Genomic DNA, 71,931 nt, shown 5'->3' with positions numbered 1-71,931 from the left:
GTAGAATAAAGAGATTAGAGGCTGAAAAATTAGAAAAGAGGAAACAAAAATGTCATTACCTGAAAGTGATAAAACTGTATATCTGAAAACCTCAAGAATATTGGCTAAGGGGCGCCTGGGTAGCTCTGTTCTTTAAGCGTCTACCCTTGGCTCAGGTCATGATCCCAGGGTCCTAGGATGGAGCTCTGCATCGGGCTCCCTGCTCAGCAGGGAGTCCTCTTCTCTCTCTCACTCCTCCTCTGTGATCTCCCTCTCTCAAATAAATAAATAAAAATTTTTAAAAAAGTATCAGCTAGAAATTAGCATAAGCAGTAAATGCATACAGCAAGTCGTTGCATTCAAAATTAATATACAGAAATAATTAATCTTCATATAGACAAACAACTAGTCAGGAATACACAGAAAAGACCTCATTTATAAAAAAGTTAAGGATAAAATAGCCACATAAAAATTAAACAGTCACAGATGCACAAAACCTATAGGAAGAAAATTTTAGAACACCAATAAGGAAGACAGAAGATAATTTGAACAAATGGAAAGTCAAGACATATTCTTGCTAGGGATAAGCTTAGCTAAAGAGGCAAAGAATCTATACTCAGAAAACTATAAAGTACTCTGAAAGAAATTGAGGAAGACACAAAGAAATGGAAAAATGTTCCATGCTCATGGATTGGAAGAAAAAATATTGTGAAAATGTCTATGCTACCTAAAGCAATCTACACATTTAATGCAATCCCTATCAAAATCCCATCCATTTTTTTCAAAGAAATGGAACGAATAATCCTAAAATTTGTATGGAACCAGAAAAGACCTCGAATAGCCAGAGGAATATTGAAAAAGAAAGCCAAAGTTGGTGGCATCACAATTCCAGACTTCAAGCTCTATTAAAAAGCTGTCATCAAGACAGTATGGTACTGGCACAGAAACAGACACATAGATCAATGGAACAGAATAGAGAGCCCAGAAATGGACCCTCAACTCTATGGTCAACTAATCTTTGACAAAACAGGGAAAAAAGACAGCCTCTTCAACAAATAGTGTTGGGAAAATTGGACAGCCACATGCAGAAAAATGAAACTGGACCATTTCCTTACACCACACATGAAAATAGACTCAAAATGGATGAAGGACCTCAACGTGAGAAAGGAATCCATCAAAATCCTTGAGGAGAACACAGGCAGCAACCTCTCTGACCTCGGCCTCAGCAACTTCTTCCTAGGAACATCACCAAAGGCAAGGGAAACAAGGGCAAAAATGAACTATTGGGATTTCATCAAGATCAAAAGCTTTTGCACAGCAAAGGAAACAGTTAACAAAACCAAAAGACAACTGACAGAATGGGAAAAGACATTTGCAAACGACATATCAGATAAAGGGCTAGTATCCAAAATGTATAAAGAGGTTATCAAACTCAACATCCAAAGAACAAATAATCCAATCAAGAAATGCACAGAGGACATGAACAGACATTTCTGCAAAGAAGACATCCAGATGGCCAACAGACACATGAAAAAGTGCTCCACATCACTTGACATCAGGAAAATACAAATCAAAACCACAATGAGATCCCACCTCACACCAGTCAGAATGGCTAAAATTAACAAATCAGGAAATGACAGATGCTTGTGAGGATGCGGAGAAAGGGGAACCCTCCTACACTGTTGGTGGGAATGCAAGCTGGTGCAACCACTCCGGAAAACGGCATGGAGGTTCCTCAAAAAGTTGAAGATAGAACTATCCTACAACCCAGCAATTGCACTACTGGGTATTTACCCTAAAGATACAAATGTAGTGATCTGAAGGGGCACATGCACCTGAACGTTTATAGCAGCAATGTCCACAATAGCCAAACTATGGAAAGAACCTAGATGTCCATCAACAGGTGAATTGATAAAGAAGATGTGGTATATATACACAATGGAATATTATGCAGCCATCAAAAGAAATGAAATCTTGTCATTTGCGACGACATGGATGGAACTAGAGGGTATTAGGCTTAGTGAAATAAGTCAATTGGAGAAAGACAAGTATCATATGATCTCCCTGATATGAGGAAGTGGAGAAGCAACGTGGGGGGATTTGGAAGGTAGGAAAAGAATAAATGAAACAAGATGGGATCAGGATGGAGACAAACCATAAAAGACTCTTAATCTCACAAAACAAACTGAGGGTTGCCAGGGATAGGCGGGTAGGGAGAGGGTGGTGAGGTTATGGACATTGGGGAGGGTATGTGCTATGGTGAGTGCTGTGAAGTGTGTAAACCTGGAGATTTACAGACCTGTACCCCTGGGGCTAATAATACATTATATGTGTATAAAAAATTTTAAAAATATTAAAAAAGACATATTCTTGGAGAAGATGATGACTCAATGTCACAGATATGTCCATTTTCTCTAAATTAATCTATAAATTTAATCCAGTTATACTCTCCCACCCAAATTTAATTAGCAAGCTGATCTAAATTTTATATGGAAAGATAAACAAGCAAGAATACCCAGGAAAATTTTTGCAGTTATTGAGAAGGGACTAGCCCTAGCATATATTAAGCATATCATAAATATTTTAATATATTATAACATAACATATAACATAAATATAAAAATCACAAATAAAATTGTGATTTTTAAAACAGTAGACTATTGATGTATGAAAAAACAGATCAATGGAGCAAAATAGAGAAGTCCAGGAATGGACCCAAACACATATGAGATTTTGTATATAATACGGCTAGCAAAGAGACACATCACTACTTTCTGCCTGGTGTTAGGAAGGCAGTGTAGTGGCTGTCGTGTTGTACCATCCATATTCCTACTTCAGGACCACGAAACCAATTCCTCCAGCTGCTGGGAGTGCTACTCACTGAGGCTCCTGGGTGAGGCCCTCCATAGGAGTTGCTGTTGGCCAAAGGGATCTGCCACATCTAAAAGCACACCCTCAGGGTCAGTAATATCTAAGGGCTGGTTGATGCGGGAGTACAAATGCCTGGACCTTTTCACTCAATTAAAGCCACTCCAGGTCCAGAGCTCATGCAGTTGGATAAAGCTTTGTTGCCACAGCGTCTCAATTCAGCCTCTCCCTCTGCCCAATTTTACTTCCTTCATTACTTATAGGTATGATTCCTAAGAGTACTCGGCAGCAAACTTCTTGTGTTCAAATCTCTGTCCCCAAATCTTTCTCTTGGGGAACCTGGTCTTCAAAATGACCTCTTTGTTGGATGCAAACCTTGCAAATTCAACTAGAATAAATTTCAGCTGAATCCAAGCTTCAAATGTCAAATTAAAAAAATAGTTTTATGTACAAAATCTCCAATGTGTTTGGGTTCATTCCTGGACTTCTCTATTCTGCTCCATTGATCTTTTTTTTTTTTTTTTTTAAGATTTTATTTATTTATTTGACATTCGGAGATCACAAGCAGGCAGAGAGGCAGGTGGGGGTGGGGGTAGGGTGGAGCAGGCTCCCGGCTGAACAGAGACTCTGATGTGGGGCTTCATCCCAGGACCCTGAGACCATGACCCAAGCCAAAGGCAGAGGCTTAACCCACTGAGCCACCCAGGCGCCCCTGATCTGTTTTTTCTTTTCTTTTTTTTTTTTTTTTAAAGATTTTTTATTTATTAATTTGACAGAGAGAAATCACAAGTAGATGGAGAGGCAGCCAGAGAGAGAGAGATAGGGAAGCAGGTTCCCTGCTGAGCAGAGAGCCCGATGCGGGACTCGATCCCAGGACCCTGAGATCATGACCTGAGCTGAAGGCAGCAGCTTAACCCACTGAGCCACCCAGGCGCCCCCTGATCTGTTTTTTCATACATCAGTAGTCTACTGCTTTAAAAATCATAGTTTATTGATATGTTTTAATATACGCTAGGGCTAGTCCCTTCTCAATAACTGCAAAAATTTTCCTGGGTATTCTTGTTTGTTTACCTTCCTATATAAAATTTAGATCAGCTTGCTAATTGCTATCAATGTAGTAGAAGAAACTAGAGAAGAATTTTTATACCTCGAATAGCCTAAATATTAGAACACATTTAAAAAAGATAATTTTTTCCACATTAAAATAAAATTCGGATGAATGGGTAAACAAAGTACGGCATATGCAAGGGATTATTATTCGGCTTTAGAAAGGAAGGAAATTCTGCTCCTTGCTACAACATAGATGAACCTTGAAGACATTATGCTAAATGAAATAAGCCAGTCATCAAGGACAAATGCTATGTGATTCCACTTATATGACATCCCCAGACTAGTAAAATTCACAGAAACGTAAAGTGGAAATAGTGGTTACCAGGGCATGGGGTGAGGGAAATAAGGAGGGAGGAAAAGGGAGTTGCTGTTAAATGGGTACAATGTCTATATTTTGTATTTCTGTTCTAGAAGTGGATAATGGTGATGGTTGTACAACACAGTGCCTGTACTTGATGCCACTGAACTGTACACTGAAAAAATGGTTAAAATGATATATTTTATGTTCCATATATATTTTGCCACAATGAAAAAAATAAATAAATAAAATTCTGTTTGGCAAAACCACCAAAGTGAAAAGAAACAAAATATTTGCAACTTCTATCAGAACAAAGGGTTAATTGTCCTATGAAGCAATAAGGAAAAAACCCGAAGTACAACAGAAGAATAGGGAAAATGACCAGAACAGAGAATTCACAAAAGAAACAAAATTGGCTTTTAGATACATAAAAATATGCTCAACTTCACTCCTAAAAAGTGAAATTCAATTCAAATTACATTCAGATAACTACCTTACACCTGCTAGGTTAGGTATGATTTAAAAACAGTTGGGATTCCAAGAGCCAATGACTGTATGAGGAAATATGCATGTATTGCCACCCCACAGATGGACCACGGGTGGTAATGATCCAATTATAAAAACATACACCTTTGACTCAGAAATTCCATTCCCAGAAATTTATTTTACAGACATACTGTACTTACCACTTATTACACAAGATGACACATTGCAGTGTTTTTGGTAATAATAAAATTCAAAAGCAATCTGAAAGCTCATCAATAGAACATTTGTTAAAACCTTTTTAAAAAGGAAAGCAATTCATTGAAGAAATATGTGTCAGGGGATTTGTGAAGGGTTCCACCTTTTCCAGGTGGGTAAGTGAGTCTCTAAGGAGCTTCAGACAATATTTGGGTAAATAGATGAAGGTAATAATCTGAGCTGGTTGGCCCAGGGACTTTGAGCCTTTACTGCTCTCCAAATGAGCCAAAAGCTAGAGGAGCGTTTCCAGAAGAAATAAACAAATTTGATGTTAGGACTGGGGAAAAAAAGACAAAGACAGGCTTATGAAGTCTGAAAGACGTTCCAGTGGTCCACACAAAGACTTGCACACAAATGTTTATAGCAGCATTATTCATAATAGCCCTAAATTAGAAACTACCTAAACACTCATCAAAATTTGTGAATGGATAAACCATGATATAGCCATACAATGAAAAACGGCTCAGCATTAAAAATGATCAAATTTCAGACGAATCTCAAAAAAACCTATGCTCAGTGAAAGAAGCCACATGATATCTGATTCCATTTATATGAAATATCCGTAAAGAACCAAGCCATAGAGACAGAAATTATGTATGTGGTCCCCCAGGATGGGGAGCTAGGAATTAACAGCTAATGTGCATGAAGGATCTTATTGGAATGATGAAAGTGTTCCAAAGTGGGTTTACGCTGATGGTTTGCACTATTTGATATATTTACTTTAAACATCACCAGATTGTACTTTTAATATGAACAAAATTAAAATTATTTACAAATTATTTACAAGAAGTTCTCGGGGAAGAGGGTGTCGACTCAGGAGGCTTGTATACCTCTAGAATGAGGAGGCTCAGTTGAGGCCCTTTCCTTACTCTCCTAACTCGTGGGTTGCTTTTGGCCGGCGAGAATCCGCCTGAACATGGATTGGTAGAGCCCCAGAAAGGGTCAGAGGAGAGGGTGAGCCTTCTCTGGAGTGCTGGAGACTCTCCTGCTCCTGAAGGGGCAAAGAGGAAAGGGCAGGGTGAGTACAGAATCGCCTGAGCCTGGGTAGGGAATCCCAGGAGCTTCAGAAGGAAGATCCTTTCTCAGCCAGAAGTCAGGGCTGGAGAAGTACACGCAGAGACTGAGGGCACAGAGAAAGTGTAAACCCCAGCTGAGACCAGACGGGAGCACTCTGCCAGATAAGCAAGGAAATGGATTCCCCACATGGCTTGGGATTGGTAACTTTCCAGCCTGCATGGGTCTCTCTCTCTGGTGTGGTGGAGGGAACAGCTCTAGACCCGAGCCTGCAGAGGTAATGCTGTGCTAGGCAGCTCTACTAGCTCTACTAATGGTATGTGCCATTTGGGAGACACAAATTCAGAGTGGATGCAGCAGAAGATGCATAGTGTTCTCTTTAGTTTGATAATCTCATTATTCTGTGGCTGATTCTGTGAGGTTCCAGTAAGAACACAGAGGCTCACCAGTGAGTCATTCTAATACTCACGCTCCCAGGGCACTGCGTGAAGGGGAGTGGGGGATGTTGAGAAATGTTAAAAAAAATGCTAAGAAGGACAGAAAGCCAGGATCCCACGGGAAGGGCACAATGTGTGGCATGGGAGTTGGGCACTCTGGCTTTGCCGTCACGGATGGGATTTTGGACCAAGCTACTCTCACTAGTATGTGCTTGTCCTTGCAGAAGTTGCACAAAGTTCCAGATCTTTAGTTTCTTCACTTGTGAAACAGACACATGGCAGCGCCTTCCACCCAGAATTCTCACGGGGATGAAAGGTTGGACAGCATCTAAGTGCTTGGCACAATCCCAGGCACATAGTGTCTGCTCATTAAGTGCTAGAAAGTTGTACTATGATTACTGTTCTCTCTCCTTGTCTTAAAAGCACTGAGTGGGATGTCATGTACAGCATGGCAACTATAGTTAATCCCGCACGCATGTTTCAAAGTTGCTAAGAGAGTGGCTCTTTAAAAGAAAAAAACGATCTTTAAAAAAAAAAAAAGATTTTATTTATTTGACAGACAGAGATCACAAGTAGATAGAGAGGCAGGCAGAGAGAGAGGAGGAAGCCGACTCCCTGCTGAGCAGAGAGACTGTTGCGGGGCTTGATCCCAGAACCCTGGGATCACAACCTGAGCCGAAGGCAGAGGCTTAACCCACTGAGCCACCCAGGGGCCCCAAACAATCTTTTTTCTTAAAAGAGAAAATTATCTTTCTCATCATAAGAAAAAAATCTGTGACTATGTGTGGTGATGGGTGTTAACTAGACTTACCGGGACGATCGTTTGGCAATGGATACAAATATTGAATCATTATGTTGTACACCTGATACTAAAAGAATGTTATGTATGTCAACTAGAACTCAATCTAACAAAAAAAGCAGTGTTATGAAGAGGCCCATGTGGTGAGAAGCTGACACCCCTTGCCTATAGCCAGCACCCATTTGCTCTCCAGATGTGCCGGCTGCTTTGAGAGTAGATCTTTCAGCCCAATTCAAGTCTTCTGATGGCAACAGCTCTAGCCAATAGCTTGACAGCAACCCCAAGAGAGACTTCAAACCAGAACCATCCAGCTAAGCTTATTCTGAGTTCCTGACACTTTGAGATAACAAATACTTATTTTTTAAGCCAAAACAAAGATAGTGAGATCATGCACCAGTGAGGCATCTCCTCTTTCACAAGCAGCAAATAACAGTCAAAGCACGCTTCCGGGTGGGGTCGGCATTCCTGGTGAGTGTACCAAAGACCCTGTCTGTTTCCTCACCCTGTCTCTTTAACCCCGAAACCAGTCAAAATGAAGGCATCTTGCTGACTTATAACAACCATCTGCAGAGGGGACAAAGGTACTCTCTGCTCTAGTCAGAGAAAGAATTCATGAGCTGTTTTGTATTGCAAACTCGTAAATCAGACTGCCAGGACTGGCTCCTTGCCTTATACTTGAACTGTTGCCAATAACCCATTTTAACCCCTCTCAAGTTCTTAATGGTGGCTTCAGTAAGTGTGAGGGTTTGGGGGGCAACGTTTTAAGCCTTAAATAGGCACAAATAAATCAGGTGCTGTTCAGTACTGAGCATTTTAATCTGAATTTGTAATACAGCAGACAGAATATATGCATTATTTTCAAGGTCATGTGGACCCAATTTTTTAAAGATTTATGAGATGATGGATTTTTGTGCTTATGTTAAGTTAGGAATAGCAGTCAGCATCTGTATCATGTAAATTTAATTTAAACCTTAAGGCCATAGTATCCCATTTTTATAGCCAAGTATGCCTGCCAAGGTCACCAATTGTGCCCCTGCCCAGCCAGAACATTTCATTTCCTCTAACTGGTTTCACTTAGAAGGGAACAGAATCTGAACTTTATCAGGGATGTCAGTTCTGCAATGTGGTCTCCAAGTCCAGTTTTCACTCCCTGGAAGATTCTATGACCTTCCCGGTGCTTCAAAAATAAATCTGTGGGTGCCTGGGTCGCTCAGTCGGTTAAGCATCTATCTTTGGCTCATGTCATGATCTCAGGGTCCTGGGATGGAGCCCCACATTGAGCCCCATGGCAGGCTTCTTGCTCGGCAGGGTGTCTACTTCTCCCTCTCCCTCTGTTCCTCCCCTCCCCCTCCCCCGCTCGTGCTCTTTCTTTCTATCTCTCAAGCAAATGAATAAATAATAAAAAAAAGAAAAAAGGTCCTTGGGTAAGTTGAAAGTTACTATTTTGTAAAACAGCTGTAACACCCTTTGGTAATAAAAATATTATAATAACTTGAACACTATGGGTATTGAAATTTTAATTAATGAAAAAGATACTATTTTTGAAAATGTCTAAAAATTTTTTTAAAGATTTTATTTATTTATTTGACAGACAGAGATCACAAGTAGGCAGAGAGGCAGGCAGAGAGAGAGAGAGAGAGAGGAGGAAGCAGGCTCCCTGCAGAGCAGAGAGCTCAACGTGGGTCTCGATCCTAGGACCCTGGGATCATGACCTGAGCAGAAGGCAGAGACTTTAACCCACTGAGCCACCCAGGCGCCCCTGTATAAAAATTTTTTATCTTCTAGGAAGAATCATATAAAATATAAGATACCCTCATTAAAAGATATTACAACAGGCACAGAATACCTGAGCAGAAGGTGCAGGAATTTTCGATATGCCCTCTGATCTCACATATGCATAGCTGCCATCATTATCAATGTCCCCACCAGAGTGGCACATTTGTGACAATTGATGAACCTATGTTGACACGTCATAATCACCTTGTTAGGTTCCCCCCAAAATTGGGTACCCCAATAATGGGTCCGTGATTAAAGGAGCGAGACTGATACAAAGCGAAGGTCAAGCAAAGCTTTATTTTGTGCCCAGCATCAGGAATCAGACCGCCCATCAAACAGACCAGTTGGGGCTGCCCCTCACAGAGGACGACCCCTCCCTGGTTTCCAGACTAACTTTTATAGAGCAAAGTCCATGTGGTTGGGCCCGGCCACACACAGGTGGCCAATGAGATTGTAACACACACAGGAAACTCCACAGTGATGCTAGGTGACCAATTGAATTACAATTTACCCTAGTAGACATTTGAACCAGCATATCACCTAGTTCAGAATTGGTGCCCAAAAGGTGCCCAAGGGGGGGGCATACTCCTTGGTAGCTAGGAGACAGTATGTGCCCCCACTGATTGAATACCTCCACCTGGTCTGACACCCACCCCCCGCCCCCGCCTTGGACTTTGTTACCTGGGACTGGTTTCCTGGACTTGCTTTTAAATAAGTTCCCCTGGGTGGGGGGGAGTCAATTTAAGTTTTACAACAAAATAGCAGTTCAATTTTAGTATATGTGCTGCCGAAGCGAGCACCAAAATAGCAGTTCAACCAGGGTGGGGCCACTCTGGCTGAATAGGTCCTTACACACCTGAAGTCCATAATTTACATTAGGGTTCACTCTTGATGCTGTACATTCACTCCATGGGTTGTACAAATCTATAATGACATGTATCCACCATTGGTGTATCATACAGAGTACTGTGATTTCCTTTTAATTCTAGGCATTTTCACATTGCTATTGATCTACTTTAGGAGTGTGTGCTCTTCTTTCAGTTATTAAGCAAATACTTAATGAACACTGCTGAATACTGCTGTCTGCCAAACAATGTGATTGACACTGTGCGAAAAAACCAGACCTGGTTTCTACCCTCCTAGAACTTACAAATGAATGAAGCACGTTAGAATGTAAGTAAGTAAATAAATAAATAAATGTAAATAATTTCAAGTGGTAAGCGCTGCAAAGGCGAAATAAAAACAACAACAACGAAACCCTAGAAAATTAGGAGTAAAGGAGGGGCCTAAATTAGAGGGGGTAGAGGGTGGGGGCAGGGTGTGGTCAGGGAGGGTCTCCAAGGAAGTGACATTTAGACAGATTCTGAAGGATAGATTAGTCAGCGAGAAGGGTGGCAGGAAGAGTATTCTAAAGAACAGTTATCTGCAAAGGCCCTGAGGTAGGAAGAAAGGAGCTCAGTGAATTTGAGGAAGTGAAGGAGGCAAAAAAAAGAAAGAAAGAAAAAGAAGTCAGGAGAGGCAAAGTAAAGTTGGGAAAGATGAAGCCCCTTGTTGCCATCTAGACCTTGAACTCCTTAAGCCCAGGGACCCCATTTTGTCTTTTATATATTACCCTTCACTCCCGCCCTGAGTACCAGGCACAGTACTTAATACAAAGTAGATATACCAATACATGGATGGATTTGACTACTTTACTGATTTACATTCTAAGATATCAAGAGTGTACAGAGGGAATTAGAATAAATTTGAAATAATGCATAATCAAGCAGAGTTGTTTTAAGACTTGGGTAGGTTCCAGGCATTCTCATTTGCAGAGACCCTACCACCCTCACATTATTCCAAACATATTCAAATGAACCCACAGTTTACACCAAACATTGTTTATAGGCTACCACCTAAGAGTTGAGTTGAGTTGCAGTTACTTGTTTTTCGTGATGTTAAATTTGTGGACATTAAAAGATACACATACTAATTTTGATTACACAAGGGCTGAACTGGGTAGAAAAACAACCAATGCACAGGGATCTGAGATGGGAAACAAGAGGAAAAGTTGATGCCAGCCGAGCAGGAAGGCTCAGATGCTGTATCTGGTAACCTGATGATTTGCCTGGCCAATAGCGCAGTTCCTAGGAAACAGGAAGAGGGGACTGCTAGTCTGGGCCTAACTTGGACCCCAAAGCAGACACTAGTGGGTCAACCAAAAGCACCAGGAGTCTTGGTAAGAAGTAACCATGTCTTTTTAAAGTTTTGGAGTACCCAAGGACGTAGTCAGATTTTAGGAAGGCAAACATCAAACCATTCAGGGAAAAAACCCACATAGGTCTGATTACCTAGCCTGAGACACTGAACAGAGAGATGTCTCCAGAAGGTGAGAGACATCAAAAACCCAACACTGAGGATACAATGAACAGTGCAGGTGGCAGGAAGCTGAGAGCTGGAGACACTGTGCAGGTTGTAAGACAAGCTCACTGAGGTCCAATTTGGAAAAGACCAACTGGGAAAGGGAAAGCATAGATACAAAGACAGTGTCTTTGTTCAGACTGCCAGATCATAACACCACTGACTGGGTGGCTTATACAGCAGACGTTTATTTCTCACAGTTCTGGAGGCTGGGAGTTTAGGATGAAGGTACCCGGGAGGTAGGTGTGCTTCTGAGGCCTCTCCTTTGACTCTGAGAGATGTGTTCACATGACCTCCTTTGTGGGCATGGGGGTGAAAGACTCGCGGATCCCCTTACCCAAGAATCCAACACTGCCACTGGATGCAATCAGCAAGAGGTTCTTTATTGTTACGCAGGCGCCTGCGGGTGGTCAGCAGTTCTTGCTAGCTGAGCACACCCGGCCGGGGTGGTGCCGGGTTTTTATAGACAGATACAAACAAGTTTTGGGTGGGGCGCAACTGATTGGTTGACAGTTAGAACTTTTGAAAAAGGCATACGTGGAGTTTGCTGATTGGCTTTGGGGACCCGCGCGCGGGAAGAGAGAGGCAGGAAGGGGGAACAAGCTGATAGGTTCTGAGGGCCTGCGCGCGGGAGGAGAGAGGCAGGGAGGGGGAACAAGAAGGGGGAAGGTAGGAATGCCATCATGGCGTCTTCTATTATTTCTATAAGCCAAGCGGTTACAGAAGGGCAAAAGAGCGATTAATAAGCAATTAATAACCTAATTTACGCCTAAAAGCCAGCGGTTCACAGAAAAGCAAACAAGCGGTTAGTTATCCTATCTATCTTCTAGGGGAGGGGTCTTTCAGGGGCAGGGAAGGGGTGGAGAGTTAGCCGTCTGGGGCATCTTCTTATTAGGGCACGAATCCCATCATGAGAGCTCCACTCTCACGACCCCATCAAACCCCAAGTATCTGTCAAGGGCCCTATCCCCAAATATGACCACACTGGGGGGTAGGGCTCCAACATGTGAATTTTGAGCAACATAATTCAGTCCATAGCAGAAGGGGGTTCACCTAAAAGAGGAGCAAGGGGATGAGCTGACACTTGAGAAAACTAAGCACAGTTTTTTTTTTTTTTTTTTTTTTTTTTTTTAAGGCAGTGCAATCAATGCAGAAAAGAGAGGGGCTTCAGATCCAGACAGACCTGGGTGAATCCCATGTATTAACTGTGTAGCCATGGGCCAATTACTTAGTATCATCTCAGTTTCCACAGTTGTAAAGTGAAGATAAAAATGCATATGACATAGGGTTGTGGTAAGAATTAGGAGACTGCTGGGGCGCCTGGGTGGCTCAGTGGGCTAAGACTTTGCCTTTGGCTCAGGTCATGGTCTCAGGGTCCTGAGATAAAGCCTTGCATTGGGCTCTCTGCTCAGCTGGGAGCCTGCTTCCCTTCCTCTCTTTCTGCCTGTTTCTCTGCCTACTTGTGATCTCTCTCTCTGTCAAATAAATAAATAAATAAATCTTAAAAGAAAAAAAAAAAAAAAAGCATTAGGAGACTGCTGGTTTAAAGTGCCTGGCACAGAGAAGAGGCCTCGTGAGCTCTGGAGGGAGTACGGAAGGCATGGGTGTGGGGCTCAGAGAAGCAACCGTTGAATGCTGAAAAGGCGCTGCTCAAGAGTAGTACTTCCAGTGAGTGGGAGGCAGGACTGCGCAGCTTTTCTAGTACCTACCGACTCCGAAGTCCCTTAAGTCTTATTCACCTCCTCTTGGCTGTTGTGACTCTCAGTTCTTCTCAGCACTCTTAAAAGATCTCTTTCCATCTTCCTTCCACTCTGACGACCAATAATAGTAGCTATCATTATTCCTATTTTATAGAGGTATAAGCTCCAACCCTTGGGTAATTTACTAGTCCGAGATCAGGCTGCCAGGGGGTAACAGAATCTGGATTTGCCTCCAGGACTTCCTGGTTTCCCTCTCTGAACACCAGCCTTCCTGCTCCGCCTTTGTCATGCAAATGTCAGTAGGAAGCCGCTGGAGCACAAAATGAATGGGTATTTTAGAAAGAGCTTCTGTCTCCAAGGTTGAACCAATTCTGTTTGCGGGGACCAAGAGAATTTATGTGAGAAGACTGTTGGCGGCAGTTCAGGGACTGTGCAGCCAGGAGGGGTGCCAAAGGCTGTGGATGGGCACACACTGTTCCCATTTGTGAAAAGGGGAAGAGTGTTGATTCTGCAAACCACCAGATGCCAGTCCTGGGCAAAGTTCTTGAAGGGCAAATTGGGAACATAACAAAAAGGAAGGAAATAATTACTAGGTGCCAGAGAGATTTCGGTGAGAAGAAATTATTCTACATAAACCTTGCTTTCCTTTGTGATAAGATAAAAGACTGCATTTTTTTTTAAATTTATTTATTTGGCAGAGAGAGATCACAAGTAGACAGAGAGGCAGGCAGAGAGAGAGAGAGAGAGAGAGAGAGGGAAGCAGGCTTTCCGCTGAGCAGAGAGCCCGATGCAGGACTGGATCCCAGGACCCTGAGATCATGACCTGAGCTGAAGGCAGTGGCTTAACCCACTGAACCACCCAGGCGCCCCAAGACTGCATGTTTTTATTTAGACAATGCATTTTGCTCATTCTAATCAGCAAGTTCAAAATGTATAGATTGGAGGATAGACAAATGGATTTGAAACAAGTTAAAAATATTTTCTTTTTTCCAATTTCATTGTTTCCATGAAAAATACAAACTTGGAGCTATTCATTTTTTTTCATTTTTTCTGTTTTCTTTCTTCTTCCTTCCTTTCCTTTTCCTTCCTTCTTTCCTCCTCCCTTCCTATCTCTGTCATTCAATAGTTTGTTAGTCTCTCTGTCTATCTGGAGAGCTACAAAAAGGTAGACTCAGTTCTCTAACCTCAAGATGTTCCAAGGACACCAAGGTTCCCACTCAAACCCTGAGCTCAAATCCCACCTCTACCAGCTCACTAGTTTTGTGACCTGTGGAAATAACTTGACCTCTGTAAGCCTCAGCTTCCTCATTCACAAAACGGGGATAATAACAGTACTAACCTCATTGGGTTGCCTTGTGTACAGTAAGCATTCAATAACTATAGCTGTTATTATTTTCAATAAACTGTTACAAGTTTTGGCACTTCCAGTAGAGGGAAAGCAAGAAGCACAGGATAGCAGTGTCAATCATGACCACATCCTTTCCTAAGTCTTTCAATAGTCTTTTATCAGCTCCTTTTAATTTATGTTGATGAAGTAATTTGTGTAATTTTGCAGGCCAAACTCACTTCCTTTCTGGTCAGTTTCCACAGGTTTTATATTAATTTGAAGGTTTCTACTTGGCTTCCGAGAATATTTTCTCATCCTTGGGAGAGGCAGACCAAGGCCCTGGAGTGGCCCTATGAAGTACAAGAGTAGACTAGGAGGAGAAATGCGGGCCGGACTCCTGGGAGGAAGTGTAACCTGGCATTAGACCTGGAGTAGAGCATGGGCCCACACTCAAATACCCATGGGCACCTGCCAGGTAGAATTGTGTGACTCTGGCTTGGTAACAACTGTATCTAGTAACTGTCTTTTGTTGCTATGTGCAAAATATAGGTCCAGTGTTGATGGCATGTACAGATATTTATTTTTCCCCTCAAAAAGATGGATATCCAGATTTTTATAAGAAATCTCCCCGTACTGGGGCTCCTGGGTGGCTCAGTGGGTTAAAGCCTCTGCTTTCAGCTCAGGTCATGATCCCAGGATCCTGGGATGGAGTCCCCCATTGGGCTCTTGGCTCGGTAGGGAGCCTGCCTCTCTGCCTACTTGTGATTTCTGTCAAATAAATAAATAAAATCTTTCAAAAAAAAAAAAAAAAAAAAAGAAGAAGAAGAAGAAGTCTTCCGGTATTTTAATGTTTGCAACTAATTTAAAAACAAAACAAAACCAGTCTGAGAAGCAGGATTCAGCCCACTGGCCAGGAGCTTGGCTTCTGTGTTCCAGGTTCAGTGTTCCAGGTACAAACAGCCTCCCCACTCAGGTCTACACCCTCTCCTTCAGAGGAGGAAAAGGACTCTGGAAGCCACACAGCTGAATAGGGGACTAGAGCCATGCTGAGAGCCAGAATAACCTCTCCTTACAGGATGAATTTAAGCATTTATTTATCAGTCAAAATCCTCTAGTGGCCAGCTACATCCACCAAAGAACCAAGTTTCTGGGAACCTTGTTTTGTAATCACTGGTGAGAGACTTTACTGCAGATAGGAAGTGGGAAGCCAGAACTTCAAGGTCTTGTTTTGTCTTTAGCGTTTTAAATTTTATTTCTCTCTTCTCCCACTCTTGCCTATGTTTTTCTTTTCTTTTCTTTTCTTTTCTTTTCTTTTTTTGCCTATGCTTTTCATTGTGAGAGCCAAGTTCCCAAACTGCAGAACCCAATTCAGGAGATCACCCACGCGGTGCACCTGTCCCTGCTTACCAACTCTCCTTTGTTGCAAGGATCTGCTCCCAGCTAAGAGTATGCTTGGAAGAAGTCTGATAAATTCACTCACTGCAAGAATTAAGTTAAGTGTCAACACTTGCAGTGAGGTATCTGATAAGAAGAACACCCCTCGGCCACCTGTTTTCTCCTCTGGAAGGTTTTCGCCTTTAGTACTCTTTAACTTCGCAGTCAGTTTCCCATCCCTGCAAGGGCAGACCCCTCGTCGGATGGCTGGGAGAGATCCTTCCAGAGGTCTGGCGAGTGGGAGAACGGTCTTCTCACTGAGGTTAAAGCGTGGCCAAACCGGCAAAAGAAGACAATCAGGGATTTTCAGTAAATGGCTGACAGGAGTCCCTCCAACTGTTTTTGAAACTTTTCCGTAGTTGGCTATATGCACTTTGAAAAAGCAAGTAGAGGCGGGTTAGAGGAAGCGAGGAGGAGGAAGAGGCCAAGAAGAGCGAGGGAGGAGGGGCGAATGGCTGGCGGAGCGGAGCGCAGGCGGGAGGCCCGCGCCCGCGCCGCAGCTGCAGCGGCGAGATGCGCCCAGATCCCGGTTCTCGGCTCCGGGCTCCACGTCCCGCGGGCGCCGCGTCCCGGCTGGGCACAGGTCCGCCGGGCTGAGCGCAGGCTGGCATAGGACGGCTCGCCGGCCGCCGCTGTCCCGTACCCTCCGCCAGGGGTGCGGCTGGCGCGTTCTCATCTGCCTCCAGCCGGAAGCCCAAGTTCAAGTTGGGTGAACAGAGGCCTGCTCCGCGCTGCAAGGACGTGGTGCAGGTTTTCGAATTTAACAAACCCCCTTTCCTCTAGAGACTACCCCCCCCCCCCCCGCCCGCCGCGAGGCAGTAACGTATGCGCTGCTGGCGGAGATGGGGAGCAAATCATGGGAGAAGGGACGAAGCAGAGATGTTACTGAAGGTGATCTGGGGTCAGTGTCTCTGATAAAAGCTTCAAACCGGTTGGGAAAAATAAAGTTCTTAAACTGTCCTCATACATGTAACCGTCCTTTTTTAAAAAAGGGGTGTGTTGTGGTGTGGGGGGGGGGCGGTAAGGAGCGTTGTGGGCACTCATTTTTCTTCCATTCCATTCCCACCAAGCAATTAATAGCAACTTATTAGCAGCTTAAGGGCTTGCTCAAAGGTAGGCAACAGGATGCAGAGAAACTCCTCTTGCTGCTGTCTCTCCTGCGGGGGGAGGGTCTAAGGGGACCAGTCAATGATTGCTAAAGGGAGCTTTAAATGGTTTGTGAATAGACCTGACCTCTAAAATGGAAAGCTGAGTTAATGATAACTAAGGAGGAAGCAAATTCACTAGGCACTCAATTTTTAACATATTAGGAGGAGGTATTACTAAAGACTGAGAGTGAAGATGTCTTATATCAAAGGAAATAGGCAGAGAACGTAGAGTAGAAACACATTTCCTCTTGATCAGTGGGTATTGGCTAAGCTGTCATTTCAAGTGGAAGATGCCAGATAGTTTAGTAAGAGAGCACCTTTCCAGACAGATGGACAGGGAATATACTATTAAAATGAGATTATAGTGAGCCCCAAGCTTCCGACAGTAATAAACTCTTTCCCACCCAGATAGGAGATAGGTTTAATTACTACATGGAAGGATTCATCTAAGTCATAAAAGGCCCAGGTGCCAGAATGTTCAGTCTTGCCCAAGTCAAGGATTGGCCACCAAGAGCAAGCACAGACTTTCCATTTACGAACAGCCACCCTACAAAGGGATGAGTAATCACTGCATTTTCTCTTTCTAAGCTGCTGATCTAATAACCAAGGTGAAATGTAATCTCCCGTGCCTGCTGAAATTCCTAGCACAATAATAAGGCTCAATAAATATTTGTGGAATCCATTGCTGAATTCATAATGTCTACTACATTATACTTCTTAGACCTTCTTAGAAACAAGCTGAGATGCAATTTCAGCCATCTTAGCTGATATCTTATGGGACCTGGTCTTTTAAATTAGCCCAAAGGTTGTTGGAACAGCAAGGGATCTTAGGGTTAGGTGAATCCACCCTATTTGCTTTACAAGGAGTACACTTGAGACACAATGCGAGGAGGTAACTTTCCTGGGCTCACATAGCCTATGGAACTAGGATATGAAAACTCCTACTCCTGCCTAGGATGGACACGAGCTCTTAGAAAAAGATCAGCCAGCCCAAAGGACACATGATGTTATAAAAGTAGATTTTCAGATTCATAGACCTGTACCCTGGGGATTAATAATACATTATATGTTTATTAAAAAAAATTTAAAAATAAAATAAACCCTCAAAAAAAAAAAAGTAGATTTTCATTAGGGAAAAAACATTAGGAAATGCATTGCAGTGATGTGTGAAGAAGTCCTTAGCAGCCTCTTAGTTCTCATAGTGTCATTACAAGTGACTTGGCAATGTGGAATTCTCAGATCTAGAACTCTAAGTGCTAAGGCTAAAGCCTATTTTGCCTTGTGGCTGTTCATTCTGAAAACTCTAAGGAACAACAGATCTTTTTTTGTGTTTCTGTGAAGCAGGTCCTTATTCTTAATAAAGAAGTTGAAATCTGGGATAAAATTTTTAACTAAAAGCCAGGTACCTGAGATTGAAAAGGATCTTACCGTCTTGCCCTCCAAAATATTAACGAATTGGTTCTTCAGGTGCTTCCTTGGGGAGCACCAGATGATCCGGGCAAGTAAAACTGACTGGTGAAGTCTTTTGTATTTTCAGGCTAACCCTTGATTTAGGTGTGTGGGAGGGGACCTCCTGTAGAATTACACCAATGTGTTTGCTTTGTGAAGAGATTCAGAAAGAAGGCCAGGAGAAAGGAAAAGTCCTCCAGGAGGAGTATTAAGAAGAAGTCTGTGAAGAAGAGAAGACAAACAGATAGCCACATTAAGAATCTAGTCTCATTGGCTCCAAGCTCTTTTCTCCTGGCTCTTGCATCGCTGACTCAATCTGCAAGGAAATGAACAGAAGTTGCTGATGCGTGGTTACACAGATGAAATTACATTCCTTACACCCAGTTTATAATGGCAGGCCTGATATTCATCAGCTAACTCAACACTGAGCTTCCTGGTCCCCCACCTATCTGGGGGATAAGAATTTCACTGACCATCATTAGGAAAGGCATACGCTCCTACGCATCACTCTTGCCTTACCCAGCTCCATGGCACCCACAACCCTCAAAGCATGCTCCATGAATCCAGCCCTGGGGGTGCCGCAGTTTGTCATACAAGCCACCCTGCAGATGGGAGCCATTGGTGCCATGCTTGTGACTGAGAGTGAAGAGGCTGACAAGAAGGCTGCCTTGGCCCAGGCCATGTAGGTCCACCTGAATGAGGCTGCCCTCCATATCTGGAGAACCCACGCAGTCATCCATTCTCTGCTCAGAAAGCCACGGATGCCTGCTGTATCCCAGTCCCTTTGAAGAAGAGCACACAGGGGGCACCTGGGTGGCTCAGTGGGTTAAAGCCTCTGCCTTCAGCTCAGGTCATGATCCCAGGGTCCTGGGATCTAGCCCCACATCGGACTCTCTGCTCCACAGGGAGCCTGCTTCCTCCCCTCTCTCTCTGCCTGCCTCTCTGCCTACTTGTGATCTCTCTCTGCCAAATAAATAAATAAAAAATCTTAAAAAAAAAAAAAAAGAAGAGCATACAGGACTGGGACTCTTCCTACACAATCTCATCTTTGGCAGGACCTCCAAGCAGACAGGCTTAGCCTTTGCAGATGGAGGCAAGCCTTCTGGATATCTCAGGAGACATTTTACTGTATCAGCAAAAAGCTGGCCCTGGATCTTCAAAGGGACATCACCCACAGGAAGTCATCTTCCTCCATGCTGCAGAAGGTAGCCATTGAAATATTTATGCTGGCCTCCCTGGTGCCTCCAGGCTGTGTGGCTGAGCTCTTTGAAGTGGGCAGATCTAGTGCTGGGTGTGCCATCCACAAGATTGTGGATGCCATCTGTGCTACCTTTCGGCACCTCCAGGAAAACCAGCCTGACTTGGAGAAGATCATCACAGAAAGGTTCTGGACCAACTATGGCTTCCTGATGTGTGCTGGGGCTATTGGAGGCACACTTATCAAGGTATCCTGCCCCAGAGAGTAGGAAAAGAACTATCCAAACAGGCATCATCAGTACAGTACTTTTCAGTAATTCTCCAAGTGTATCTATTATTTTTTTTTTTTTAAGATTTTACTTGTTTATTTGACAGACAGAGATCACAAGTAGACAGAGAGGCAGGCAGAGAGAGAGAGAGGGAAGCAGGCTCCCTGCTGAGCAGAGAGCCTGATGTGGGACTCGATCCCAGGACCCTGAGATCATGACCTGAGCCGAAGGCAGCGGCTTAGCCCACTGAGCCACCCAGGTGCCCCAAGTGTATCTGTTCTTGATCTTCATTTCAGCCAAGTGTTTGTTGGCTGCCCAGGATCTAGCCATAATTCACATGAATTGCAGGCAAGTCATTTTTGCCCCAGGGGAAATGCAGGCACTCTCCTAGCCCCTACCCAAAGAGAAATGGGGAAAGGCTTAAGGCTGTAAAGATTGTCCTTATGGGTGAACAGAGCATATCTTCTCTATCCATCAGTGGCTGTCAGCCTCACAACACCAAATCATTGCTCCCTAGGAGCTGTGTTTCAAATGAGCAGCTCTTGGCTTTCTGGGGCACCGAGGAGCAAGTCTTCAGGCAGTTGGGAGACTAGTGACAGTGTCTCTGGGGTGAGGCATTATGTCAGGCCCAGAGCACCTATGATGTGGTCACCAGCTGCTGCTGGCTCCCTAATCTGCGTATCCATGGAGGTGAGGTCTTCTGCCTGGAATGGGACCGGAACCTCCACCCTTGCTGTGGCCTGGAGCCCGCCAGGCAAACAGTAAGAACCTAAGGCAGCTGGAGTCCCAGGTGCGTTAGGCCATCAGTTGGTCCCTGGTAGTCCAAACCCAGCCAATGCAGGGTGATGACTCTCCACCCTGCTTTTTCACTTGACTTTCTCCTCTTTCTTCTTTCTTCTTTCCCGGTTAAGATTCCCCTATCCCGGGGCGCCTGGGTGGCTCAGTGGGTTAAGCCGCTGCCTTCGGCTCAGGTCATGATCTCGGGGTCCTGGGATCGAGTCCCACGTCGGGCTCTCTGCTCAGCAGGGAGCCTGCTTCCCTCTCTCTCTCTCTGCCTGCCTCTCCATCTACTTGTGATTTCTCTCTGTCAAATAAATAAATAAAATCTTTATTAAAAAAAAAAAAAAAAAAAAAAAAAAAAAAAAAAAAAAAGATTCCCCTATCCCCTCTTCCGGAGAAGAAAGTATTGCCATTAACATTTGAAAGCCTCCAAAGGTACTGTATCTTTCTATAAAGTGCCTGGAAAGGGAATGCAGGCTGGTCATCACCAGAGAAGAGGAACAGATTGGCTGCACTGTCAAATAAACTTGTTTCAGGTTTGTGGTTGACTTACAGCCTGGGCAGTTTATAATGGCAGATGTGTTCACCTGCTGGTCCTGCCTAAAGTTTCCTTAGTGCTGCTTTTGTCATCCCTAAAGGGGATTTTCATATACATTTATGGCTGTACACACACACACACACACACATATACCCCTATGGTGTTCAAATAATAATAAACCAATCCTGTTTGAATAGTAATAATCTGTATTAATTTCCTATGGCTGCTGTAACAGATTGTCACAATCTTGGTGGTTTACAACACAAATTTATCACCTTGTAGTTCTGGAAGTCAGAAGTCCAAAATCAGCCTCAGTGCACTAAAGTCAATGTGTAGGCAGGGCTATGCTCCTTCTGAAGGCTCTGGGGAGACAGTTTGTTCCTTGCCTTTTGCAGCTTTTGGAAGCCACCTGTATTTCTTGGCTTGTGGCCCCTTTCTCCATCCTCAAAACCAGCTGCAGAGCATCTTCTCTCCTTTCTTTTTCTTTTCTTCTTTTTTTTTTTCTTAAGACTTTATTAATTCATTTGACAGACAGAGATTACAAGTAGGTGGAGAGGCAGCCAGAGACAGAGAGAGAGAGGAGGAAGCAGACTCCCCACTGAGCAAAGAGCCCGATGTGGGGTTTGATCCCAGGACCCTGAGATCATGACCTGAGCTGAAGGCAGAGGCTTATCCCACTGAGCCACCCAGGCACCCCTCTTCTTTCCTTTTTGACCTCTGCTTCTGTTGTCACAACTCTATCCTGTTTCTCTTGAGCTCTGAAGTCCCTTCTATGTCTAACAGTTGATGATTCCATGTTCCTCAACTCAGAGAAAGTGCTTACCACTAGGAGGACAGAGGTGTGCTGAAGTTGCCCAGGGATCCTTCAAGGCATGAAGTAATCTCCCAACCATTCTCTGCTGGGCAGTGCATGGACTGCTGAGATCATCCATTCACTCAAAGTTTTATGTGCCCACTGTGTACTGGAAAAAGAGGGGAAAAGATCCCGTCTTTGTCTTCAAGAATTCCAGTGGGATAAAAAGCCAGGCAACTGGACAGTTAATACACAGTAAAAGAGCTGTCATGAGGACGTAAGACCTGGGCATATTGCTGCAAAAGAGGAGCTGCAAGTTGAGTAGAGCGATATGAGTTTGCACTTGAGCTGAGCGGTAAGGGACAAGCATGGTTATAAGAAGTTCTAGGAAGTGGGGCCTGCAGAAAAGCACAGGGGTGAAAGCAATGTGGTGCTGCAGGAGAGCTGCAGGTAGTTCTGCAAGCTAGAGGCCAGAGTAAGGAGGAAGTGTCGGGTGGTGGTTCGGGGGAGGGGCTTCATGCCATGCTAAGGAGGCTGAACTTCCAGTGAGCCAAAAAGAATCATTGATGGAATTAAGCAAGGGGTGACATGATCAGTTTATCTTTTTTTTTTTTTAAAGATATTATTTATTTATCTATTCATTTTTTTAAAGGTTTTATTTGTCAGAGAGAGAGAGAGAGACAGAGAGCGAGAGCACGCACAAGCGGGGAAGCAGCAGGTAGAAGGAGAAACAGGATCCCCAATAAGAAAGGAGCCTGATATGGGAGTCTATCCCAGGGCCCTAGGATCATGACCTAAGCTGAAAGTAGATGCTTAGCTGACTGAGCCACCCAGGCATCCCTATTTATTTATTCTGGAGAAAGAGAAAGAGAGTGAGAGAAGGGGCAGAGGGAGAGGGAGAGAGAATCTCAAGCAGACTCTCCTGAGTGAGGCTCCTAGTGAGACTCCCAGTGAGACTCCCAGAGTGAGACTCTGCTGAGTGGGATCTGATCTTATGACCTTGAGATCATGACCTGAGCCACAATCAAGAGTCGAATGCTCAACTAATCAATCAGGCACCCAGGGCCCCCTGTTTAGCCTTTTAAAAAGATAATCCTTGGCTATACTCAACTGATGAATCATTGAACATTATATTAAAAACTAATTGTGTACTATACCTTGGCTAGTTAAACTTAAATAAAAACATTATTTATATAAACTTGAAAAAAAAAAGATAATTCTTAGTAGCACAGAGGGATGAATTAGAGGGGGAAGAAAGAGGGCTGGAGAATCAGCTAGGAAATCAGTGGGGAATATCTGAAAGCTGGAGGCTGAACTGTACAGCTGTATGTGCGTGAATGCGCGCGCGCGCACATGCTTGTGTGTGTGTGTGTGTGTATGTAGGGATGGAGTGAAGGGTACTTTATCTGTACAGCTGTGTGCATGTGTGTGTGTGTGTGTGTGTAGGGATGGGGTGGAGGGTACTTTATCAGAATACCTAGAAAGTTCTGCTTTGTTTAGCATCCACCTTCTACTTGTGATTTGCCACTGTAGCTTACTGGATGATGGAGCTGTCCATTTTCTGGGCGGGGTTAAATGAAGGGACTCTGGAGATACAGTTTCCAAAGCTGCCCTGACCTTTCAGGCAGTTTTCTAAAGGCAAGTATCTTCCCTCCCCTCCCAGAGTCCCCTTCTACTGGCTGAAGCTCAGGCGCCCACAGAGGCTGGAGTGGTCAAGAGTGAGAGGCAAACTGTGGACTGGAATTCTGTAGAGCTGGAGGGGGAGCCTCGGCTTCTCCATCTTTGGAAATGTAGCCAGACAATCCCAGCTGTGATTTTGCTTGTGTTTACCCTGTGCCCCTACCACCACTCTCCATTTTTTTTCTCCTTCCCTCACATAATTTCCTGGAAGTGAAAAACCTCACAGATGTCTGTGTGGAGGGTGGGGAGGTGGGTGGGAGGTGGGTGGGGAAGATTTTAGGGTGGACCATGAGTATACCATGAGTTAAAACTGAAAGCTCTACTAGTTAAAAAGTGTAATTTGAAACAAGGTTTTGAATAGTCTTTTAAAAGGTCTCTTTTAAGATTTACAGGTCACCTTTAGGGGAGGTGATAGGTAATTTGTAAATGCTTTTCAGTATTAATGGTGATAATTACACAGAGAGGAAGCCTTCTCTTTTGGTTGGGGGACATGAGGAGATAGGGCAGAGGTTTAGTTATTTGCTAATTCAGGGGTTGAGAAGGAAGAGAAATGCCTTGTTCCTGAGGTGAGAGGAAAGCTGACCTTAGGGCCCCAAGAATGCTAAATAACTGGAATCAGTGACCAGTGGAGATGAAGTGAGACTCAAACATTGGATGAGAAGAGTAAAATCACACCTCAGGCCCATCTTCTGCTTGCCCTGCACTCTACCAAGAGATTGCCACTGAAAAGATAGTGGTTGGGGTATGTTGAGATCAAGGTAAGCTTTGGGTGAAGCCTCAACTTGGAAAAGTTCTGAACTGGAAAGTCCATCTCCTGTGATCCCATGGTCTTGGAATCTCTTCAGGTCTCAGCTTCTTTCTCTGTAACATGAGAGAGCTGCACTAAAATCAGCAAGTCTGCTTGTAGCTCTAGCACTGCATCACTTCTACTGTGAAAGTGCCATTGTCCTTGCCCACTGTAGACCCTGCAGCATTCTCTGAGGCCTCAGACAAGCTTATGATGATCTGAGCTGGTTCCAGTTCCTGGGTGGAGACTTTCCAGCTAGGTGGCAGGAAAGGAAGAGGGAAGAGAGCCTGTTTCTCCTGTCCCCTGCCATTCTTAACTTTCTGAAACCAAGGAAGGCAGGAGCCTACCCACAGGTTTGGGTCATGGTGACGGCATGGTCCTGGGCAGAGGAGGGAGTAGAACAAAAGAGCAGAGATTGAACTCATCAAAGACAGAGAAGAAGAGATGTTTCACCAATAGTTTTACCATCATTTGGTGAAAAAGCATCAAAAGTAACCCTCTTACCTCCAGGAAGAAGGACATGTTTTTTTCAGGGAGTTTGAAAATATCCACTAAAACACCACACCAAGGATTAGCTGGAGATGGCTGGAGAGGAGCATATCTGAGCTATGTGTGTGTGGAGTTCCTGCTCTCTGCTCAATAACTGTAAATGAGATACTAAAGATGCTTTGACACACTAAGACCTAAAATAGGCAGTATTCCTGCTTACAAAGATTAAAAAAAAATCACATACACAAGGCTTATCACGATACCACACACAAAAAAGAATGCTCCAGTATAGGCTCAGGCAATGGTCCCCATCAGCCCACTCTGTGCTTTAGGGAGGAAGAGGAGTTGGCCTGTTTGGTGGTGGGAAACACCATATGTCACCGGCAGCACCCTGGGCAGGGGGCAGCAGCTGGGTTGGCAGAGACTCATTTCCAGGACTGGTCTACATTTGGACAAGGGAATGGGGAGCATGGCTTTCTCTGAAGAGCCTACTGATACCTAATTTGAGCCAGAATCAGAGAGGACTTCCCAGATTACATCAAGGGGATCTCTAACCTTGCCTGATTACTCTTCCTGTTCATTTTCTTTCTGGTGATAATTATTTATTTGTAGCTTTATTTAATGACTATCTTCCTCTTTAAATAATAAGGTCCGCAAGGATAAGGATGACGTGTATTCTTTTTTATTGTGGTTAAAAAAAAAATCATAAAATGTCCCATCTTCACTATTATAAGCGCGCGTTAAGTATATCTACATTGTTGTGGAATAGATCTCCAGAACCTTTTCATCTGGCAGAACTGAAATTCTATACCCATCAAAGAAGAACTCCCCTATTCCTCCCCTTAGCCCCTGGTCACCACTATTCTGCTTTCTGTATGTGTGAGTCTAACTACTTTAGATACCTCATATAAGCAACATCATATAGCCTTTGTCATTTGGTAATTGGCTTATTTCACTTAGCACAATGTCCTCCAGGTTCATCCATGCTAAAGCATGTGACAGGATTTCCTTCCTTTTTAAGGCTACATTGTATTCCATTGCATGTACAGACCACATACTGTTTATTCACCCATTGATGGACATTTACTTTGCTCCAACCTCTTGGCTACAGTGAAAAACAGACCTAAGCCTCACCACCGTGGTCTCTCTTGGCTAAAGCCTGATTGTAATTATTCGAAGCCCAGATCCAGAGGCTTGTCCACCTTTGCTATGGGGCTGAGACAGAATGAAACATATGGAAAAAACCTAAAACATTACCTGCTTTCAAATCAAGATCTTTTTATTGAAATCCCAATTCTTTCCTTCTTATTTACCTTTTTAATCTACCTCTTCCCTTCATTATAATTTTTAAATTTCTTCTAAAAGAAAAAGGAGGAGAAAAAAGAAGCAAGAATTCAAGTCCCAATGGAGAACGCTTCCCAAAGTCCTGAGTACCTGGGTATGGCAGAAGCCATGGTCTGTGGGTCTCCTTCCCAGCCCAAGTGGCCTAGAGATGACCTTAGGAGGGCTCCTTTCTTATGGACACCTTCCTGGTGCTAGGTGTGACCCTCTCCAGCCAGCTGGACCAGGGCTGCTCTGTGGGCATTGCACTATTTGAGCTGTGAAGCTGATTCCTAGGCCACTTCTCTGACCAGGCACCTCCCATTTCAGCTACAACTGTGGCACCAACAGTCTGATGGCACCTGAGGGTCCTGGCTGTGCTGGAGCTTGTGTACTTGGCCCACCTGTGCTCCAGGATATACTGAAGATACTCCTGGGATATTTGGGGCTGCTGATGGAGGCTTTCTGGGAGGCTGGCTTCTGTCTGGAGACTCTGGCCTCCTCTGGAGTTCTGCTGGAGAAAGAGAGATTAGAGCTGCTCTCCTCATCCCATTCTTTCCTGGACCCAGCTTTAAGACTGTAAAAGATTGCCATGATGACCAATTATCAACTACATTTAAGGCAAGAGCCAGTTAAAAGCCAGTGGAGGATCACTGGGCTTGACTTCTAGTGTCAGCCTTAACATTGACTGGCAGTGGCACCTTCTGCAAATTACTTTCCTCTGGCTAGGTGTTCTCATCTGTAAAATGGTGGGGTGGAAGACAGTCTCCAGCCATCCCTTCCAGCTTTAATAACACAAACTCCGTCACCTGTAGTAACACCACACTTCCTTCCATTTTTATGCGCTCCTTTGAGGGGATCCCAACTTGTATCATTTATGACTTCCTTCCCCACCCAGTCTCATGTCATGGGGGCAGTAGGCTGGAATGAATCCTTTTCCTTTCTTTACAACCCCCAGTGCGTGATGGGATAATCCGGGTGGCCTGCACTGAGGCCAGCTAACGTGAGAGGCCCTGTACTCTGTTTCTACCTCTATTGCAGAGAGTGGCTGGAATGGCAATAGGCAAGGGACAATGTTATTGAGGAGAGAACTCCCAGAGAAGCTCCCACTGCTGTAGAATTTGCTATGGCTTCTGCTTTGTGTGATCCTTTAGCTGATACTCTCCTGGGAGATTATCAGGGAAGTGCCCAGTACAACAGATGACACTGTGGAGGTTTCAAGGTAGGAGAGCTTGCTAATATTGTAGGGCCTTGTACTCTGCCTGCTTTGCTTAGGTTAGAGCCTATGGCAGAACCTACAGAGAGGATTTCCTCACCCAGGTGAACAAGAGACCCCAAACCTGCCCAGGACCCAACAAGACTGGATGTGAGGTGAGGAGCTTCCTTAGCCAGACCACCCCAATCTGTTGAAGAGGAAAGGTAAGTAGGCAACTGCTGTCTTGGGCCCTCTTGAAGCAAACTGCAGGCTTCGCCTAAATAAGGCAAGGGTGTGCTGCCCAGTGTTTGTCTCGCTGCTGCGTGCAATGATATGGGCTACACTTAGCCTTCTTGCTTATTTGCTTCCCCTTCAACCTGGGTCCTGAACGATTCACTGCTGAAAGACACTGACTGGTCAATAAGCAAGCAGGCCCAAGGCAGGGCCAGTTACCCTCCAACGGACTGTTTGCACAAACATCTTTGTAGGAAAATCCCTTCGATGGCAACCAAGCAGAACAGACCTATTCCCACAGCACAGACTGCTGCTTCTGTTAAGACAGTACCACCCACAGCTGTAAGGAACATCTGATTTGTCTTGAAAAGAGGGGATTGTTATCATGAACACCAGGGCTGGCTTTGGGAAGCCAGGGCTGGGAATGAGAAGGTGGTTGTGGGACCCACGCTTCTGCCTGGGACACCGGGGAGGAAGGACATGAGCGCTAGATGTCAGGAACTGCCACATCCCTCTCCTTTATCGTCTTGACTGTGGCTCCCTGTCCCGGTTCCCACAAAGGAAAAAAGTCAGGTTTGGGACTCTTTGTCACTCCTGGGACACCCTTGGAACACCTGCATTTTGACATTACCCCCAGTCCATCTCCCTTGTCTTCCTGAAAAAGTGCTCTGTGGGCCACCTAGAAGTTGTTTTGAGTGTCCCAGCTTAGAGCTGGACAGAGGCTTAAAGGTTTCAAATTCTGAGAGCCTGAAGGAGGACCCTAGAAGGCTGTAAAGCAAAAGAGAAAGGCTTAGAAGGCTTAAACAAGAAGCCAGGAAATCACTTATGATCTGAAGTTGTGTATTCACCATAAATTCAATAGACATTAAGACCTATTCTGTCAGACATGTGCTAAGCACTCAAAGTAAGAAGAGGAGTAGGTCATGGTCCAGTGGGGGAGACAGCTATGTAAACCATAACTGCAATCAATACAATGAAAGGAGCACTAACAGAAAAATGCCAAAGCAATGAGAGGAGGTCATTCCATCCTGCTTTCTTCTCTCTTTCTTTCTTTCTTTTTTTTTTTTTTAAAGATCTTATTTATTTATTTGAGAGAGACAGAGAGAGAGTATGAGCAGAGGGAGGGAGAAGCAGAATCCCCGCTGAGCAGGGACCTCAACCCATGACTTAATCCTAGGACCCTGGGATCATAACCTAAGCCAAGGTCAGACACTTACCTTGACTGAGCCACCCAGGTGCCCCCATCCTGCTTTCATCTACAGGGATATGTGGGGAGGTGGCTCCCATGTGAGCAAAGTGGATTGGTAGCCCTCTACAAGAACTCTTTTTCCTCCTCTACTCCCTCCCCCATTCTTTCCTTTTCTTCTGTCTCCTTTCCTCCTACCCCACAGCATGCAATGGCACCCAAGAATACTCACTCCTCCCACCAATACAAACAGTTTTAAATAAGTTGCTGACCCCTGTCTAAAGGAAACAGAACTTTCCAGTGGAATTGGGTTATCTAGCTCCTTAGTTCTCTGATGTGAGGAGGGCTCATTATGTTAAACTATTATTTTGGGGATGGAAGTTTTCTTCATGACCAAAAAGTTAAGTTCAAATCCTAAGATCTGAACCAGTCAGACAGAAACAATCTAACACAGACAAAAGTGCAAAGTATTTGTATGGATATATTTCTTTTGAACTTGAGTTTTTATTTTTGAAAAAATAAGAGTTTGAAACTAGAGTTTCAAACAATATAGTCTGAAATCCAGGTACTTACTACCCACATTTTACAGGTGGACACTATCATGCTTGTTTCAGATCTTTTCTTAAAAATATTTAGATTCAACTAAAGATCTACTCACCTTCCTTTGCCCCTCCTCCAGAAGAAATCACTCTTCTGAAGTTGGGTTGTGTCATTCATTCCCATGCATATTGTTATAACTGACATATTTATGTGTTAAAAAAATAAATACTAATAGTTTATATGTTTTGAAACTTTACCTAGAAGGTTTAATACTGTACATATATTTTGTTACCCCCCCCTTTTTTTTTTAAACTCAATACGGCCTTGATATATCAGGTTCCATTAAAATCCTATATTTCATTGTAAGAAGAAACTGGTATATTTCTTATTTATATCATATTCGTTATACTTTCTATTTATCATACTTTTTTTTTGATTTCTTTTTTCCATCTCTTTTTCCTACCTTCTGTGTGTCAACACTGTTTTCTTTACTCCTCTTTCCTTCTACTACTTTGGAAATGATATGTTCTATTTCAATTTTTGTAGCCTCTATAAAAAATATTTTTTAAAGATTTTATTTATTTATTTATTTAACAGAGAGATACATAGCGAGAGAAGGAACACAAGCAGGGGGAGTGGGAGAGGGAGAAGCAGGCTTCCCGCAGGGCAGGGAGCCCAATGTGGGGCTCGATATCAGGATCCTGGGATCATGACCTGAGCTGAAGGCAGACGCTTAAAGACTGAGCCACCCAGGTGCCCCGCCTCTATCAAATTTTTAATATGAATAACTGCCTCCAAAATGTCCCTTCTCCTTCCAAACAAAGACCTTAGACTATTTAACTTTGATCTGCTCTAGTCACTTGCCATGTTATTATTGTGTAATGCTGTACTGTCTAATGTGGTAGCCATTAACCACATGTAGCTAGTTAAGTCAAAATTAATTAATATTAAATATAACTAAAATTTTTTTTGGTTGCATAGCCACATTTTAAGTGCTTCATAGCCACATGTGGCTAATGGCTACCATATTGGACAGCAGAGATAGAACATTCCCATCATTATAGAAAGTAGTACTGGACAATGCTAGTTATTTATTTACATTTAGTTTTGGCCCTCTCCAAATTAGTTGTTATTAGTAGTAATGACTTTTAGAGTCAGTATTTCTTTAGATTTATCTTTGTGTTTACCAATTTCTTTGTTTACCTTTGTTTCTTTCCTTACTTTTGTATTCAATCTCCTTCCTTCTGAAATTATCCTATAGGAGTCTGCTGTGGACTGAATTGTGCCGTCCTCTCCATTCATATGCTAAAGCCCCAACCCCTAATGTGATTATATGTGGAGATAAGGTCTTTAGGAGATAATAAAGGTTAAATGAAGTCATAAGGGTGGGGCCCGAACCCAAAAGGACTGGTGGCCTTATTAGAAGTTACTTTGTAGGGACAGATGTTTTTGAGACTTGACCTGCATATACACAGGCAGGCTAAGAAATGTGGTTTGTGAGACTCGTGCTGTGTGAATAACCTTGGGAGCCTATTGTTTGAAATATATTGTCTGGCCTCCAGGTCAGAACTTCCCCTTCTCTTCTGGATACTAAGAGCTACAAATCTTGTCTCAGATCCCCTGATGCTCCAGACTAGGCTGGCCCCCCAGATTGGCATCCAGGAGGGGAGGCAGATACACAAAGCCAGGTTCCGTGAAAATACAGAAACACGGTAACATAGAAATGCAGCTCGCTCCAAACTGCACGTGGGCGAACAAATGTTTAATTCCAAACCCTGTTATTTGCCATATAAATAAGGCCCTTATGGGTAAAGATCAGGTGGAAGTCTCACCTGAGGGGAGGATGCTCTGCCCTGGCCTCTCAGTCAGGACTCCTGCCTGGCTGTTTGCATGGGGCTTCGCAGGCTAATGAGGCTGGATGCTTTAAGTATCCGATTTGATATAACTTTGCCTTATTCTCATTTCTTGCCTACTATTACCTTCATCTATGTGTAGATTCCTTTCCTCTTCTGTTTCTACTAGGTTTCTATAATAAGAACAAAGTTTTCTTTCCTTTTTGAAACCAAAACATGGCTCTTGTGAATCTTTTGTTTAGAAAAGGAGAGGAAGAGACTCTTCTTTCCTTCTCTCTCTCAATCGCTTGCTCTCTCTCTGCATATGCTCACAGTCAAGGTCGTGTCAGGACTCAGCAAGAAGGTGGATGTCTGCAAACCAGAAAGAGAGCTCTCACCAGAAACTAAACCCTGCCAGACCTCGCTCTGGGACTTCTAGCCTCCAGAACTGTGGAAAAGAAGTTTCTATTGTTTCAGCCATCTAGCCTGTGGTATTTTGTTATAGCAGCCCTAACAGACAAATATAAAGTCTCAAGTGTTATTCTGGAAATCTTTGTTTTGCCCTAACTCTTTAAAAATAATTTAGCAAGGTACAGGATTCTAGGCTGTCAGTTATTTTCTTTGGGAATTAAAAATATTATCCCATTGTTTTTTTAGCCTTTGTTGTTGTAATTGAGAAATTTGTAGCCACCCTAAAATGTTGTTCTTTTTTTGGATTGCTTTTAATATTTCCCCCATATTTCTGGGTTTCATGACAGTGTGTCTAAGGGAAGGTGTGATTTCATATTCCTTGCTTTGGGTTCATTGTGATTCTTTAATCTGAGAAGTCTTGTCTTTGACCAATTCTGGAAAATGTTTACTTATTATTTATTTTCTTAATTCTTCTCCATCTAGAATTTCCATTACATATATTGAAACTATTCATTCTAGCATTCATTTCCTATAAACTCCTCTTTGTATTTTTCATTTCCTCTACTCTGCTACATTATGGCAATTTTCTCAGCTCCACCTTCTAGTTTACTAATTCTCTTTTCAAATGTGTCTATTCTGCTTTTAACTAGTCCATTAATTTATTCCTTCAACAACTATATTTTGCAATTCTAAGAGTTTGATTTGCTCAAACCCACCTTTCTTTCAGGGTCTTGTGTACTGAGTGTTTCTCTACCTATTTATTTTAAATATATTGGTTTTAGAATCTAATTGAATTTCCCTGGACTTCAGTTGTCTAGATTATGAACTGTGGCTTTAAATTCAATGGTCTCTACAGTGATTTTCACCTCTGAAATTCTAGTGTGTATCCCAATATTCATTTATTTATTTATTTATTTATTTTTTTAAAGATTTTATTTATTTATTTGACAGAGAGAGATCACAAGTAGGCAGAGAGGCAGACAGAGAGAGGAGGAAGCAGGCTCCCCACTGAGCAGAGAGCCTGATGCGGGACTCGATCCCAGGACCCTGAGATCATGACCTGAGCTGAAGGCAGCGGCTTAACCCACTGAGCCACCCAGGCGCCCCTATTTATTTATTTTTAAAAATAAACACTGCAGGCATACTTTGCATTTCCAATCAATGAGGGTGGCATTGGAGCCTGGCAGTGAGTAAAGAATGATTATTTTATTTATTTATTTATTTGTTTATTTATTAAGAATGATTATTTTAGAAGCCACCTTCCCCAGACCTCTAGGGCTCTGAGCCAACATCTGCCATTTTCTCATCTCGCCTTCCTGTATTAGCACAGAGAGAACAGGTGGTTAACCAGATGAAAATAAGCCAGGAAAAATATCCATCTGGGTTTGGTTTCAGATCAGAGATATTTTTTGGAGGCTCATCAAAGAATCCAGTTGAAAGGCTGTGGAACAGAGGTAAACACTAAATCTCTCAGCTTTTCAGAGATTTTTGGATTGATTGTTGTAGCACTTAAAATATAAAATTAGAGTGTTAATAGTTTCCCTGTACTCTCTGGACTATCAGAGGGCTGGAAGAAGGATAATGAAGGCCTGTATTTCTTTTTATCTAAAGATTACTACAGTTGAGCTAGAAGAACATAAGAAGGTGCTGGACGTGAGCTGTGGGTTATAAGCTGGGTTTGAAGACATGATCTTGACATATTTATATAAAGGGAAAGTGAGTGATCAATACAACCATCTCTGCAGCTTGTTTCCCAAAGTGCCTCATAAGCATCTTTCGAATTCTGCTCCTATGATGTCAAATATTCATTGAGTAAAGGATGCAGTGAGACTCAGTCTTCCCAAACCCTGCTGTGGATAGGGCCTGTGGGCTCTTCAGCAAATGGCATGGAGTCAGTTAAAAGATATTTAGCTTACTTCAAAGGGCACTGGCTTTCGCCAACATCCTCCCCCACCGACCAGAAGCAATTATGCTGCTTTCATGGTTTATTTCCTTTGCTTAGATTTTTAGAATAAAGTTGATTGAGACATAATTTATGTACAATTTATCAAGGTATAGTTTATATACAATTAGTTATAAAATTTAACAAAATATAATTTTCCTTCCTTTTCCATGTTCCCCTAGACAAAGTTTTGGAACGAAATGTCGAAACTGTATTCCTCTCCTGACTCCTGGTGTTTTGAAAGATGTGGTTGCTTCTTAAATTTCTCTTCCTCTGTGTCGTAACTGCAAAACAACTTTTCATTCTAAACAGAGATCTAAATAAAGATCATTAGCAACTAGATGCTTTTTGTAAACCCTTGAGGCATCGTGTGTGTGGCACGTGTGTTTATTCATAATTTTTATGTCTCCCTCCTTCATTCCTACTTCCATCTAAATAGCTTTTTAAAATTTTTAAAAAAGTTCTTATTTATTTATTTGACACACAGAGAGAGATCACAAGTAGGCAGAGAGGCAGGAAGAGAGAGGGGGGGAAGCAGGCTCCCCGCAGAGCAGAGAGCCCAATGCGAGGCTCAATCCCAGGATCCTGAAATCATGACCTGAACTGAAGGCAGAGGTTTAACCCACTGAGCCATCCAGGAACTCCCATCTAAATAGCTTTTAGATCTGTCCATTTTTTTCTCTGAAAAGTTTCATTCTCATCCTTTCCTTTTTTTTCCTTCTTTAAACACCCTTTCCAGGCCTCATTTCTTTTATCTGATGAAAACAATCTATTCTACATATTCTCTAGCCAGAATAATCTTCCTAAAGCATGTCATACTCTCTCCTTTGCTCAAAGGCTATCAATGGCTTCCTTCTGCCTACTAAATCAAACACAGCCTTACTCTGCAGGTCAGTGTCCTTTACAGGAAGGCCCAGTGCACCCCTACTTCTGGTCCTACTGTGTACTCACTTGCCTTTATATTTTGCTGAGAATGTCATTACTGTCACATCTCCCTGCAAATACTTAGGTTTTTGATTTGAGGATCAACATGTGGGCAATATTTCCTGCAGGATATATTGTGACAGGAAAAAAAAAAAGCCTTAGCTTTCTATCATCACTCCCATGCAAATTTATATCTGCCATTTTTAAACTCCTAAGTCACTTTGTACCATGCCTAGAACATGATGCCTTTTTCTCATGGAAATTTATGTTTGTGCCTTATTTTCCTCACTAGATTGTAAACTTTTCGTCTTATTCATCTTGGTATCCTCCTAAATACCTTGCATATAATATAACAAAATACTGGTAGTATTTTTTGTAGTATGAATAAATATTCACATTTCAAAGCTCTGTTGGCTGAATAAAAACAAGCACTTAAATGATTTTTGAAACTTCAAAATTATGATCCACAGTTTATTTGAAGGATAAGATAGAATAAAAACTGATGACAAATAATATCTAATCTACTGTACCATACAAAATTCACACATAACTGATTAAATGAATGAATAAACAAATGTTTATTTGTACATGTACAGGACATGTACAGACATGTACAGACACTGGCCTATTTGTAAACTAGCAGAAGTTATTTATCACATCCAGAGAAAAGTCTCTTTATACTTTAAACAGTAAAATGAATAAAAAAAACTTTAATGCACTAAGGTAAAAATACGATATGCTGTCTTTTTAACTCACGTAAAGTATTTTAGAATATAAAATGCCTACTTGTTTGATATTTAAGTAAATTCTACTGAGTCTGATGGGTCAGATTCTGCATGTGGATCTTAACATATTCATTCATTCTTAAATGAGTATTCAATATAGCCATACAGACCTGGGTTCATATCCTGTCTCTATCTATTACCGGTATGTGATTTTGGGATCTTTAAAGTTGTAGTCTTCTCACCTGCAAAACAAGGATTAAACATAACCACATCACAAAGTATTTTGAAGATTAAATGAGATTATATGGTAAAGTGCTGGGCACAGTGACAAATACTACACATTCAATAAATGGTTGCTATTTTTTCAAGTTAAATCATAACTTATTTCAAGAGAGATTTTTGTATTCTAAGGTTGTGCTAATATGGTAGACATTACTCACATGTGGTAACTGAGTATTTGAAATGTGGCTAGTCTGAACTGTAATATGGGTAAGGATAAAAATCACATTGGATTTTTTTTCAGTATAGAGAAATAAAATATCTCATAAATATTTCTTTTATATTAATTACATATTGAACTGATATTTTAGATAAATTGGGTTAAATAAAATGTATTGCCAAATTAATTTTCACCTCTCAAAAGTGAAAACTGTTTTTGCTTTTTGAAATGTAGGTACTAGGGGCACCTGGGTGGCTCAGTCGTTAAGTATCTGCCTTCGGCTCAGGGCATGGTCCCAGGGTTCTGGGATTGAGCCCTGCTGCATGGGTCTCCCTGCTCAGGGGGAAGCCTGTTTCTCCCTCTCTCACTCCCCCTGCTGTTCCCTCTCTCGCTGTGTCTCTCTCTGCAAATAAATAAATAAAATCTTTAAAAAAAAGTTAAAAAAAATTAAATGTAGGTATTAGAAAACTACATTATATATGAGTCTTGCATTGTATTTCTGTTGGGCAGCACTGAGCTCAAGTCTCTGGTCAAGGACAGAATGAGGTATACAGATGTTCCACTAATATTTGACTGGTTGGTTGATATGGCTAAATTTCTTCATCATTTCATTATATTGACACAATTAAAAGCACAAGAGACTTTTTTTAAGTGCCCACAAGTCAAAACAAATGTACAGAGTGGTTATTATTAGAGAATCTCATGTGTAAATGAGTTATTTACTCAGTAACTTTTTGGTGATTTTTTCCTGCAGATCTTTAAGGACTGAAGCAAAACTCTTCAAACAGAGCTTTAGTGAAACCTGTGTGGTTAAGAATGGGAATGACCTTTTATTTGTCAATAATACTTTAGTAAAACTGGGGAAAAAAAAAACACCCAAGAAAAGAACGGAGATGACCTTTCCAGGACTAAGAAATCCAATTGCTGAAATTAACTTTGGCAAATGACAATGAATCACAAATTGTCTGCAGGCCAGCTATGTTGACAAATCTAATGGGCAAATCAGGATCACTGATGCCCTCTGGTTCCTGCATTTTCCTGATCCTTATAGCATATCTAACTGGAAGGAGTCTAGGATGCAAAGGATGGGGGTGGATGCTATGACTCTCTCCTGTCAGTATTAGACATGTTGGTTAAATCAAGAGACCATTTGGTCTTCCTCCATAATGGTCCTTAAGCATGGAGCAAATGCCTCTGACGGTTTTCAACATAGGCAGAACTGGAGCCGGATAATACTCTCTGAATGCATTACTCCTTTAGCCAATTGGATTTGTAGCCAACAAGGTATCACTGAAAGAAATGTCTGGATTGGTTCTATTCTAATCTTTTGATGGGAGTGGGAAGGTGGCTTAAATATGATCATTTGAATTGTTCCAGAATGCACCACGGTGCTTCCTCTCCTTCTCCCCCACATCTGTTGACTCTTCTCTAACCACTAATACCTTCACCACCATCTCACCATCACCACCAGTGGTTAACATTTATTTAGTGCTTACTACATGCCAGGCACTTTTCTCAATATCTTTTCTATCTGAATACTCAAACCTCACTGAATACTCAAACTATTCTTTAAACTACATACCACTCTTAATTTTCAAGATGAGGAAACTGAGGTACAGAGTAAAGTAAGTTGCCCATAGTTGCACAACTAATAATTAGAGCAGCCAGAAGAAGAGGGGAGCCTGCTGATCTTGGTGCTTAAGACCACAGACTACGGCATCTGGAGAAGATTCTGTAGTCTAGAGAACATAAGAAAACAGATTGGCTTGGCCAGGGCAATCCTGGTCCTGTAAGTTATTCCTTAGGCTGCTCCAGAACCTAGAGGTGTAGGGTTTTGACCTCCAATCTTTTGCGGCCTCTGCTTGAGTGCCAAAGGTCTATAATGGCCTATGGCATTTTCCCAAGTGCCTAAAGCTCGTTCTTAATCACAGAGTATTGTTTCAAGTTTTGCAACGCATAGTATTGTTCATTGGTTTGAAGAAAGAGATGTATCATTTAGTGAGAATAAATTATTTTTATTTATACATATAAATATTATGTATATTTATTTCAATATAATATATTTGTTACCTTAAGTGCCTTTGGGTACTTTTTGCTCCCTAAGGACGTGGAAAATGGAAGTACCACATATACTTTGCAATCTTTGTTTTCCACCATATTCCTGCATGCTTCTGCTCTCCAGGGAGCCCCCTAGTGTTTCTTTAGCCTTGGCGACTAGCTTAGGTCCATGAAGGCATAGGGTGCAGAAAATGGATACAGAGCGAAAGCAAGAATGTGAGCAATAGAAACCACTGATCGACTACTTCATCAGGTTACATGTGCTGCTTCATTCGGAGCAAGAGGTAGAGGAAGGTCATTGGCCAAACTCAGGTAGGGTCTATATAGACTCTATATGAGATGTAACAAATACCCCAACATCGTGTGTATGTGTGTATACGTTTATTTTATTTTTATAAAAGATTTTATTTATTTATTTATTTGACAGACAGAGATCACAAGTAGGCAGAGAGGCAGGCAGAGAGAGAGGAGGAAGCAGGATCCCTGCTGAGCAGATAGCCCGATGTGTGCCCTGATCCAAGGACCCTGAGATCATGACCTGAGCAGAAGGCAGAGGCTTTAACCCACTGAGCCACCCAGGCTCCCCTGTGTGTGTAACAACCTGATAGATTTTTCTTTCTGAGTGGTTTGGAGGAGTAGGGAAATAACAAATGAAATCCTTTCTTTGCTCAAAGACCTCATGTCCTAATGAAAGGGAGAAACACCCAATTAAATATCCACATGTCCTTCATGACTGAAGATTATGACATTAAGGTAAATTAAGTCTTTACTGAGAACTAGAACATGATAAGTTTTAAGTGGAATTGTCTTTACACAATTTCCAAACTTGCTATGGGCTCATGGAATATTAGAATGGGATAAATTATTAGGAATTTTCTAATTTCCTCGTTTTTCATATGAGGAAACTAAAATGTTAGAGTCAAGGATTCGGTTTTCACATTCCCATATTCCCAAAAGTCCTTTTCCTTTGCAAATGAAATTATTTGCTTAATTTGCTTGTTTGAACTAAGCATCCTGGTTCTTTTAACATGAATTTCAACTTGTTTTCAGAGCTGAGAATGTCAGTACTGCCTTCAATATATTCACAAAATGATAGTTATGGTCAAGGGATAAAGGTACTCTTACATTAATAAGTAATTATCTCTTACTGTATAATTGCAAGCAGGATCCTCATCTAGAATTTTCTGTTTTTATAAAAAAAAATTCCTGTTAATATAAACCAAAGCAAGCAGTTGGATGACCACCTTTTTTCCTTGAGTAAGGATCAATGTATCTACCCACAAGGATGATGCCAAGTATGTAGAAACTATAAACTGTATAATAACTAAAAATACTTACATACAAATACATGGCATATATATTTTGTTTAGGCAGGTTATACTTAGAATACTTATTAGGGCACAGTGAGTCCTGGGGATCTTCGAACATAAACTAATTACAAATTAATTGGCTGAACTTACAGATACAGAATTCGCAGGTGTCTGTCTAGTCCTGTTCAGTAAAATTAAAAACACATGCTGAGGCAATAGGACTGTTCTTGATTGCACTGGGTGGTTACATGGGTATACACATAATAAAAATTCATTGAGCTGTACACTTAGGATTTGTGCATTTTACTGTATATAAATTATACCTCAAGAATAAAACTAAAAAAAAAAAAAACCAGAAAAGACTAAAAACAAGCGAAAAAACCCACCTTTTTGCAAAGGTTGCAAACAAGCAATTGGTCTTTTAGTTATTTGTAATTTCAGATTTGCTACATCTTAATTATGACTAATAGAGTGGCCTGAAACACTTTTTTGTTTCTTCTTCTGTTTAATTATCTTTCAATAAACTAAGTTAATTTAAAAGATCTTGTGATCTCCCTTTAAAACGAGAAAGACTTACCCATTTGCAAGTAAGATGGTGTAGTGATTATGTGCTGAATTTTGTAGAATAAAACACGAGGCCATCTCAAGGGGGCAGGACACAATACTGAAAATGTTTCTTTGACTTCGCCCTCCTCCGCCGCCTATTTTTACGTGTTACTTCAGGCTGTGGTATTCAGAGAGCATATGCGTCGCTTGACTAAAGAAACTTTTCCAAAGATGCTATTATTCTATTTCCATCCCACAGATCTCAAAATTCACTTTTTTCTCGGAATGCCACTTGAGGGCAGTTTGCTTGAGAAACATACCCAGCACGCCTGATTTTAGTACATTTAAAAAACAGGTTGCTATTATGTTTTTATGTCCTTGCGTAAAAACTCCCATTCTCTGACGTTTAGGCTACTTTTATTACAACCGCCAGACAGTCTTTTTTAGGGTAGGTCAAGGAACGGCAGCTTGAAAACAAAAACAAAAACAAAAACAACCTACAAAACATCCGGTAAAAGGGGGAAGACTACGACTCCCAGAATGCAGCGCGTCCTCCTTCTCTTGCCCGCCTGTCCAATGATCAGACCCCACGAGCCTCCTCTCGGCCCCATTGGTCAGCTTTTCTGTCAGTGAGGGGAGAAACCGAGGGCTCCGGGTGTCATATTTCCCGCCACTTAGAGGTGCGTCTCGGGAAAGCCGAAGTGGAACAAGTTCTCGATTGGATCTTCGGTCTTCTCGCGTAAGAGGAATCAGCCAATCAGAATGTGAATATCGTCCCGGAAAACCCCTCCTCTTCCTGACGTAGCCTTTGGTGGCGGGAAAAGTTCGGAAGTTTTCGCGCCGGGGCGGGGTCATCGGAAGACCGCCGGCGCGGTTCTGGGGGAAGCGGCTCCCTGGCGGCGAGCATGGCCGGGACAGTGGTACTGGACGACGTAGAGCTGCGAGAGGCGCAGAGAGATTACCTGGATTTCTTGGATGACGAGGTGAGGGAGGCGCGGGGGCGCGAGACTCTGGCGCTTGAAGGTCCTGGGGACGCTGACGGGCCGAGGGAGGCCACGGCGGATGCTGCTCCACGCCGGGCCGGGGTGGGGCGGGGGACTCCCGGGAGGTCCGTCGGGCCTCCCGACTCTTGCGGCGGGGCCGGCGCCCTCAGGAGTCTTCCGTCCAGGGTTGCGTAGCGTTTCTGGCGTGGAATCCGCTGCTGGTGTCCTGTAGGTGCAGCCTTGAGAGAGCGATCCTGAAACTTCTGCGTGCTCATGGGGCGGGGTCTCGCGGAAGGCCGCGGGTTTCTTTCAAGTGCGCATAAAATGGCAAAGCTCTCTTTGACCTTTCGGAAATCACTCCCAGGTCTCTCAGTTTGAAGGGAGTGTGGGGGGAGGAATGCTGTCGGACTGATGCGGGACAGAAGGCTGGCTGGGGACAAAGCAAAAGCTGACACCGAGCAACCTTCTCCGACCCCCCTCCTGAGTGGGACCTGTGTGACTTTCTTTGGGAATCTCCCACCTATCTTAATGTTAATACCTTGTTAGAAGGGAAAATGACCTTGACGGTGGCAAGGCTTCGGCATCTTGTAGGTCCTCTTTAGCGTATGAAAGTTCTATTGAAAACCTCCCTTTGCTTACTTCCCCCATCCCCCTTGGTACTGAACCTGCCACCCTTCACAATCCCGGGGCAGCAGCTCTTTCCGCCCACGGGTCCTGTCCCCGTGCTTTAATAAACCACCATTTTGCACCAAAAATGCCTCAAGAATTCTTTCTTGGTCATCGGCTTTGGACCTCACCCCACTGAACCTCACCTAGGTTCTAGAACTTCATCAGAACGGTAGGGATCCGCTAACTTAAAGACCTGCAGGTACCCGCGGAAAAGACTACCTTACTTGGCTGCATTGGATTTCACTGCCAAAGGAGATGCAGAAAAGTGTTTGCTATGCTGGCAAAGGGGGCTTTGTATGCTGTCCAGGATCGGAAGCCATAGAATATTGTAAAGCATCTTAAAAGGGTGGATAATGCTGGGTCTGTAAACAAATACGGAGGCTTCCTATTCTTTTAGGTCTGGCTAGAGAACTCTTTTCCCTATTATACAGCTAATCGGGGGAATAGAATATTTTAATTCCCTCTGTAATTTTTTTTTAAAAGATTTTATTTATTTATCAGAGAGAGAGAAGGAGAGCGAGCGAGCATAGGCAGGCAGAATGGCAGGCAGAGGCAGAGGGAGAAGCAGGCTCCCTGCTGAGCAAGGGACTCGATCCCAGGATGCCCAGGATGCTGGGATCATGACCTGAGCGGAAGGCAGCTGCTTAACCAACTGCGCCACCCAGGCGTCCAGTGAAAAGTCATTTTAATCTGCTAATTTACATTTTGATAAGCCTTTAAAAATTTTTAAAAAAATTTTTTCTTAAGATTTTTTTTTTTTTTTTTTAAATTTGACAGACAGAGATCATTCGTAGGCAGAGAGGCAGGCAGAGAGAGAGGGGGAAGCAGGTTTCCTGCTGACAGAGAGCCCAGTGTGGGGCTCCATCCCAGGACCCCTGAGATCATGACCTGAGCCGAAGGCAGAGGCTTAACCCTCTGAGCCACCCAGGCGCCCCTTGATAAGCTTTTATTTGTCCTTTTTGACTTATTATGACCTTGTTTTAATTCTCCTTTAGAAGTTGAGAAATGACTGCATACAGAAAAGCTGCAGATAATAATAGAAATCATAACATGGACGTTGAGATTATTATACATCTTGCAACTGCCTCTTAGGGTGTATTTGGAATCTCAGGCTAGTGAGTGAAAATGTGGAGAAATGGGAGGTCCCTTCTGCTGCAGAGATTGATGGATTGATCTTTCTGTGAGAACTGCCTCTGTTTAAATATTGTCTTATTTTTGAATTTGTGCCTCTTGTGATATGTGGTGGTTATTTTGCAGGAAGACCAGGGAATTTATCAGAGCAAAGTTCGGGAGCTGATCAGTGACAACCAATACCGGTTGATTGTCAATGTGAATGACCTGCGCAGGAAGAATGAGAAGAGGGCCAACCGGTAAGTGGTAAGGGGTTTCTTCCAAGATGCTATCCTGGCTCTGAGTGACAGTGGCCCCCTTTCTCTTCCCCGGATTGGAACAGGCTTCCCACGAGAAGGCCTGGATGAAATGGTCTTTTTTGGGGGGGGGGGGAGGATGGAATGTTTTTTTTGGACCCTCATTGTCTCACTTGCTTCTGTGTTTTTTTTTCTTCCTTCCAAAGTAGGTGGTGGGCATTTTCCTCTCCGGAGCTCCTCTTTCCATGTTTAACTGAATATCATTTCTGTACCTTTGAGAAGTTGAATTAAAGTTAGCACTCAGTTCTGATATATTTTACTGAGTCATCCAGGGTGGTAGGAGAAAGTAGAAGCTAAATTTTTACATCACTTTTATTTTTGAAGGTCAGATTTTTTTTTTTTTTTTTTTTTTTTAGTTTTTCTCTCTCTGCTTAATTATCCTCTCTCTTGCCCATATGCAGCCTCCTGAGCAATGCCTTTGAGGAGCTGGTTGCCTTCCAGCGGGCTTTAAAGGATTTTGTGGCCTCCATTGATGCTACCTATGCCAAGCAGTATGAGGAGTTCTACATAGGATTGGAGGGCAGCTTTGGCTCCAAGCATGTCTCTCCCCGGACTCTTACCTCCTGCTTCCTCAGCTGTGTAGTCTGCGTGGAGGGCATTGTCACCAAGTGTGAGTGGCTTCAAATCAGGGCTAAGGGAATGGAAGTGGGATAGTCTTAAGAAGGCCCGGGGAAGCAGGAGAGGCCGAGTAGAACTGGGTAGCATAGCCCTGAACTTACAGGGTGAAGCTGGGAGGAGCTGTGGTATGTACATTGATGAAGGGGTCCAGAATGATGAATTCTACTGAGTGTGGGAGTGTCTTGGCTCTTGTAATCTCCTCATTTTAACTGTGAACTCCTATCATTTCTGGGTTAGGAAGAGTTGTACTTGAAGTTTTATGTAGGTATGTTGATGTTCTAAATATAAAAATGAATAAATGGCTAGTATTATTGAAGTAGCTTAAACTAGTCAGAAGAAAACAGTATTTAGAGTCATGATAGACTTGCCTGCGTCAGATTCTACCCTTGTCAATGCTAGTTGAATGACTTATGCATGTTTTCCATTGCTAGGCTCTCTAGTTCGTCCCAAAGTTGTCCGCAGTGTCCACTACTGCCCTGCTACCAAGAAGACTATAGAACGACGTTACTCTGATCTCACTACCCTGGTGGCCTTCCCTTCCAGCTCTGTCTATCCCACCAAGGTGAGGGGAATGAATTAATTGGGCTTCTTGGGAGGTGGGAATCAAGTATGTCTGTTTTCATGCAAATAATTGAGTGATATCTGAAGTCTTCTAAAGTACATCAGATGAAAAGTAAGGATTAATCTCAAAGAAAGATTGATTGCTAGCCAGAGTTTAATATGAAAGTCTTCAATTCTAATTAAAAAAAAAAAAAAGAATAAATACTCTAGAAAATTTGACAAATTGTAGAAGGATTGAAAAAAGTCATTAAGCTACGTAGATCTTTGAGCAAAGTTATATATAACTTTATAATCTATTTAAAGTAATATGGGACAATACTTACACTATGGTGTTAACCATGATATCTTTGCAAATAGTTAACTTTGGGTTGGGAGAGGAATGGCATTGGAAATGACTTTGTACTTAATGTTCTGACTGATCTGAACTGAAGACAATTTGAGGCTTTCTTAATGAGATAGAAGATGATTAGTGTTGGTTACTTGATGTCTGAATTCATTCTATTGAAGAATACCTGTCCCTGCCATCAAATTTAATTGAGAGCCACTGTACCCAAAGAATTGTTAAGCACTGTGGAGGATACAGATATGAGTATAACCAGTTCTTATTTTCAACTCAATTAGTGCAGGAATCTTAATGTAAAATAAGAATGAGTACCTTAGAATTATAACTGAAGCATACTTTAGAATCATTGAGTCTGTCTTCAGGTGAAATGCTGAGATTCAGAAAGATTAAGTGACTTGCACATGGTACCAGTTAGTGATGACTCTAAGGACTAGTACCCATGTCCTTCTACTTTCAGGCCAGTTGCATTTTCTGTCACCCTGCTCTCTTCTTCAGTAAGATACTTCCTTCTAGACTATCTTCAGTAACTACTCAGGGAGTACTCTTCTGCTGATTACGGGGGCCATGCTTCTTTGCTTAAGATCTGAAATACGTTGGACTCCTGGAGGTCATCTAGTGTGGTACCGAAGAATATGGCTTGGGAGTTATACTTGCCTGAAGTCCTGGCTCTGCAGTTTCCTGTGTGACTTGGGGAACTTACTTAACCTCTCCAGTCTCGGTTTCCTTATTTGTTACATGTGAAAAATACCTGCTTTACCGAGGTGTTAGGATGATTACATGAGATCATCTCATGAGATAATAGCATAATGCCTTGTACATAGTAAGCACTCAATAAATGGCTGCTGTTGCGTTTTTAGAAAATTGAAATGGCAAGGGAGTAAAAGTTTAAAATGTCTTTACTCAAGTTTAATATACATACAGGAAAGTTTATATTAAAGTATGCAGGTCACTGAAATTTTACAAGCTGAAAATACCTGGAAAATCATCATCCAAACCAGGAAACAGCGTTCCTAGCACTCAGAAGTGTTTGAGGGCCCACACTCCCCAAGGTTAACCCTATCCTGATGTCATCAGCAACACAGAGTAGTTTTGCCTCTTTTTATGTTTTATCTAAATATTCCTGTGTTGGGCTTCCTTTGTTCATCATGTGTATTTGAGATTCATTCATGTTGTGTATAGGTGTATTTTATACATTTTTATTCACGCATTCCATTGGGTGAATATACTACATTTATTTAACAATTCTGTTGATGGCATTAGGATATTTTCTAATTTTTGCCTATTGGGAATAATGCTGCTGTGAACATTGTACTATGTGGCTTTGGGTCAGTGTTTCTGTCGGGTATTACCTAGGAGTGGAAATACTGTGTCATAGTACAGGAGAAATAAGAATCTTAATTTAGATTTTAATGTAACCGCGGCTCCTTCAGACTATAGTTGTCCCTTCCATTAGATGATTTTTTACTAGATCAGATGGGAATGGAGAAAACTGGAGTACACATTTGGCTTTTTTTTGTTCCTAGATACAAAAAATCTCATGAGGTCATTTCCAAATTATATTTGTTTCCTACCAAAAAAAAATGAGTGTGGCATTACTAAGACCAGGACAAGATAACAATGCTTTTCTGTATGTCTTTTTCAGGACGAGGAAAATAATCCCCTCGAGACCGAATATGGCCTTTCTGTCTACAAGGACCACCAGACCATCACGATCCAGGAGATGCCGGAGAAGGCCCCAGCTGGCCAACTTCCCCGCTCAGTGGACGTCATTCTGGACGATGACTTGGTAGATAAAGTGAAGCCTGGTGACCGAGTCCAGGTGGTGGGGACCTATCGTTGTCTTCCTGGAAAGAAGGGAGGCTACACCTCAGGGACCTTCAGGTAATGGTGCAGCTCTGAGGCATTTGGCACGCTGCTGGCAGCTTGCATTTCTGGTAGTATTCATGCTCTAGTTTGCCATATTGTGGGGCATACATCAGACAGGTGGAGCAGTCTAGCTATGTGGAAGATGGGATAGCTCTTTTCCATCCGATAAAACTGGTAATACTATTTTATGCTGAAAGTGGGAGTTGTTGGTAACATGGTTATATCCTCATGGCTTACGTGAATTTCTCACGTATTCCCACCTCCTTCTGATCCACATTTCTGTCCGAAGGAGGATCTGTGGGACAGCCGAGGATAAATTCCTGAGGTGAAGAATCATCAGCATATTTGTGTCACAGATTAAAAGAATCAGCTGTTGAATTCAGAACAACCTGTCTTTTTTACTTTATTATTTTCTGATTTGCTGTTGTCTCTGATGTTAGGAATTAAAAATCGCAGGCTTCTTCTTCTTCTTCTTATTCCTCCTTCTTCGTCTCAGGACTATCCTGATTGCCTGTAATGTGAAGCAAATGAGCAAGGACGTTCAGCCTTCATTCTCTGCTGAGGATATAGCCAAGATCAAGAAGTTCAGTAAAACTCGTTCCAAGGTCTGAGCATCTTATAGGGATTTGAGGGTGGGGATGGATTTGTTAGGGTTGTGTTTGGCATGGGACACCTTTCTTCTTTGTAGAGGATCAGGAGGAGGGTCAAGGTTTTTTCTCTAAAGGATGTTGTGTTAGCTTTTAGTTTTGACCCAGTCAGCAAGTAAAAGGATGTTTTTGCTGTCAGTATTTCTGTTTTGTTACCTGCTAGGCTGCTAAGTGAACCTAATATAATAAGAGAATATCAGGGTACCAGTAAGTCCATGTGGACGACAGTAGTGATGCATTGTTCCTTAAGTTTTTTTTTTAAAGATTTTATTTATTTATTTGACAGAGAGATCACAAGCAGACAGAGAGGCAGGCAGAGAGAGAGAGAGAGAGAGAGGGAGGGAAGCAGGCTCCCCGCTGAGCAGAGAGCCTGATATGGGACTCGATCCCAGGACCCTGAGAGATCATGACCTGAGCTGAAGGCAGGAGCTTAACCCACTGAGCCACCCAGGCGCCCTGTTACTTAAGTTTTAAATAGGTTATTTTTGTTTCAGTTCTCTACTTTGTTTTGCTTTTTGAAGACAGAATGTCCACAGGTAGAATTGAAGAAAGGGTGGTTGACCCTGGAACAACATGTGTTTGAACTGTGGGTTTGCTTGCTTGTGGGTTTTTTCTGATAAATCCAATACAGTACTATAAATGTGTTTTTCTTACGATTTTCTTAATGATATTTTCCTTTCTTTAGCTTATTGTAAGAATGCATCATATAGTACATATCATACACAAATGTGTTACGTTTTTAAAACAGATATTTTTGTTATTGGTAAGACGAGGTCATTGGTAGGGTATTAGTAAAGTCTTTAGGGGGTCAAAAGTTATGCATGGATTTTTGACTGTATGGGGTGTTGGCACCCCTCACTTCTGCATGTTCAAGGGTCACCTGTATGTGCCTGTGTGATCAAGGTTACTGAAGAAACATACCCGTACCAAACCAAAACAAAAGGTTACTGGAACCACAATACACATTCTTATTAAACCTAAAGTGTTTTGAACTGGAAATACTTTTTTATTAAAGATAACTCTCTAAGCAGATTTTGGAATACAGGCTTTCCCTTTATCTGTTCTGACAGTAGTCTCATCAGTGTGATTTGTCTTAAGAAATGCTTTTACAGTTACAAATGTGGAGTTCTTCAAGCATTTTTATAGGCTGAACTATGAAGCAGAGCTTAGCAAAACCATATTGAATCTCAACAGGCTTTTCCCTTTGGTTATTCCTCCTGTAGGATATCTTTGACCAGCTGGCCAGGTCGTTGGCCCCTAGCATCCATGGGCATGACTATGTTAAGAAGGCGATTCTCTGCTTGCTCTTGGGAGGGGTGGAACGAGACCTTGAAAATGGCAGTCACATCCGTGGGGACATCAATATTCTCCTGATCGGTATGGCATTGGGGATTTGCATCAGACTCTCGGTCTTCCCTGTGGAGTGTGCTTGTGGGAATCTATAATCTAAAAGAATGTGTATTCTCTACCTGGTATATTTCAGTTCCATCAAAGGGCAGAAGGCTAAAATGAATCTTTTCTTACTGTTTTCTTACTGTCATTTTTGTGTTTCCTGATTTATGTCTAAAATATATTCTTCCGTGAATGGTAAGGGAATATTATTTATAACCCATTAATGTAAATTTCTGTTATGCCAAGAGCTGTGCTAGAAAAATAGAACTTGCATAGAACTTGGGAGTGGAGGAGTTTCCTAGCAAGTCACCACTGTCCCACTGAATTATAGGGGACCCATCGGTTGCCAAGTCTCAGCTTCTACGCTATGTGCTGTGCACTGCTCCACGGGCTATCCCCACCACTGGACGGGGCTCTTCTGGAGTGGGTCTGACGGCTGCTGTCACCACAGACCAGGAAACGGGTAAGGGTATAAGGGTCTTTGGCAAACGTCCCGTGGTGAGATCAAGTGTAATTTCTTGTAGTTTGCTCTTGGGAAGCTTGTATTGGGAACATACAAGCTTATCTTGTTACCCTGAAAGGTTAGTTTGAACCAGACTATAGAGGCCAGGGTGTCCTCTGGCAATAGGGGGTGAATTAATTAAGTCTTTGGGTGGCCGGTCTGGATAAGAATGTCTCCTAAAACACAGCTTTTGAAGAAGGCTTTGCATATTGGAAGGGAAAGAAGAAATAAAAATGAAGATAGTGCTCTTTTATAAATTAGAGGAAGGGATTTGAAGACTAGTGAAAAGAGAGCAGAGATCTAGTTGGGGAATTACTTGAGGATGAAGATAAAGAGACAATCTGTGAAAGAAGTTTGTTGGAGGCTGGCTGCTTAGGGATAGTTCAGATTGGAACTAAAAAGATTGACCCACCAGGGTTTTTCTCTAAGTCTCTAGGAACTGACTGTTCCTCACTATTTTCTCATGAGAGACATTGAGTGCTTAAGAAGGAGGCTGAAATCTCTCCCCTTGTCCTCTACAACCTGGATGGTAACACCTATCTTGACCTGCTCATTTCCTAGGGGAGCGCCGCCTGGAAGCAGGGGCCATGGTCCTTGCTGACCGAGGTGTGGTTTGCATCGATGAATTTGACAAGATGTCCGACATGGACCGCACGGCCATCCATGAAGTGATGGAGCAGGGTCGAGTCACCATCGCCAAGGCTGGCATCCATGCTCGGCTGAATGCCCGCTGCAGTGTTTTGGCAGCTGCCAACCCCGTCTATGGCAGGGTAAGTGCAGTCAGGCACTTTACCATTGTCCTCACCCTTGGTTGGTTTTGCTGAATAGCTGGGCCATGAAGTTGATTCTTGGAGTCCCAGAGAAATAAAAGGCCAGACTAAAGTTAAGCTTGTCCACCGTTTTGTTCTTGTCCTTAACTTAGAGCGGTGCTTCCTCATGTTTTCAGCCACATCAGAATCCCCTGGCAAGTTATTCATTTAAATAACTTGGAAAATATAAAGAAGAAAACAAAAGTAACCTTCAGTCCCACAACCCAGTAACCAGTATTCTTGCCATTACAACGAAAGTACCACATGCAGATGGTAGGATGTATAAACAGAACAGAGAGTGCAGTATGGACATTGAAAACCTTCCCTTTTCTCTCCTAGCCCTTCTCCAAGAGATAATCACTAAACTCTTTGAGTGTCTGGGAAACAGAAACTTAAGTGTATACAACAACTATACTGGCTCCTTGTAACCAAATTAGTCTGTTTATCTTTGTTTTTTACGATGATGATGATGATACTTATTTATTTACAAGGTACCCCTGCCTGATATTTGATACTATGATGATTATATTTATCCAGCTTGGGGTTTGCCGAATTTTGCCTCTATTTTTTCTTTATTTTTTGGGGGCAGCTGTCTTACATTCCATTGATTTATAGTAATTTGTTTAGTTTCCATTTGGTGGGCATTTGGTGTTTTCCCTTGCTATTGTGAAATGAAGTTGCAGTGAATATTCCTTTATGTGTATTCTGTTACGCATGTCCATATGATAAATACCTAGTAACAGAATCACTGAAGAGTTAAATGCATTTTTATTTTGGTAGAGATTGCCAAATTGCCCTCTTTAAAGATTGTACCATAATAATGCTATTAACTAAGACTTACAAATAGTTTGTATTTATCAGCTGCTTTTATCCTCACAGTAACCTTGTAGGTAGGTAGTTATTATCCTTATTTTACAGGTGAGAAAATGGAGGCATAAAAAGTTAAGTAACTTATTTAAGAGTCACAAGCTAGAAAATGGCAATCAAAATTTGAATGCAGAGCCTATTCTGTGCTCTGGCAGTTATGATTCCATAATGTGTGGGGTTACCTGTTTGGGTGGAGTTTTTTAAACATGCAGGTACCTGGTCCCCAGTCGGTTTCTGAATTCAAATCTTTGGGTTGGGGCTCTTGGTAACTCTGGTTTAGAAAGGCTTCATAGGTTGGTGATAATGCATAGCATGGGCTGAGAACCTTGGTTTTTAAATTAATGGTAACAGTATTTATGTCATCCTAAAGAATTATATTGGGAAATGCAGGGAGAAAATAGCAGGTCCTGAAATGGGAACATGTTCAGAATCATTATTAAGGTTACCCTCAAGGCGTATTAGACCGTCTAACTGTGAAGTGTTTGCAGGTGGGTAGTCTCGTAGGCCCTGAACTGAAAGATAAAAAAGTATACAGGTTTTTGAGTCCCAGGGAAGATCAAGATGTTATGATTTATAGATTATTGACCTTTTTTTTTTTTTTTTTTTTGTGGTTTTACTCATTACCTTCTAAGTAAGGGACTCCGGAGTTTCCAAGTGCTTTTGGTTTAGACAGCTTGTCAACTTTATAACTGGTAGGGGAAAAGGAATCATCTTTCAGGGTTGGTCCTACCCTTGGAATGGCAGGAGCAGAATAGGGCTTGGGAACGAGGGGACTGGTCTTGAGACCTATGATAAGCCCATTAGAGGCACCTCAGCTAGGAGGTGTGGTTCTGAGTTTGCTCAGGTCTCCTGAGCTTCATTGAAAGAAGGGTTGCACGTAGAGGAACTGAATTAAGTATTTCAGTAGCTTTAAGTAGTCTCTTGTCCTTTCTTCCCTTTGATGTCACCTCCACTTTGCTTTTTCCTTCTGTTGCACAGTATGATCAGTATAAGACCCCCATGGAGAACATTGGGCTACAGGACTCACTGCTATCCCGATTTGACTTACTCTTCATCATGCTGGATCAGATGGACCCTGAGCAGGATCGGGAGATCTCGGACCATGTCCTTAGGATGCACCGTTACAGGGCACCCGGGGAACAGGATGGCGATGGTGAGACCATGGGAAGAGTCAGAGTGACTAATGGAGGGGAACCTAAACAGACACGGTTATCTCAGACCTGGCCCAGGTCATGATGGGTGTTTGTTTTTGGGTTGATGTTGAAGGTGCCCTTGTCTTTGTGACCACTCCCTTCTTGCTCAGTGAGAGTCATCCTAAGGTGTGTCTTTTGTTCATTTCTGGGTCTAGGAACACCTTTGAGCATCTTCTGTGAGCCATGTCATTCCACTTTTCTTATTTGTGGGCTCCACATGTCTGTGTGTCTTGGCTTTGTTAAGTTTTTCCTCTCTTCAGAAGAACCAATTTCTTACTCTGCTTTCTCCCAACTTGGGTTTTCCAGCTATGCCTTTGGGTAGTGCTGTGGATATCCTGGCCACAGATGATCCCAGTTTTAACCAGGAAGACCAGCAGGACACCCAGATTTATGAGAAGCATGACAATCTTCTGCATGGGACCAAGAAGAAAAAGTGAGCATTCTTCATACTTCTTGAAGGAACCTGAGATTTCTGTCATATTAGCATGTTTTTATGTGCTCCCCAGGCAAGATCATGCTTGGATTCATAGCCATGTGGGCCTGTTTTCTTTTCTGGATCTCACACTATATACCCCTTCTCCTGGCCAATTTCCTTGTGTTTATGGTGATTAGGCTTAGGTTCTAACCTTCCTAAAATGGAAGACTTTGACAACATGCTCAGCTGATGGTGGGTATATCATGTGATCTTCGTACCTTAAGTACTGCACAAGTCCTGTAGCTGTGACAAGCTAATGTTGACAGGACGGTAGACTGCAAGCCCTGGGTGCTGTGCAGGTAGATTTGGATAAAGGAGACTAGGGTGGAAGTGTTCAAAGTGTGAAATGTGAGATCTTTTACTTCTGTTTAGGGCTGTGGTGCAGTAGGAAGCATATAGATTCAAACCTGTCATTTCAGAACAGAATTTAGAGTCAGAAGACTGAATTTAAGTCTTCCCTAAGCCACAGTTTTTACGTATTAAATAGGGCAAATAATACCTAAACTTCTGCCTGTACTGCTTACCTCACATACATTAAGTAATAGTTACAGAATTCAATAAACGTAGATGAGAGGGTCTCATTCATTCACATTCTATATAAATGGGATTTATGATAATGGATTCTAGAATACATCTCTGCCACTTGACCTTGACTTCTCTGAGGAGAGGCCAAGCCCCCACCCCAGTCATGTGCCAAGGTTTGGCAGAGAAGATTTCCCTGTGTGTGCATCCAGGGAGAAGATGGTGAGTGCAGCGTTCATGAGGAAGTACATCCACGTGGCCAAAATCATCAAGCCTATCCTAACTCAGGAGTCAGGTGCCTACATTGCAGAAGAGTATTCACGCCTGCGCAGCCAAGACAGCATGAGCTCGGACACTGCCCGGGTGAGTCCCCACAGCCAAGATGGGCCTGGGAATTCTTAAGTACAAGACTGGGGAGTCCCTGTTACCTGGGAGTTCTGAAAGCATTTTAACTTAGGGATTCCTTATCTTTTTCTTTCTGGTCTGAAGGACTTCCTGTTCTATAATTCTAATAATTTCCTTTTATAAAGGAAAATGAAGTGAGAATAACCAGAAATACCTGTATCTCATTAGTTCAGATGATATTGGCCTCCAGAAGTTATGATACATTCAGCAAACAAAAGGAGCCACTTTTGGGTTCTTACATGCAGTTAAAATAGGAAGAGCTATCCTCAGAGAGTTAAGATCTGCAACTTAGGAGGTAGGAAGGTAGATGGAAAAATCATATATGCATATTTATAAATTTCTAACCACAATGTGGTGCCTAGGAGGGAATGAATGGGAAAGATGATTGGAGTGTAGATGAAGAAGCTGTTAGTTTTTCCTTTAGACTTTATAGAACCGGTATGAATTTGATGGAAGAGAGTGTGCTATTTGAGCTGGACTTTGATAAATGATTAGTTGGATAATCATAATGGTTGTCCAAAGCCATTTCTAGAAATCTGCCTGTGAATTTATCTAAACTGTGGGGCATGGAGTTCACACAGGATTTCACAGCAGAAAGACCCAAGTCTAAGACCGTTATTATGTGCTATAGATATAGACTCTTGGATTTAGGCCTGATCCCAGGTCACTTGTTCTAGCCTCACACCCAGATAGGCACTCTGTCTTCTGGAATTTCGGCTAAGACTTTCTTGACACCTCTAGAAGCAGCATGTCTGGCACATCACTACTTTGAAATGTTAGAAACTTCTTGTGTTTATTGGGCTTAAACTTGCTTCCCCATGACTTAGACCCATGGGTCTTAATTTTGTTTTGTGGGGATTATGTATGACTTGTCTTCTTCAGATTAAGAAGCCCCCTTTCTTTTTTAATTGTTTCTCTCACTGTGTGAACATGTTTCAGTGTGTCAGAAGCCTTCTCATTGAACAAAACACTGTTTGAGCTCGGGTCTTAGTGGGTCTGGTAAATCTCTCAATTTGGATTCTGTAGTTCTGCTAATGCAGGCTAAGATTTCACAGGCTAAGAATTGGAGCTTATAAGGAGTGTGTAACCTCCACACTCTGGTAGCTTTTAAATCATTAAAAGATTTGGTGACTTTACTTAAAAGTGAATATATTTGGGGCACTTGGGTAGTGTGGCTCTAGTGGCTCTAGTGGCTCAGTGGTTTAAGCCTCTGCATTCAGCTCGGGTCATGATCTCAGGGTCTTGGGATCGAGCCCTGCATTGGGCTGTCTGCTCATTGGGGAGCCTGCTTTCCCCTCTCTCTCTGCCTGCCTCTCTGCCTACTTGGGATCTCCTCTTTCTGTCAAATAAATAAATTTTTTAAAAAAGGTGAATATATTTGTTTTTGAATATGGAATAGGGTTTTATTTATACTATCCCATGATAATTTGCGAAACTTCGAAGTGGAAGTGACCAGATCAAGGATCATACAATGGGAGAGGTAGGAGTGTGGCAGAAAAAACTAGCCCTCTGTTCTGGTCCCAGGTCCGGCTAATTTTTGGGCCTTGCACAAATCTCTTCACTTCTCAGGTCATAGTTTTTTAATCCATAAACTGAGAAGGTTGGATAATGTCAGGGATGCTTAACTAGATGGGCACATCATAATCATCTGAAACTTAAAAAGTATACATGTCCAGTCCTAAACATAGACATTCTGACTCATTAGGTCAGAGATGCCATTCAGCCAAAAGCATTTAAAAAAGGTAGAAGTTGTGCTTGCTTCGGCAGCGCATATACTAAAAAAGATAGAAGCACGCTGGTTTAGTATACACCCCCCTCCCCCATGAGAACCACTTGATGAGAACATGCCAGAATCCTGTTCTCCTCTGGACTTGAATTTACCCAACTTGAAAAATTTGTCCTCACATGACCTCTTTCGCACCCCTCCCTTAGTGTAACCTTGTTCAAGTTACCTGAAGCCCTAAGTCCCATTTTCCTCATCTGTAAAACTTGGAAAAGTTATCAGGAGTGTTAAATGATGCAGTTGATATAAAAGCAAAGTTCCTAGAGCGTTGCAGACTGGCAGTACAGGATTGTTTTTCCTCCTTCACTATTGTAGTCTTTCTAGCCTTTTTTCTTTCCAGCTGTAAGATGCCTCATTTTCTTCTTCCCTGTTCACCTACCCCTTTCTCCCTCAACACTCCTGTTTTCTTGGCTGCTTTTATTTATTTATTTTTTATTTTTTAAAAAGATTTTACTTATTCATTTGTAAGAGAGCGTGTACAGAAGCGGGGGAGTGGCAGGCAGAGGGAGAGGGAGAAGCAGGCTCCCCGCTGAGCAGGGAGCCCAACGTGGGGGGCTCGATCCCAGGACCTTGGGATCATGACCTGAGCCGAAGGCAGCCACTTAACCAACTGAGCCACCCAGGCGAACTGATTGACTGCTTTTATCTTTGTGAATTTTATATAGTGTTTATACAGAATATATAGCTCTGAATCCTTTGCTTATGCTTCCTAGAGTCAGTCTGGTAGTATCTTTATCCTTTTCTGTAAAGTGGGAGTGATGGGAATTCTGACAAGTAATCGTCCCTTGTTCTCTTCCTCAGACATCACCAGTTACAGCCCGGACACTGGAAACTCTGATTCGATTGGCCACAGCCCATGCCAAGGCCCGCATGAGCAAGACCGTGGACTTGCAGGATGCAGAGGAAGCTGTGGAGTTGGTTCAGTATGCTTACTTCAAGAAGGTGAGGGCTCCCGTGCTTGGGCCCGAGAGCTCCCCCTGAGTAAATACTGGTGCTTGGGCTGCCTAGCCCTCCACAGTTAGACCTGCCTTTAGGTCATCTGTGGAAAGCAGCATCTAGCTGGGAAGCTTTAAAATACTGATGCCAGAGTCCCTAGAGGCCCCAGAGATTTTGGTTTTATTGGCGTGCTGCACCATCAACAGATTGCTTCTCTACCTACTCATACTTCATCTCTTAAAAAAGTAGGTTTCCAAAGGATTCACATTGGTGATCTTCCTCTTCCTTCTACAACGTTTTCCTTGCCAGTCTCTTCAGGGTTCCCATTGGCATCTCAAAATCTCACATCAAAAGTTGAATTTTCAAGCTTGGGCCTGTCATTCTGTTTTTGTTTCTGCTCATGACATTGTATTTCTGTCATTCATTCATTCTTTATTTATTTATTTATACAAGATTTTATTTATTTATTTGGCAGAGAGAGATCGAGAAATATCAAGAGAGGGAATACAAGCTGGCATAGTGGGAGAGGGGGAAGAAGGCTCTCCGCTGAGCAGGGAGCCTGTTGCAGGGCTTGATCCCAGGGCCCTGGGATCATGACCTGAGCTGAAGGCAGACACTCAGGCGCCCCTGTATTTTTGAAGCCTTCACTGTCTTTTCCTGTTGCCCACCCCCTCTCCAGTTCAGTGAACTGTAGTCATCTGGGGTTTAGTTATGGGTTTGATAGGCTTTTCCTGGGTTACTCTTTTTGCTAGGATGGGAGTTTTAAATTTAAATTAGTCACTTGATCTATAAAGAAATGAATTGTTTTCCACTTAACCGTTGTGGGCTGGACTTTTTTTTCATTCATTTCTTTGTTCCTTAAATACTCATTTAGTATCTACTATGGTCAAAGGAATTGAACATACCTCTCAGCATTTTTTTCTTTTTTACAGACTTATTTATTTTAGAGTGTGGCAGGGGGGCAGAAGGACAGGGAGAAAGAATCTCAATCTCAAGACTCTCTGCTGAACGAGGAGCTTGATGTGGGGCTCAATCCAGTGACCCTGAGATCATGACCTGAGTTGACACTAAGAGTTGGACACTTAACTGACTGAGCCACCCAGGCGTTCTCCCCCCCCCCCCCCGCCCCGCCCCGCCCTGCATTTTTAAAGATAGGTAGCAGCCTGTTCCTCTGTCCCTGGTTCTGGGACTCAGGGATAGAAGCTCAGTCATTAGACCCACAGAAGTTATTTCTGCTGGTGGTGTAGATGGATTCTTACTCAAGAGTTCTTCATTCAGTTTCCTGGCATTGGTGACCCTTCCCACCCACCCATGCTTGGCTTGGTCTCAGGTTCTAGAGAAGGAGAAGAAACGAAAGAAGCGAAATGAAGATGAATCAGAGACAGAGGATGAAGAGGAGAAAAGCCAGGAGGACCAAGAGCAGAAGAGTAAGAGGTAAGGCAAAGCAAAGACATGCATTGGGGGCAGGGAGAGGGGAGAGGAGTGGATCAGTACTGCTGGGGTTGACATCAACTTTTTCTTGGGAAGGGTACTTAGATCTATGGGGTTGGAGGCCAAAGACAACCTAGGCAAAGTAGAGAGCTTAACTAGCCCCTTTGTTCTTTTGTATGATGCATTTTTAGAGATTTGTTTATTTATTTTAGAGAAAGAAAGACCGTGCACGTGCATGGCAGGGCTGGGGCAGAGAGAGAAGGAGAGAGAAAATTTAGTAGACTTCCACAATGAGCAGGCATTGGGCTCAATCCTCTAACCCTGAGATCATGACCTGAGCGGAAACTAATAGTCAGATACCTAACCCACTGTGCCACCCAGGTGCCCCTGGTAGGATGCTTTTGACCTCCTTCCTGCTAAAGAAATGCTAAGTAGCAGGAGCACACTAACTCAAATAGGTTTTTGAGTATATCTTTCGGAATCCTTTCTCATGGTAACTCTTCCCCTTTCATGCCTGTGATTGAATTTCTAAGGTGGTTGGTAGAAAAAAAGAGCATTGGGTAGCATGGCCTGTTTGTGTTCTAGTTCAGAGACTTTCAGTGTCTTTTGCAAGAAAAAGTAGCAGTTTATACAATCAATTGTAATCCCTCTTTCTGAGAAACCACTGTTATGCTAGACCTGGGCCTAGCATTTTGCTTTGATTGTAGATCGTTCTAGTAATTTTTCTCTGGTCAGAGGCACAGGATGGGTTTCTTTTAATTGCTATGGGTATTTTAGGAGGAGGACTCGTCACTCTGACGCCAAGGATGGGGGCTCCTATGACCCATATGACTTTAGTGACACAGAGGAGGAAATGCCTCAAGGTGAGTGAATGTCTCCTATTGATAAAGAGGTGGTTCCTTTGCTGACTTCAGTCACTCCATGTACTGCATTTTCTGGTGGGTTGCCATTTGGTTCCCTGCTTAGGACCCTGTATCCAAAAGGTTTGTCCCAAGAGAACCTCAGGAAACCCAGTCAAAACTTTGGAAACTGGGCTTTGCTCAGTTGTTGCTTCCTTCCCAAGGAACTGTGCTCTTTGCCAAGCCTGGCGTAAGCATCTCAGATAATGTATTTAAGGGTCTCTTTCCTGACTCAATTTCTTAACCCTGGCTGGTTCCATAAAAACCCTAGGAAGTGGGTGCTCGGTAGGCTCAGTGAGGTGTGGGGAGTGGAGAATATTACTTTTCTGGTGTCTGTGGAAATGGCTTCACCATGTTGTCTTTCCATTATCTGTAACCATTTATCCTCTAAAGTGCACACTCCAAAGACTGCAGATTCCCAGGAGACCAAGGAGTCCCAGAAGGTGGAATTGAGTGAATCCAGGTGAGTAGAAAGTTGAATGCCACATGCTACTGAGGCAAGGACTTTCTGGGGAGAGGGTATGAAAACACGCGGATTATCAGTGGAGCTCAAACTTGTAGGCTCAGTAAGTTTTAGAACAGCTTATATTCTGATTTTAATTTCAAACCTAAAAAAAATTGCAAAAAAAAATGTTGCAAAAGTAGTATACAGAATTCTTTTATACCTTTACCCAGAATCCCTGGTTGTTTACATTTTACCATTTGCTTTATAAATGGTTCCTTGTGGGGATTTTAAATATAATGTACTCAGGAGGTCACGAAGGAAGATAGTCTTGAATTGAAGCAAGGACAAAATTTTTATCTTACTATTTGGGTTCTTCTCAGTAGGGTATACACACACACACACACACATTTTTCTTCATTGAATTGTTCTTTGTTTTGGGATGAGAAGTTTTTACCTCTAGAGGTTCAGGAATAGTTTTACTTAAAACTTTTATAAAGAAGATTATTTATTTTAGAATGTGTGTATGTGTGTTTGTGTGTGCATGCATGTGCATGCATACTTGTGCACATGGGTGGGGAAAGGGGCAGAGGGAGGGAATCTTCATGCAGACTCCTGACTCTGAGCAGGGAGCCAGACTTGGGGCCGGATCTCCCCTCCCTGAGATCATGACATGAGCTGAAACCAAGAGTCGGATGCTTAACTGACTGAGCCATCCAGGCATCCCTTATGTATACATTTTTATGTTTACTGGACACCGCAGAAAACCTATGACTAAGGTTTGCTTTTTTCTTTTAATACTTTGAGCATAGAATGCAGTATGTTTACTGAAGAAAATAGGAAAACATTGAAAAGTATTTAGAAAAATATTAAAATCAATTGTAATCCCTCTTTCTGAGAAACCACTGAAATATATTTTATTTATTTATTTTTAAAAATTTTATTTATTTGAGGGCGCCTGGGTGGCTCAGTGGGTTAAGCCTCTGCCTTCAGCTCAGGTCATGATCTCAGGGTTCTGGAATCGAGATCGGACCTCTGCTCGGCGGGGAGCCTGCTTCCTCCTCTCTCTCTCTCTCTCTCTCTGCTTGCCTCTCTGCCTACTTGTGATCTCTCTCTGTCAAATAAATAAATAGAATCTTAAAAAAATTTTTATTTACTTGAGAGAAATAGAGAGTATACAAGCAGAGGGGAGGAGCAGAGGAAAAGGAGAAGCAGACTCCCTGCTGAGCAGGGAGCCCAACGTGGGGCTTGATCCCAGGACCCGGAGATCATGACCTGAGCTGAAGGCAGAGGCTTAACCCACTGAGCCACCCAGGCATCCCTTATTTGCATTTTCTAATGATGGACACTTAGGTTCTATAAAACTGGTGTTTACAGTAAAACATTTTTAATATTTATCACTGTGTACTCAGGCAAATGTATAGCTGTAAGGTTAATTTCTTGAAATGGACTCATCGGATCAAAGGATATGTACTTAAAAATTTCAGTATATATGCTGAATTGCCTTTCAAAGATGCTGTTACAATTTATATATATTTTTTAAGATTTTATTTTAGAGAGAGTGCACATGCAAATGTGCTCAGGGTTGGGGGTAGGGAGCAGAGGGAGAAGGAGAGAGAATCTCAAGCAGATTCTTCCCAGAGCCTGACAGGGGCTCAGTCTCGTGATCCTGAGATCATGACCTGGGCAGAAACCAAGAGTAAGATGCTTACCCAACTAAGCTGCCTAGTTGCCACCCCCCAAGTTTACATTTCTATGGAAACACCAGTTTCCCACATCTTCATACGCCTCTGATTTTTAAAATGGTATTATTTCTCAGTGTGTAGGAAGCTCTATAATAGAATGTTGGGGGATGCCTCTACTGTATTAACACTTGACATAGGTCTTGCGTGAGAGTTTTTGGGTTTGTTTACTTCTCCTTCACCCATCTTTTCCTGACTTGGGCAGGTTGAAGGAATTCAAAGTGGCCCTCTTGGATGTGTTCCGGGAAGCTCATGCACAGTCGGTGGGCATGAATCGCCTCACAGAATCCATCAACCAGGACAGAGAAGAGCCCTTCTCTTCAGCAGAGATCCAGGCTGCGCTGAGCAAGATGCAGGACGACAACCAGGTCATGGTCTCCGAGGGCATCATCTTCCTCATCTGAGGAGAACTCATCTCTGAACGTTGGGTGCTCTGCCCAAGTGTTTCTTCTGTATTTCCTCTCCCTGCTTGCATCAGTCTTTGTCTTCATTTCCTAAATAACGGTGTTAATTGAACCGAAGTTGAGAGACATGTGACAAAGCTGACCTTTGGGAATGAGTATGTGGGGTAAAGGAGAAAGAAGAAAGTGCGCAAGGACTAGACTCTTTTATCTTCTTCATTCGTTCATTCATTCTCCTTATTTCCCACCAGAACAAACCAAACCATTGTTCATGGTAAATAACATATAACTTCTGAGAATATGGGGGGAGCACAGCTGGTTTTTGTTCATCCTTTCCTTGTTTGTTGGCTGTTTTTTCTCTCCTGAGCACATCGGTCTGGAACAGACTTTGGGTGGTTCTGGGCTGGTGGAGTGAAGCTCTGAAGCAAGTCATGAAGGCCAAGAAAGCTTTCTTTTCTGTAATACCAGTTAAAACGAATGCATACTTCTGAGCTAACTATCTGAGACTTTGAATAAACTTTACCTATTTTTATATTACACACATGGCCTTAATAATGTGTTTTTGTAGACACGTTTAATTTTGTTTTCCTTGAGAGCTCTGCCCTACAGGAGCTGCACCAAGTCACCACACGGTGGCAGCAGGCTGCTGTTCTGTCCTTGGGGCTTAGGTCACTCGGCAGTTTTCTTCTTCAGTGATACCAGCATTTATCAGTTAGTTGTGCAAGCCAAACTTTACTAATTTGGAATAGCTAAATGGCCGCAGAAGGCCAGTGAATGAAAATCCAAGAGAGGTGACCCTTTGGTTGCCTTTTTTGAGCTCGAATCAAAGCCCGTTCATGGAGAAGTAATAGCTGGTATATCAGATGCCTCAATATTGTGAGTTCTGGCCCCTTTCAGGATCCTTGTGAAACTACTTGCACCTGGATGTTCAGCTCTTGGTCTTTTTGTGCAGAAGTGTGTAGAGGGACTTGGGTTTCATCTTTCCTGCTGTAATGCTCTCAGTAGCTTCCAAAGAACTTTTACATTTACTTGAATTAAAAAGAAAAGTGTCCTTTATGGGGGCCTGCATCACATGAACTGGAAGCCGCTCTGTAAAGGCGGTTGTGTTGGTTTTCTGCTCTAAGATTGGTGAAGTACTTTCTTCTCCCTTTTTGATGATAGGAACACCTTACCCTGAAACCAGGGCGGGCAGAAGATGGGGAGTTCTGTTTCATCTTGATTTTTTTTTGCCCCCCCCCCCCAAGATGTGAAATCCAAGTCCTATTGGAAGTAATCTGGAGAGTCAGGAGAGGGCAGTGGCATCAGGAGTGGACTCTGACCTGAATTGAGCACTGGCCATGAGTCCTGTATTATGGTCTACTTTGCAGTGGGTGCAAATATAGGACTACATGCTCTTGAGGCCTAGTGGTTGGGGATTTATGTCTAATGTGTCAATGAGAAATTTTAAAATAAAATGAGGGCATTACACAATAAGAACTATAGGAATTGAGGGGCCCATGAGAGTATCAAAAAGGGATGTGGACCACCGTGGGGTACTGATGAAGAAAAGGGGGTCTCAAATGATCATTTCCAGAATGGTCCAACATTTTGTCAGTAGGACTCCTGCTCTCTATCCTTCATACCTTGAGAAACTGAGGCAGAATAGGAGAGTGGGCCGATCTAGCAGTAAAGCTAAGTTTACCTTGTTAACATTTCAGCTCTGCAAGCTAACCAAAAGAATTGAAGGGAGAAGACCATGTATTCTACAGCCACAATAGATGCTCATTGTGTTAAATTGACTGTTAGGAACTCAGTGAGTCTTTACATCAGGATTTTAAAAACGTGTGTGTGTGTGTGTGTGTGTGTAGTTTCTCAACTTACAGTAACATTTAAGAAGTTGGTAGGCATTTAAAGGATTTGTTCCTACTGAGTGTCCTTATGTTTTTCTTCCTGCTGCAGGCATTGACCGGCCACTTATGTAGGGGTGACCTCTCTGCAGGTCGTTCTCCCCTGAGGGTGTCACTGCCACATAGCGCTGAGATCCGTGATGGTCCGGATCCACCAGGACAAAAAATAACTCTTCATTCTCTACATACTTCACTCAAAAAGAGAAGTCTGTTTACATTTAATTTTGCCACTGAAATAGTTAAGATAGTTTGTGGACCTTAGAGAAATATGTCCTATCTTGGAAATTTTTATGCTACCTTATTTCTTAACTCTCCTGGATAAACGAAGTGTCAGTATGAAAAGATAGTTGTCAAAAAAGACAGTTTGCTAAGACTTGCTGGAATGGGGTCTCTTCTCTGCCACTTATCAGGTAACTTAGGGTAAGTGTTGAGCTGCTTGTTATTTGATCTGTGAAATGGGGGTACTTGTTGCCTGGATGGAAGGAGACTTGTGAGACATAATTGAGAGCAAGTGGTAAGTGCTTGCCAGCTTGGAAATACTCCATGATACTTTCATTATTACTGCAAATTCCAAGTTTCACAAAAATAGAATGTTGCATTTTGATGTGTTTATAAAAAAACATGATCCTTTGGTCAAATCCATTTAAAACAATTTCCCCCTTGTTGAGTTCCTGAGTTTTGTTCTTTTTCCTGCCTTTCCACTTCTTTTTTTTTTTTTTAAAGATTTTATGTATTTATTTGAGATCACAAGTAGATGGAGAGGCAGGCAGAGAGAGAGAGGGAAGCAGGCTCCCTGCTGAGCAGAGAGCCCGATGCGGGGCTCGATCCCAGGACCCTGAGATCATGACCTGAGCCGAAGGCAGCGGCTTAACCCACTGAGCCACCCAGGCACCTCACCTTTCCACTTCTTGATGGTTCCCGTTCTCTGATCAGTGTGGCTCTGACTCAGGTGCTTCTTACAGGGATAACCCTTTAGCTCATGGTACTGGGTTCATCAGCCTCCTCCCAGGGACCAGGATCCGCCTGGTGTGGGCAGTGTTACCTCAGTCCTCGCAACAGCCCTGTGAGGTATGGTCATTAGGAAAATAGAGGATGAAGGTAATGAGGAGAAAGGCTCACAGAAACCAGATAGGTTATGCCCTGCTCATTTTTTCCGAGTTTTCAATGCCCAGTGATCCTAATGATTCCAGACTTCCTGAGGTCAGGTTTCCCCAAAGGCTTTGGTTAGTGGAATAAGGCAGGTGCTAGAGACCTGTGTACTGGCTGCCTCCGTACACCATTCTGGCGAGAGCTCTTTGGGAGCTGTTTGCCTCCCCTGCCAGGTCGCTCCCCTCTCCTAGGAGTCAGGTGTCACCACTTGAGCTTCAGAGTAGGGAAGAGGGGAGGTGGAGTGCTGTGCATGGGTTGCACAGAAAATCTCTTCAGAGAGCCGAGTTGGCTGAGGAAATGAGCCCTGCACTGGGAATCAAGGGCACTGCCTTTGAGTTCCTTTTCTGACATACTGTGACTGAGTTATCGAGCCAAACTGGGCAAGCCACTTCCTTAGAGGGAAGTGCTTGGTTTCTTTATCTGGGAAGGGAGGTGGTTGAAATAGGTGCTCTGAGGTCCCTTCTGGTAATGTATGACTCTCAGCACCCAGTGTCAGGTCTACCCACAAGACACGTTATTGGCCTTGGCACCCCTTGCACGTAATTGGCCTTGGCACCACTTGGAGGCAGGTCAGAACGAGTCTCCTAGCATCTTGTTAAATATCCTTTTTGAGGGGCGCCTGCCTTTGGCTCAGGTCATGATCCCAGGGTCCTGGGATTGAGCCCCGCATCGGGCTCTCTGTTCCACGGGGAGCCTGCTTCCTCCTCTCTCTCTGCCTGCCTCTCTGCCTTGTTGTGATTTCTGTCTGTCAAATAAATAAAATATATTTAAAAAAAATCCTTTTTGAGGGTTGTGATTTGCGGGCTTCTCTATTTTGTAATTAGAACTCTGGGATGTTTCCATTTATCTCAAGGGGTTTCATTTAATTCCTAGAAATTTTTTCAGTAAAATTTGTTTTTGTTTGACTTCATTTTAATTTGCTGAAATGTAAACCTAGTTCACTTTCTTTGTTGGGTCTGGTGCCTCAGTGATGAGTGCTGGTTTCTATCTGTCCCAATATATATATTTTAAAGATTTTATTTATTTATTTGACAAACAGAGACCATGACCCGAGCCGAAGACAGAGGCTTTAACCCACTGAGCCACCCAGGCGCCCCTATCTGGCCCAATATTAACCAGCATGTAACCCTAGCTCATTCTCTTTAGTCTTTCCTCAAGGGAGAAAATGAAGATTCTGAATTCTTTTCTGAAATATTCTTACTCTTAAGCCCTGAGTGTGTTTCCATAGCTTATAGGAGGATATTAGCCTCTGCTGAGATCTTCCATTCTGATAATTGTTCTCACAGTGTGAACTTTTGGTGGCAAGCTAAGCCTTCCTACCTTCAAGTACCAACATTTAACCTTGACAGAAAGGTCGGCTCATGCCATCTTACATATATGTGCTACTATTCTCTTAATTTAAGTGGATGGAGTCCTGAATAGAGCTGTAAGAAAGTTGGATAAAATATCCAAAAATATAGCCTAAAGTTGGAGTTGAACTGTGCGCATAGTTCTTTTTTTAAAGATTTTATTTATTTGACAGAGACACAGTGAGAGAGAGAACACAAGCAGGGGGAATGGGAGAAGCAGGCTTCTGGCTGAGCAGGGAGCCCGATGTGGGGCTCAATCCCAGGACCCTGGGATCGTGACCTAAACTGAAGGCAGATGATTAACAACTGAGCCACCCAGGTGCCCCCATAGTTCTATTTGTTAAAATGTTACTGTGACTGGGATGCCTGATAGCTCAGTTGGTTAAGCGTCTGCCTTCAACTCAGGTCATGATCCCAGGGTCCTGGGATCAAGTCCCGCAACGGGCTCCCTGCTTGGTGGGGAGCCTGCTTCTCTTTCGGCCTGCCATTCTCCCTGCTTGTGCTCTCTCTCTTTCTGACAAATAAATAAAATCTTTTGAAAAATGTTACTGTGATTAATAAAACATAATGGGCAAAATAGAGAACAAAAATTATTTTACTACCTTACTATAGCTATTATAATTTATTCTTGACGAACTTTAAAACCAGTTTTGAAAGTGACACCTCACAATATACCCAGCGATACCAGCAAGTTACACATGAGGCATTTAAGATTGAGATTAACAAATGATTGGAGGGATTTAAGGAGTAAGAATGTTTTGAAACTTTGAATTGAAAGTCAGAGTTCTGAAAATCCTGCAGAGGAAGTGAAAGTACATGTGACATTTAACTTGAATGGATAATAAAACACTTAGCAAACTAGAATTATCAGAGGGATGCTGTATACAGGTTCCAAGCTCCCCAACAAACTAACTCCCAGAGACAGCTACTCCATCCCCGTACTTAGTGAGTGGGGCAGCCGAGAAGGGCTGGCTCTGCTGATAGCAATCATTTGTTAAGAGCTTGCTGTATATACAAAGTTCTGGCCATGTAAATCATCTCATTAAATCTTCCCTACCATCCTCTGAAATTCGTTTTACTCTCTGAATTTCTCTGAAGAGGCAGTAGGCTTAGAGTGGTCAGAGAATTAGCCTAGGGCCTTCTAACTAGTAGCTGGTCAAGTCCAGGTTCAAAATCAGGGCTATCTTGGTTTTTAACTACTGTAGTTTAACCATGATATCGTGCTGCTGCCCTCAAAGGGATGAGACTACTTTAAGGAGCTGGAGGTAGTCCCAACTATGTCTGTGAGTAGAGCTGGTGTGACAGCCCAGGGACCAGTGTGCAGAGAGGAAATCGAGGACCTTCTACCATCAGTGATGCTCTTGGTAATTTGCCCTTGGAAGCCTATATAGCAATAACTGATATTTGCTATTTCATACCATCTCACAAAGTTTGTGCTAGGGTGGGCGCTACAGATACCGGGAAACTACGATTCTGGACCTGTTTACAATTTTTTTAAAACTAAAATAAGTATAATTTTTTTTATAAAAACAAAATCTTAGGGTACCTGGGTAGCTCAGTGGGTTAATGCCTCTACCTTCAGCCCGGGTCATGATCCCAGGGTCCTGAGATCAAGCCCCAAATTGGGCTCTCTGCTCCGCGGGGAGCCTGCTTCCTCTTCTCTCTCGCCTGCCTCTCTGCTTGCTTGTGATCTCTCTCTTTCTCTCTCTGTCAAATAAATAAATAAATAAATAAATAAATAAATAAAATCTTAAAAAAAAACCACCCAGAATATTTTCATTAGAGAAACCCTAGAAAATAACCATAAGAAGTCAATAGGAGCACCTGTAATCTAGTCACCCATAGAAAATACACCTTGGGTTTTTTTCCCCCAATGTATATATATACCTGTATAGTTGGGCATTTGTTGCTATTAATTTTTCATGTATTTTAATAAATATTTAATATGAAATATAATATTTCATGTATCAGTATTAAATAATACTGTGTTGAACAGCCTGTTGCCCAATTTTTATGTACATACTTATTTACTTCCTTAGGATGATTTCCTAGAAGTATAATTGTTGGATCAAAAATATGAACATTACTAAAGTTTCAGATATGTTTCACTAAATTACTCATTTTTATCCCCACGTGTATGTATGAGGGATGCCCTTTGTCTGATACCCTCGCTGACATTGGGTATCTTGCTCACCCCCACCAACACCTTTTTAAATTCCCCAGTTTACTCTGGTTAGGATTTAAAATTAATTTTTAAGATCTCACACTATGTACTTCTCATGTAATACCTTCCGTAGTACCTGCAATTCACTAATGGAATTGCTTTAAAAATTCTATCATTACAAACATCAAGTGCAGAGAAGGCAACTTCCCACCGCTATGTCACTGGGAACTGCACATGAAAAGTCAGCAGAGCAAGGTATCTTAAGAGCTGTCCCCGAAACCATCCGGCCTGCTCTTGTTTCCATTTATCTTGTTCACACCCAGATAAATGTGTGTAAGACAATGTGCAAAGGCTAAAAAGGTTCAGAATCAAAGGAGTCAAAGGCTGGTTTTATTTTTCCTCATCTTCAGAGAACAGGTAGAGTCACTCAGGTGTCCTGACTCCAGTGCAAACATCACTTAGAAGATGCGACTCACTGCAAGTCTGATCTGACAGCTGCTCTCCCACTGTGCCCTGGGCATCTTTGTTGTAAATTTCTCTCCAGCCTGTATCTGCATTACCTCTCTGGGCTTGGGGTCAGAAGCTCTGTTTTGAGCTGTAAACTCTCTATTTGATAGCTGCATCGCTTTGGACAGCTGCCATGTGTTTTTTAGTTTCAATTTCTTAACTTGTGAAATGGAGACATTTATCTTATCCTCGTGCAGTTGTCTTGAGAGGCAAATAAAATCAAGTATATGAAAATGCTTCGTGAGCTCTAGGGCTTTCCCCACCATCTAAGGCTATTAATATTAGAATCACTCTCCTTCCTTCCTTTTTTTAAAAAAAAATTTTTTTTAAAGATTATTTATTTATTTAGTTGACAGAGAACACAAGCAGGCAGAGAGAGAGAAAGGGAAGAAGGCTCCCTGCTGAGCAGAGAACCTGATGCTGGGCTCGATCCCAGGACCCTGGGATCATGACCTGAGCCGAAGGCAGAGGCTTAACCCTCTGAGCCATCCAGGCGCCCCACTCTCCTTCTTGACAGCACTTTGTTAAAGAGAAAAACAGCCCTGGAAGCATTGGAGAGAAGGGCCCCTTTGTTTGAAGATGGGTACTGGAGGGAATCAGGAGGCATCAGTCTGTGAGGTGGTGGTCTGTGGGAAAGCCCTCCAACCTCCATCATCAGCTGAGGGGGTTACCTCCTGAAATCTGCAATGGAAGCCAACAGCAAAGGTAAAGAGGTGCCTCCCTGCCTTAATGGCTACTGTGAGTTGAGGGCCAGGTGAAGGGGGGTACTCTGGACACATGGATTTGTAGGGCATGAGAGGTGTCATAGAATAAGAAAGTCAGCAGTGGTGTTCTCTGGGTTATTTGCTTATCATAAAACCTGGGTCGTGGACGTAAACGTGCAATCTACAGGAAGCTCTCTCTCCAGCTTACATAAGTACACATGTCTGCATGTCCAAGGACCTTCTCAGCATCTATGTTTTCTCCCTGTATCTCTGCCCTTCACCTTCTTCTGATGGCCTCTTGGGTCAAATGCAGCAGAGGGAGTGGCAGAGCGAGCCTGCTAACGGGGTGCACTTGCTCTCTGCTCCATGGGCTCCGCTTTTCCTTCCCCTCTCCGTTTCTCCTCCTCCATCCTCCTGCCACGTGTCCTGCAGTCCCTCACCTCTGCAGCGAGGAGGCGCCCCTTGCAGGAAACCCATTTCATCCCGCCACCCTACAGTGTTGCTACTCAGATGAGGGGAGCCCCGAGAGTCATCATTGTGAGTCAGTCCCATGCAGGAGTGAAAGTAATACATTTCTCAGAAGGGTGGTTGTTTCGGTGCTCTTTCTCTGGTCTTCCCCCCACCCCCAAGTTATTCTCTTCTTAACCTGGATCTCTGTGGGAAACATACTTAGAATTTTTAGCATGTGGAGTCATGTGATTGTTTTCCATAGAAAGGAAAAAAACTGAAGAAAAGGGCAGAAGATACATAACTGTATCCACCCACGTGTGCACACTCATAAACACCCCTACTCCCAAGACTGAGATTGCGGGTATGTTTAACTAAAATATCAATTTTGGGGGGGGGTTTCACTTTTCATAGGATCCCAGATTTGAAGAGACCTTGAAGGAGGTCCAGTCTAAAAGCCCCCTGATATATGATTGCCCTCTGGAATGTCACTACCTGATATTCCCCAACATCTTGCTGTGACCTTCTGGTGACAGTCTAATTTCTCTCCATTTGAAAACTTCCAAATACTTGAAAACAATATTATGTGTCTGTAAGTTTTCTCTTGTTCAAAATAACCCTCTTTAATAATTTTTGGGGCAGCCCATCTGATCTATTAGGAATTGAGAGCAATGTGGGAAGAAAATCTTTCTTGTATACCCTCTTAGGTCCTGCATTCAGGCTCTGTAAATTAAGCTGACAAAAGACAAATTAATAGGAAAAAGGGTTTATTATTTATGGAGAGCTTCATATGAAGAAGAGATATGAAGGACCAAAGAAGTGGCTAGATGTCAGGTCTCATTTTTTTTTTTTTTAAGATTTTATTTATCTATTTGACAGAGAGAGAAATCACAAGTAGGCAGAGAGGCAGGCAGAGAGAGAGGGAGAAGCAGGGGTCCCACTGAGCACAGAGCCCGATGCGGGGCTTGATCCTAGGACCCTAAGATCACGACCTGAACCAAAAGCAGAGGCTCGATCCTAGGACCCTAAGATCATGACCTGAGCCACCCAGGGGCCCCTCATATTTGGTTTTAACAAAGAGTGATAAACTGTGGAGAAGTAACTAGACAAAAGATTGGATTTCTAAGGGAAGTAAATTATGGGAAGGTAGGTATATGTGGGAAACTAATAAAAGATAGAAATATTTAGAAGAATTTGTTATTCAGACTCCATTTGGGACTTCACCATTGAAAGGAGTTTCCTCCCATGATTAAGAGTTATCCTCCTCTTCCTCATAATGGGAGAGGGAGACGCATTTATAAAGAGAAATGTATGCCTTGCATTTAGATGGAAAGACCGGGGTGTGGGCCAGAGAGGTTTTTCTGCACATTTGATGGTGGCATACTCGGATCCCTTTCATTAGCAAGAAACTAGGTGGAAGAAACAAGGAAGAGAGCAAGGGCTCAGCAATAACAGAACATTCTGTGGAGCAGATGCTAAAAAATGAGTTTCCCTCATGTGGCAAGTTGGGGGGACTTTCTTTAATGAACTGGGCTGGGGCCACTCATTAGACTTGGGTCAGTGTCTAAGGAATTGGCAATTTAACCTAGAGCCAAGAATGGAGTGCAAGGTCATCTTTCTGGGGCTAGATTTGCCATCCCAAGTCACTGCCCCAGAACTTTGCTGGTTGTCTGTATGACAGCAGCGGGGAAGTCCAGGAGCAAATGCTGCTGATCCCTGGTTCCTGTATGACCCCGGTAGAAACAAGCTGAGGAGAAATTTTAGTGGGAGGAAGCCAGGAAAATTCGACAGCATTTGACAGACACTCACTCGGGCTTTCCCCAGGCATCGGCGTTCGGGTCTTACGTTGACTAATTCCATCCACCTCATTGCAGGAAATCAGCTTGGCTGCTGAGTAAGTGAAAGTCTGCACGAAACCTGAGTTGCTTGCAGTGAGCCTGTGGGTAGCTTGGTTAGGCCAAGCCTAAAGCAGCTGTTGCTGAATTATGACATGGAACAACCCCACTATCCTATTATTCCCTTCATCCTGCCCTCATCAAGGAACCTTATGGTTCTTAGCTATGAGGGCAGACAAGTTTGAGATTTAGGGCTCAGGTTTTCTTGTCCCAGTCACTTTTCCAGGGCACTTGACTCCGTTTCCATTTCAGAGAATGTAATGCATCAAGTGAGCCCCACTGTGATTTTACGGGAAGTCTCGTACTTTTTAAATGTTCCGTAAAGCAGTGCATCATCCCAGCCTTTCATGTAATGGGACGCTCATGTAAATGCAGAGGCAAGCTCAATAGGTTTGGGGTGGGGGCCAGAGATGCTACATTTTTCTTTTTTTGCATATATTTTCAGACACTTTTCTGTGAGTGTACATTTACATGTACACTTACACATGCATTGCATATACATCGTATGTATGTGTCTCTAGTAAAATCCTGTATCATATGAACTGTGTCTTGGTATTTCCAACAAATGTTATACAACAGAGGTATTTTTAAAGTTATTGAATTTTCTTAGAAAACAATGTCAATTCTATAAAAATTCTATCATTCTGCATGCTGACATTTACTTAACCACTACTCTACTGTTGGAAATCTAGGGCATTTTCAATTTTCCCCACTAAATATCCTTGTATGTGGCTATTTGAGTGCATCTCTATTTCTTTAGAACAGTTCCCAGGGGTGGACCTTTTTTCTTTTAGGTTTTTGCTCCATATTATTAAATGACTTACCTCAAATTATACAAAAACCAGCCCTAACTGTAATACCTGAAAATGCCCCTTTTCCCTATTCTCCTATTCATATGGCATGTTTCAAAATCTATGCCAATTTGATAGGCTATGTTATCTTAGTTTAATTTGCATTACTTTGAATACTTTTGAGGTTAAACTATTTTTTCATATATTTTCTATTTTAATTTCTTTTAGTGTACACTGTTTCCTTTGCTTTTCTTTTTAATTGAGATATAATTGATAGATGACATTACATTCACTTCAAGGGTACAATTTGATATTTGTATACATTGCAAAATGATTACCACAATAAGTATTTTTTTTAATTTTTAATTTTTTATAAACATATATTTTTATCCCCAGGGGTACAGGTCTGTGAATCGCCAGGTTTACACACTTCACAGCACTCACCAAAGCA

At 42.6% G+C, this 71,931-nt stretch overlaps 1 protein-coding gene across 1 annotated transcript; it reads left to right on the top strand.

Annotated features, from left to right (window-relative positions):
• Positions 1-40,462: 40,462 nt before the first annotated feature.
• On the top strand, positions 40,463-61,127 carry MCM3 (minichromosome maintenance complex component 3). The gene is made up of 17 exons (XM_059178240.1): positions 40,463-40,658; positions 42,585-42,697; positions 43,156-43,364; positions 43,804-43,934; positions 45,919-46,157; positions 46,639-46,747; positions 48,013-48,166; positions 48,513-48,644; positions 49,245-49,453; positions 51,338-51,512; positions 51,859-51,985; positions 52,762-52,912; positions 55,539-55,679; positions 57,004-57,107; positions 57,882-57,967; positions 58,397-58,466; positions 60,393-61,127. The coding sequence occupies exons 1-17, from the start codon at positions 40,581-40,583 to the stop codon at positions 60,589-60,591; spliced, it is 2,427 nt and encodes an 808-aa protein (XP_059034223.1). The 5' UTR covers positions 40,463-40,580; the 3' UTR covers positions 60,592-61,127.
• The last annotated feature ends 10,804 nt before the right edge of the window (positions 61,128-71,931 follow it).

Source organism: Mustela lutreola, chromosome 6 (genome assembly GCF_030435805.1).
Source record: "Mustela lutreola isolate mMusLut2 chromosome 6, mMusLut2.pri, whole genome shotgun sequence".
NCBI classification, from domain to species: Eukaryota; Metazoa; Chordata; class Mammalia; order Carnivora; family Mustelidae; genus Mustela; species Mustela lutreola.
This window is presented reverse-complemented; position numbering and strand designations above follow the sequence as displayed.

Bases quoted from the DNA above. Each gene is read 5' to 3' on its own strand.
- MCM3 (XM_059178240.1), top strand. From the start codon at position 40,581: ATGGCCGGGACAGTGGTACTGGACGACGTAGAGCTGCGAGAGGCGCAG. The intron at 40,659-42,584 runs GTGAGGGAGGCG...GTTATTTTGCAG, and splicing joins TGGATTTCTTGGATGACGAG to GAAGACCAGGGAATTTATCA. The intron at 58,467-60,392 runs GTGAGTAGAAAG...TGACTTGGGCAG, and splicing joins GTGGAATTGAGTGAATCCAG to GTTGAAGGAATTCAAAGTGG.